This window comes from Apodemus sylvaticus, chromosome 6, assembly GCF_947179515.1.
Source record: "Apodemus sylvaticus chromosome 6, mApoSyl1.1, whole genome shotgun sequence".
NCBI classification, from domain to species: Eukaryota; Metazoa; Chordata; class Mammalia; order Rodentia; family Muridae; genus Apodemus; species Apodemus sylvaticus.
In genome coordinates this window covers 97,591,374-97,650,581 of record NC_067477.1, presented here as the reverse complement: position 1 = coordinate 97,650,581, position 59,208 = coordinate 97,591,374, and the positions used below count along the sequence as shown (strand labels likewise).

The following is a 59,208-nucleotide window of genomic DNA, read 5'->3' as shown; positions in this document are numbered from 1 at the left end:
GCTATTTTTGTACCAGGAAACTGAAAGCAAACTCTGTGGCACAATTCTATTGTTTAATGAGGCCAGTTATGCCAGGGTTATCAGACTTGAGCCCTTGAAACCAGTGGAAATAAAGGTGTTGTAATCTCTGGCACAACCTGGGAAATGTCTTCTGAAAGGTCACATGGCTATGATGTCAATCTTCAGTGAGAAAGAAAATATTTCTGTGGTAAGTCCCAGCTAAGTTGGAATCACAAACATTGGGGTATATTTAGTTACCTGTGTGAGATTTATTTTTGAGTGTGTCATTCATTCCTATACTCGGGCATACTTTTCTCAAGCATTCTTTCTCTTCTTTGAGGTTTATTGATGGAGACGACCTTGTGAAGCCGTCATGTACAAATTTCATCAAGTGTGAATGAAATATAAATGTGATTGTCAAGTTGACTGGATTTAGGATTGTGCTTGGTGACATCTGTTTGCTGTGTTTAGGCAGGCAGTTGTGTCTCAGCTCTATACCTAGCCCTTCGTCTGCCTGACCTTGTGTTACGTCTGGGAAAAATGGATAGTCATGCCTAACTCGCACATGGCATCGTCATCTCAAGGGGTCTGGTGCAGGTTAAGCACTGAGGGCAGAGCCCGCCTTGGAACAGTGAGGAATGTCTACTCTGCTTCAGAGCCTGGCCCTGTGCTGCAGTTTGCTGGCTGATTCACCGTACAGCTTAGGACACTTACCTCACTTAGGGAGCAAGATCTCAGTCAGGGTTTAAACACTGGCTGGCTGCACTACTTCGTATTTGACTATCATAATAGCATTATCTATATTATTGGTAATAGTTCTCTGTGCAGGTTGGTGTCTTAGAATCATTCATAACCGACTCATTTAATTAATTAATTAATTAATTAATTAATTCAGGTACTCAGGCAAACTTCAGTTTCTCATCTTCCTTTTCTTTGATGTGCATCGGTTGAGATTCTGGTATGAAATTCTCATATAATCATATAAAAACCTGTGAGTAAAATATAAATGTGATAGTTATCCTCATTGTCAACATGACTAGATTTAGTGTCATGATGGAAACATCTCTGTGATTCCATGTTCAGATCTTTCCAGGGAGTTTAACTGAGGAGGGAAGGCCTCCTCTGAATGTGAGTGGCACCTGTAGGCCGCGGCTCCAGACTGAATAACACTGGGAGAAGTTGAGCACCAACGTCCTCTCTTTTGGCTTCCTGACTGTGGACACAATGTGACCAGCCCCTCATGCTCCTGCCTCTGTGCCTTCCCTATTAGCTCCCATCATCCCCCGAGGCAACAGGAATTCTTTTCCCCTTAAATTGGTGCAGGTCATGGACTTGACAACAACAGTCTGGAAAAGTAGCTAAAACAAGGGAGGAAGTTACAACTCTGAGAGTAATTCCAGAGCTTACAGGTCAGTCATTTGTTATTTCCAGTGTTTCTGAGGCAGGCTCTGCGATCGTAACTCCTTTCCCAATAGAGAATAGGAATCAGAGAAGTGCAGATTCTGTTTCTATATCATCTGGGGAGTTCATTTGGTTATGGAAGTTAGAGGACAGCCTTGGGGTTGCTCCTTGTTTTCTACCTTGTTTAGACAGGGTCTTCTGTTGCTTCACTGTGGACATCAGGCTACTATATCCATATATTTTTAGGGATCCTCTGGCCTTGGACTCCCATCATCTTTAGAAGCACTGGGATCACACACAGACCCACTCACACACACACACACACACACACACACACACAAACACACACACACACACCACCCGTGTGACCTCTCCAAATTCCAGACTTTGTCTAGAACTTATGTAAGCATTTGCCTTAAGCTACAATACAGCCATAAGTACTGATCATTGACTTCCACAGACACGAAAAACTTATAAATTTGACCTTTGGGCCAATTAATAGTTCACAACCAAACTGCTGTTGACAGTGGGTTGAAGGCCAATCCTGATGGTGATGGCTGATTCTAGATATTTTCAGGACTCTTTCCCCAAACTAATTTTTCACCATTTTCCTCCCAAATATTGTAGCAAAGGCTGATGTATGGCTCCTGTGACTTCCCAGGAGGAAGGTAGCATCCCTTAGGGACTGGTGTCCACTCCAAGTCAGGGCTTGCCAAAGTCAAGTTGGGAGAGGGGATTTTCTGAAGACTGCTGAAGATAGGTGTGGGTTATGACTAACATCTGGGAGGCCCCTGTTTTCTCTCTTCTCCTTGGGAGTCTCATACTGAAAGCAACCCAAACAGGTTGTGACGACAGCCAAAGGCCACCAGCATTTTTACTAATCCTGGGGTTTTACCCCAGAGTACCTGTACATTCCTAACATGCCCCACAAACTCTGGTGGGGACAATGCTCCAACAGGGGGTCATAATGCTTCACTACACTGTGGAATCTGTTTACTGAGTTGCAACCATCATAATCTTTGGGAAATCTTCACTGAATCGTCACACAGACAGTGGACCAAAGCACAGCATTGTGATACTTGGTTTTGGCAGGAACAGGGCCCAACTTAGAGTCACCTAGAAGACACTACCCTCTCCTTGGTGCTTATATACAGGCGCAGAGCTTCTTGATCCTTTCATTGCACTCGACCTGGGATTTGGATTTTATCATCAACACTCTTCATGAATCTCTTTTGTTGACTCTCATTTACTGACATCTTTACCTATATTGTGACATCCAATTTTATTTATTTATATTAGATATTTTCTTTATTTACATTTCAAATGTTGTCCCTTTTCCTGGTTTCCCCTCTGAAAACTCCCTATCCCATCCCCCATCCCCCATCCCCCATCCCGTCCCCCTCACCAACCTACATACTCCTGCTTCCCTGTCCTGGCACTTCCCCTATACTGGGGCATAGAGCCTTCTCAGGACCAAGGGCCTTTCTTCCTTTTGATGTCCAGCAAGACCAGCCTCTGCTAACCCTATTAAAAATGGGGTACAGAGCTAAACAAGAATTCTCCACTGAGGAATACCGAATGGCTGAGAAGCACCTAAAGAAAGGTTCAACATCCTTAGTCATCAGGGAAATGCAAATCAAAACAACCCTGGGATTCCACCTCACAACAGTCAGAATGGCTAAGATAAAAAACTCAGGTGACAGCAGGTGCTGCGAAGGATGTGGAGAAAGAGGAACACTCTTCCACTGTTGGTGGGATTGCAAGTTGGTACAACCACTCTGGAAATCAGTTTGGCTGTTCCTCAGAAATTTGGGCATAATTCTACTGGAGGACCCTGCTATACACTCCTGGGCATGTACCCAGAAGATGCTCCAACATGTAATAAGGACACATGCTCCAATATGTTCATAGCAGCTTTATTTATAATTGCCAAATTTATTAGTATGTAATTATGGGGCAATGGATTGTGTCAGGAAACTTGGTAAAGTTAAGGTGGGTTCAGAACCTCATAGCAGAGTCACCTATGAGGTTCGTGCTTCACCTGCTCCCAACCAGGTCCCTGTCATGTGACCACAACATCCCATGGAATGGATCATGACAATCAGTCACATAGGGGTAGAGACTCAAGCCCCTCACATGTAGACGAGGCATCCCTAACATCTCAGACCAAGCCAATAAGAAGCATCTCTTGTCAGACCCCCCAAACCATCTCAAAATGTATATAAGACCCTATGCAGAAGAAATAAAGGTGGGGGGATTGTTTCACCAAGATCTTCTGGGAGGTCTGTCACATGAGGGCTGTGGCACTCTTGGGAAGAGAGTCTATTGTGATCATAAAAAGAGAAAGAGTCTAGAGAAAATGTATATGGCAGTGTGGGGGGAAGGGGGTGCCTCAGCGGGCCCATGTGGAGGCATCCCTTCCCCCTGAGGGACCAGCCACATGACAGTATAGTATGGAATAGAGTTTATTCAGGCCATGGGATGGGAGTTAAGAGGGTAGTAGAGGCAGAGAAAGGCAGAGAGAAGGGGAGAGTAGAGAAGCAGAGGTCGGCCATGACCACGTGGAGAGTGGGGGAGGGGAGGGAGCCTAAGAAGGGGCAAGAGAGAGGGTAGGAGAGTGTGGGAATAAGAGAGGCAAGAGAGGTCAGAGAGGTAAGAGGGAGAGGAGGGGCTGAGCAGCCCTCTTTATAGTAGGCCAGGCCTACCTGGCTGTTGCCAGGTAACTGTGGGGAGGGGCATACCTGGCTGTTGCCAGGTAACTGTGGGATGGAGCTTAGATAGGATCCTAACAGAGTCTACTCCTGAAACTTTTGCTGCTGGAAGCTGCCCCGCACTTCCTTTTGCTGGGTGGTTCCCAGCTGGCCAGCACCCCACCCCCATGCCTACTCAGATTGTTCTTTTCCTCCCTGCTGTTCCCTGTGACTCCCCTCTCCCCCTCAGAGAGCACAACTCCTTGATTGCTCCAACCAGGCCAGAGCTCCACAGATCTCCCCATATAGCATCCAGGATACAGACTGGTGACATAGTCTCTCTGTGGAGAGTCCTGATCATCCTCTGTGTATACATGTGTTCTCACAGCTCTGATTCTGATTTTCTTCTCTAGTGCCTAGAGTTGAACTGACTAGCGAAACCATAGCTAACAGGGACTTCAGAACCTGAACCATTTTCCATTTTATAATATAGTAATCATTGCATTTAAATGTCTTAAAGTTACACTTCTTGATTTATATATATGTGTGTAAATATATTGATATATAAATATATATCCACACACAGACACACACACAGACAGACACACACACACACACACACACACACACACACACTCCTAGAATAATCCAATCCTCTTTTACTTTACTCTGACACTGGAAGTGCTGAGGATGTGCCAGTGCTGAGAATGGAAACAGAAATGACTACTTTTCCTGCCTTTGGAAACTGAAAGCAAATTCTCTAAGTGCCAAAGATAATATTTCTTTGAATACATGCCTGCTACTCATTAATTAGTTCATCCACTCCTTCACCCATAGGCACTTCTTGAAGTATTTTCTCAGTTTCTATTTCTCATCTCTACACAAAAGGAGAAATTAATACAGGAAAAATTGTTCAGTCCAGACTGCCCAGTGCCACCAGATGCTCTTGCCCAGGAATCTTACATTGGCACTCAAAAATTTGACTCTCATCAGCTATTTAGAGTATGTGGGATTTTTGTTGTTGTTGTTGTTGTTGGTTTGGTTTGGTTTGGTTTTGTGTGTGTGTGTGTGTGTGTGTGTGTGTGTGTGTGTATTTGTTTTGTTTTGTTTTATTTTGTGTTTTCCTGGCTGTTTAGAGATTCCAGTTTGAATAGCATTGCACTGCACTGCTGCATAAGGGGAAGTTCATATGTGATGTTAAAATTTGCTTTCTGTGGCTGCCATAAAACACTGTGACCAAAATAGCATACAAAACCAAGAGTTTATTTTGGCTTGTGGTCCCAGAGGGATGAGAGTCCAGGAGGGCAGGGAAGCCTGGAGCAGGCAGCAGGCATGGGGGCAGGAACAGGAAGCTGAGAGCTCACCTCTTAGAATGCAAACACAAACTGGACAAATAGGGCACGGTTTTAAACTTTTGAAGCCCACCTACAGTGATGTACTTCTTTGGCAAGGCTGCCCCACCTAAACCATAGTCATCCCAAACAACATCACCAAGTGAGGACCGAGCTTCAGATATTGACTCTATGGGGGGACATTTCTCCTTCAAACCACCACATTCTACTCCCTGGCCCTAATGGGCTTATGGCCTCATCATAATCCAAAGTACATTTAAGTCAACCTTCAAAAGTCCAACAGCTCTTCTGAGACTTAACCAATCGCTTGGCTGTAATTTGCTGTGAGAAGAAAATGCAAGTTACGGTCAACATATAAGGACACAGAATTCACGATGCCATTCCAAAAGGGAGAAATGAGATCGTAAAGAGGAAATACTGGACCAAAGCAAGACCTAAACCCAGCATAGCAAACACCAAATTCAGTAACTCCATATCCAGGGTCAAAGGGCTTTGACGGCTCTTCCTTCTCAGCTGTATTGTCTGCAACACACTTCTTTCTCTCCAGCTGGTTCTACCCGCTTTGCGTAGGTTTTTGTTTTTTGCTTTTTTGTTTTTGTTTGTTTTGTTATATGTCTCTTGACCCTTGGCCCTGAAATCTTCATTGTGGGACACTCCAGAAGTCTCCACTGTAATCTAGACTCTACTTTCACAGTTTTTCTATTGGGGGATCCTGAACTCTAAGGGACTTCCCTACCACAGAGTGTCTGGCCGCAATGGCTGGCTGAAACTGCCTAATTCCTTCACTTTTTCATTCTTCATGTCCATCACCATGTGGGCAGCACTGCCAAGCTCTTCTGTCAGATTGTTTTGGGCCCTTGCCCTCTGAGCCACAATAGCAGCAGCATTTGTTTGAAGTTGCTTTCTGGGAGCTGAAAACTCCTTATTCTTTTTCCAAGTTGGGTGGGGGTATTGTGTCCAGGGCACCAACTTTCATAAGAGATTTCTTTCTGTTGATGAGAGAAGTCACCATGACCAAGATGACTTATAGAAGAGTTATTTTAACTTTGATTTCAGAGGGAATAGTGTTGTTTTTTTTCATGCAGGTTGTCTGCCTGCATGCCATGGAGGTCACCTGTTTGCTGCGCGGGCCGCAGGGATGTGGCAGAGATGCGGGCCACAATGAGGGGCCACACCAGATCAAACAGTTCCACATGGAGCTTTACTTAAGATGGGGTAAAGGGGCAGCAGGTGGGAAGGAGGAAGGAAAAAAAAAGAGAGAAGGGAGACACTACCCAATTATATACAAATGATGACATAAAGTACAGGTCAAGGTAGGCCCATTGAATTCTGGGTATATAGTCGCTGTTGCCTTGGCAACAGGCCTATAGGTCGCATTGTGCTTATTGTCGCCTATATGATGTCACAGGTTTCAGTACTAACAAATAAGATTCATCATGGTTGGAAAACATGACAGCAAGCATCAAGCTTGGTGGCAGTGAGATTCTGCCTGCTCACCTCTTCAAATACAGGCATGAAGCAGAATAAACTAAAGTGGGAGAAGGCCTCGAACTCTCCAATCCTCCCCTCCTCCCTGTGATATACTAGTTCCAGCAAGGCTTCACCGCTCCCAAACTGGCGACCGAGTGTTCAAATGCTGAGGGCGTTCTTAGTCAAACGAATACAGGCAATTTTAAAGAAATGACTTTTAATGTGAATCCAAGTGTTGACTCATTAACTGTCCCACAGGAACCAAGAGGTGCTGTGGGTTTCTCTCCCATCCCTAGCCCTCAGACCTGACGGAGCTCTGTGTCAGTGGTTGTAGATGCTGTGTGTGCATGCCTTACCTACTTGTTCCAATATGGCGCATGAAGGCCTAACGCTGCTCATTCACTTGAGAGGGCCAGCGGGGCACACTGTAGTGGGGTCAGAATGAGAGGAATATTTTGTTTTGATTTCCATCAAAGGTGGAACAAGGGTCTTACCAAGGGTCAACATTCTATAAATCTCTAGATTTTGTAAAACTTTTATGCAAGAGACTTCAAATAGTTTTCGTCTTCGTCTTCTTGTTTTATGCAACTTTAAAAAATGAACATCCCTACTCCATTCCTGGAGCTTGGTAGCCAGGAGAGGCTGATCTCTTCCCCCCTTTTCTTCATTTTCTTTGCCCAGATTTCTTAAAAGTTAGCCAATCTGCTGGTCTCCAGTCAATGGGGGAAAAGACACATTACTACCTTTATTGAAACAAAATCCAAGCAATTCCTTGCCCTGATGTGCTGCCCTGGGAGATTTAGACTGTGTGTGTGTGTGTGTGTGTGTGTGTGTGTGTGTGTGCGCGTGTGCTTATGTCAAAAAATATTTATTTCCAACAATTATAAGCTGAGACTCTAGCAGGTCTGCCAGGCAATAATTTCACAGAGGTCCCTGCAGCTAACTGTTAGAGGTGATGTGTTCCTTGGGCAGCTCACTCCAGGGTCTGTTACACATTGCATCTTCTTGCTCTACCAACACAACCGACAGTCCACTCACCCAGGCCTTACCCCTTCCCTGTGTGGGGATAAATCTTAAGTTGGAAACATCATTGAGATACGTATCTTTACAGTGAACCAGCAAGGTTAGGGCAGTCTTAGGACTCCTAAGACATAACCAACACACACACACACACTGAAAGATAAACAAAAAATCAAAGCAAATACAAAACATCAATGCAGGAAATTTTAATTGGCAATTACTTAATGTGACAACCTGGCCACACATCCCATTTTGCAGATGGATTCCATGAAAGTAAAGGGCACCCAGAAGTCCCTCATTTGCAAAGTTGAAAAACTGCTCAAACAGGTTTCAGGCCTAGGGAAAGGTTACTGCAAGGTGAGCATCTGGAGGTGCTCCCTGGTGTGGTGTTTTCTTGAGATCCCTTTGCGCCTCGGTCTCTCCAGCTTCCCAAGTCCTTATACAACAGATATAAGTATACTAGAGGTTCAAAACTGGGGTTAGGAACTCCTGCCACCGCAGAATTAAGCCAAAGAAAGCTGGTTCCTCAGGAGAGCCTGGAATTCTCAAGAGCAGGCGTTGCCAAGGGACCACACCAGTGTTAGCAACACGCCAGAGCCCAGGGCCAGAATTTCCTAACTGCCATAGGCGGTTAAAGGCGCAGCTGTGTTGGGAGGAGGAGAAGCCCAAGCCCGGGAGTAGCTCAGCCACACGTGAGGTCTCAGCCGCAGCCGCCTTCACTTTCGTTTCCCAGGGACCCTGGGTCAGTAATTACCGCGGTTTCGTTTCTGAGGGCGCGGCCTGGGACACCCATGGCCTTAGTGAGCCGCCCTCGAGCCCCACTCTGGCTCGGGCGACTGTCACGGAGGTTGTGCGCGCGACACCGGGCCTGCACGGGGACCATGGCTCGGCCGCGGCGCTTCACTGTGGAGCTGCCTGATTGCTCCCTGACTCACTTCGTCCTGGGGGACGCAGCAGACCAAAGGGATGCACGCCTGGCAGAGCTGCTCGGGCCCCCGGGGCGCAGCTACGCGCTGTGTGTGCCCCTGGCTTCAGGCGAAGGCTGCGGCCCCCGGGTGCAGGCGGCCCGGGTGCACCAGCATCTGCTGCAGCAGCTGCGCCAGGGTCCTTTGCAGAGGTGCCAGCTGAGCAAGCTGCTGGGCTACGGTCCGGGCGATCAGGCCGGCGAAGCCCAGCATGGCTTTCTGCTGCGCGACCCTTGCGACCACCCGGACACCCGGCGCGACTTGCTCCAGCTTCTGGCTTCGTGCCAGGAGGCGGCGCGCCCGCAGGTGGCCGAGTTCCAGGCCGACTCCCAGGGTTTGCTGTGGCAGCGTCTATGGGAGTTGCAGGGAGACAGGCAGGTGCAGGTGGACTGCGCATGCGTCCTGCCGGCACTGGAGCCTCATTTGCACCCATTGCTGCCAGATCTGGTCAACTCTGTGGTGTTTCAAGACCGGGACGCTGCACGAGCTGTATTGGAGGAGGTAAGAGTTCTTTCCCTTTGGAACTCTGCACTTTGGTTGGCCAGTCAAGTGCTTTCTGCCTGGTTTGTTTATTCTTATTCACGAACCAGGTGGTGTAGGCAAAACGGGGTGCTCTGTGTTAGACACTGGTGCTCCCTTCAATATTTCGCCTGTAGGTTTCTGTCAACGTAGTGCTCCTGCATCCAACACCTACCTGGTTTAGCAATGCTTTCTGTTAATGCATTCTCAAAGGCCTGGCCTGCAGGGGGGAGTAAAGAGTTCCCTGGAAATCAGGAGAAGTCAGTTAGATAAAGGGACAAGAGGGAAAGAACCAGCTCCTGGTTTTGTTGATTCTTTGAATAGTTCTTTTTGTTTCTACCTGGTTGATTTCAGCCCCGAGTTTAATTATTTCCTGGGGTCTACTCTCTTTGCTTCTTTTTCTTGTAGAGCTTTCAGATGTGCTGTTAAGCTGCTCTCTCCAGTTTCTTTTTTGGAGGCACTCAGAGCTATGAGTTTTCCTCTTAGCACTGCTTTCATTGTGTCTCTTAAGTTTGGGAATATTGTACCTTCATTTTCACTAAATTCTAAAACGTCTTTAATTTCTTTTTTTTTTTTTTTTGGACCACGTTAGCATTGAGTAGGGCGTTGTTCAGCTTCCAGATGTATGTGGGCTTTCTGTTGGTTTTGTTTCTCTTGAAGACCAGCCTTAGTCCGTGGTGATCTGATAGGACGCATGGGATACTTGAATGACGCCACCGTTAACGCTGAGTATTCCCCCTTGGAGATGGAACAGTTTCTGTCTAATGAGGCATAATTTCCTTTCATAGAGGACTTCATAAGGGATTTTTTTCTACTTCTATCATGTTTAATGTTCCAAATAGATTTTATAAACTGGTGAGAGGCATTTAACTATTATAAATTATTTTGATGACTTGAAAAAAATGTCAATACTGAGTTGTATATTTTAAAATAAATTTTATTAGTTTAGTAAAAACCTAGAGAGAGAGAGAGAGAGAGAGAGAGAGAGAGAGAGAGAGAACAGGTGTAAGTATTCAACTGGTTGGTGGGCCATATGCTGTCCCTCAACTGCTCAAGCGGTTTTTTTTTTTTTTTTTTTTTTTTTTTTTTTTTTTGCTTTTATCCCCCCATATGCCCAACACACATATACCTGCCATCTGTAACTGATCCTGTGATGGAGGGACAAGGCTTTCTAGCAGAGTCTCCAGGGAAAAGCCTAAGGTTGTGTTATACCTGGGCCTGCTGGTTTCTGGAGTTAACACTGTATTATAAGTGGTGGGACAGGACTAGAGGATGGCAAAGCCCGTGGCCAGCCAGTCAGACGATCTGATGTCTGGCATCTGTCAGTTATGCACATTCATCTCATTTGTCCAACACTCTGCCTCAGTTTCCTTAATCCATAAGGTGGTAATAACAGAAGCCTTCACTCAGATTGGCCAGTCTAATACAAAGCTCTTCGGAGTGTGCTTTGCTCAGAGTGAGCATGCCAGGAAATGAAAGTGGGCCTCCGATGGAGGTCTGGCTGTGGGGATGAACAGTGAGGAACTTCAGATTCTCATCAGATACTGCTGCAGCAGCTTTGAGCACATTTCTCAGCCTTCTGCATCATCAGGAGCATGCGCGTATCTGGTGGTGGTAGGGTGCAGATGCCCTTGTCTACAGGGTGGTTCTAGTTCCTCAGTCCTCCTGTTCCCTGCAGGACCTGTAGCTCCATTGTGTCTGTGGTTAGAATTATGTGCCCGCTTGCCCTTTCCATAGAGCAAGCTGGCCAGTGAAGGATTGACGCCGGGTAACCCAGACAATGGCAGCCTTTTCTGTGAGCCTGTCTCAGCTTCTAAATATTAGGATCACATGCTCTAGGCACTGTGTTCAATTTGGAATAGGCCTCTTTAGCATTGGACAGTGGTGTCTTTGGCAGATACAGGGTCTCCAAAGCCCCAGTACTTCCTTACTCATGCACAGATTTACTTTTTCCCCTACAGTGCACATCCTTTATTCCAGAAGCCAGGGCAGTGCTTGACCTGGTTGACCAGTGCCCAAAGGAGATCCAGAAAGGGAACTTCCAGGTCATTGCCATTGAAGGACTGGATGCCACTGGTAAGCAAACACTGCTTTGTCATTTCCGTCAGTGCCGCAGACTGAGTGGTTACAGGCGGTTGTTCTTGAAACAATAAATGCCAGGCTGTAAACAGTAACAGTAAACAGTAAAGGCCAGGCTGGCACTGGGACACAAAGAGGAGTTAATGGCGCTTTCAGCTGGTCCTGCTCTGCTGATGTCTCCAGAGGATACCCAAGGCCATACTCAAGCTGCATTCTAAGAACCAAGATTAGATCGAAGAGCAGATTAGGTCCTGTGAACAAGGAAGGGGGAAGCATTGGCTGGGTGATGTGCAGTGCTTTAGCCAACAGCTTATGTCCAGGAACCACAGGCCATCGAGAGGCCTCTTCTCAGAGAGAGGGGGCGACCGAAGCTTCCTGAGCTTCTCAGGAAGGGTCAGAGGATGGAGATATGCTAATGTTGTAACCAGAACACTCAAGCCCGGGGTGTTGTAGGGATGGTGGTGGGTGCTTCAGACTTCTCCCAGGTCACTTGGATGGTTTCAGACTACTGGATTATTTTTTTGTTTTGGTGATTACATTGCTTTTTTTGTTTTGTTTTGTTTTGTTTTTTTGTCAACTTGACACAAATTAGAGTCATCTGTGAAGAGGAGATTTCAAATGAGAAAATGCATTCATCAGATTGGCCTATAGGAAAGTTGGTGGAAACATTTGTTTTTCTTGATTGATGATTAATGTGGGATGGTCCAGCCCACTGTTGGTGATGCCACCCAGGACAGAGGGTCCTGAGCTATGTAAAACCCATGCTAAGCAACCCAGGAGGAGGAGTAAGCCAGTAAGCAGCATTCCTCCATTGTCTTTACTTTAGCTCCTGCCTGCTAGGCTCCTGCCTTGAGTTACTAACCTATCCTCCCTCAGAGATGGAGTGTGACCTGGGAGTTGTAAGATGAAATACACTCATTTCTTCCTGATGATCGATTTGGTCAGTTGCAGGCACAGCCACAGAAAACAAACTAGGGTTGCAGTACTGGTGTTTGAATCTAGGGATTTCACCCGTTAAGTAAGTGCTTTACCACAGATCCACATCCCTGTCCCTAGACTGTTATCTTTAATAATTTCAAATGTCCATCCTTGTGGGGGACCTCTTGTGCTATGGGGGCAAGGGAATGGCTGTAACCCACTGTTCTGGCTCTGAGTGCAAGTCATCAGGTGGGAGAAACAGTGTGCATGGCATTCAGCTGGGTCTATCACTGAGCGAAGACCTAGTCCAGGTTGTTTCAGCCCCAGCTAGAATGTCAACACCAGCTGTCCATTTGCCATGCATTTTAAAATAAATGTATTTATTTATTTTTGATAATTTATTATGTACTTAGAGATAATTCAGAGTCTGTGAGACAAAACACAAACCTTTAACCTCACACCCCTGTGCGTACACATGTGAAGTTCGGAAAGTGATAACAAGGAGAGGAGAACGGGATAACTGCTGCCTCCTGGGTTCAGCCCTCACCAAGGAGCCTCCATGACCGTCTCTACTGCTCACTGACTCAGTGAATACTCTTCTGTGGAACTGGGCATTCAGAACATGGTACATGTTGACTATTTTCTCATAGCACCCAAAAGCAGCTCGACACTGTTGGGTTCTGCCTAAATAGCTGAGAAGAACAGTACATGAGCAGTCGGGAATGAAGCCTTGCTATCTTGAGTGTTAAATATGATAGAGGAAAAAAAGGCTGTAAGTGTAAACAGCTAGAGCTCAGGGGTTCAGGGAGGTCCGCAAACAGCATCTGTCTAGAGTAGATTATGCCTTATCATTGTAGTCCAGTGCTCTAGGCAATGGCTGGGACATATGAGATGGGCCCAGGAAGTTGCCCAGAACAGTGTGGCATCCAGGGTTATGCAAAAAGGAGAGCAAAGATATACCTAAATATACCCTAAAGAAGGGACTTGAACTCTGACCTGCCAGACCCAGGGGCTCCAAACACCAAGCCAAATGCCAAGCACAGAGTAGCAAGAGTGGTGTCGGCGGTGAGGGAGAACAGAGGGGCCTTTGGAGGAGAGTTGAAAAGAAGCAGGCCTGGAGCCGGTGGGAAGAAGCTTGGAAGAAGGACTCCAAGGCTGGAGCAGATGGAGCTCTAGAGGAATGAGCAGAAGCAGAAGAAGACCATGAAGGGGGCCCAGAGGGAGACTGAGAAAGGAGAATGTCTTAGTTAGGTGTCCGATATTTTATAAACACCATGACCCAGAGCAACTCAGGGAGAAAAAGGTTTATTCCATCTGACAACTTGCAGCCCATCATGAGGGGAAGTCAGGACAGAACTCAAATAGGAACCTGGAAGTAGGAACAGAAGCAGAGGCCATTGAAGGCATGCCACTTATTGACTTTCTCCTCAAGACTTATTCAGCCTGCTTTCTTATACAACCCAGGACATTACAGGTTAAAGACTCTTTGCTCTTCCTTGGTTAATAGGTTAATGTTAACCTCCGAGAGTGCCACAGTGGCTTCATCTAGGAAGTGTTCTGCTTTGTTTATGTCCTGTAGGTAAGACCACATTGACACAGTCTGTGTCAGAGTCTCTCAAGGCTGTCCTCCTACAATCGCCACCCCCCTGCATCAGCCAGTGGAGGAAGATCTTTGATGATGAGCCTACTATCATTCGAAGAGCATTTTATTCTTTGGGCAATTATCTCGTGGCATCTGAAATAGCTAAAGAATCAGCCAAGTTTCCTGTTATTGTAGACAGGTGGGTAGCAAGATGCCTTCTCCCTGAAATGTGACTCACTTTCTCCTTTTGCATATATATCCTGGTGCTCAACTATGAACATGTATTATGATTACAAGAGGGATACTGTCTAGAGTTATTAACTATCTACATCATATTAATGCCTGGACTAGTTCCTTGGATAGGTTGGAATCAGTTTCTGCAGTTTACTAATAAAGAATGTGGATCTTAAAAGTTTGGGTCATGGGCTGGAGAGGTGACTTAGTGGTTAAGAGCACTGACTGCTCTTCCAGATGTCCTTAGTTCAATTTCCAGCAACCACATGGTAGCTCACAACCATCTATAATAGGATCCAATGCCTTCTTCTGGTGTGTCTGAAGAGAGTGACAGTGTACTCATATACATAAAATAGATAAAATATTTAAAAAGTTTAGGTCATAATGTACAGACATTATTCCTCTTACTAACATAATCAACAACAACCTCTAGGCTAATGCAGTGGGCCTATCCTGTGGACCCCACTGTGTCCTTGGTCTTTCTGACAAGAAGTTCCCAAAGTTTTGAAAGTTAGGGATTGAAAATGGGAACTTAAAGATGCAGACCCATCCCTGTGATCACCCAGCCTAAATTGTCAGTCAGTCTTTAAACCTAGAAATGACTTTATTTTCCTTGAGATCTTAAGTTGCTGTGATAAATACTTCACTTTATATTAGAATAAAAATTATTATATTAGAATAAAGAATCTGATTGCAGCAAAAGCCTGCCAGGTGCTTTCAGTACCAACACTTTGTGTTTGGGTCTGTGGAGGTCCCCCAGTGCTCACTAAATCCTGATGGGTAACTTAAAATTGTATATATAATGCTTGGTACCTTTGTCCCCTTTGCTCTGAGTCATTCTCAACCTTGGTTTTCTTTGATTCTAAGACATTATGTCTGTATCACAGATGAACATCTTCCTGCTTGGCTTGAGTCTACCACTAGGTAATAGCAATTTCTCATGGAAATAGCATCCCTCCTGACTGATCCCAAGTTTATGATCAACCAGGCCATGTCTAGACCAAGGCTGACTGGCTATGGGTGTATCCTGTATCTCAACATTTTTGCCTTTTCCCTACTTAATATTGACACTCGTGTCAGTGCTCCCAAGGACCAAGCTACGAATATAGGTTCCTCTGTCTTCCTGATTTGACTATAGTGACTGGAACCCCTTTCCTGCTGTTCACCATTGGTTTTGGTGACAGCACCTATACTAGATGTGTTGGGACAGAGTTGAGCCCCTATTCTAGTAATATCATACATGTACTTATTTCTGTTAATATTATCCATTGATGTATATATGTATACATCATTAGCCATAAGGAGCATTATTTACTGCATACTAATAAACTGCCATTTGCTGGTTTTATAGTTTTAAGATTTGAGAAAAAAGAGGTAACTAAGAAACATTTCCCACTGAAGGAATGTAAGCTCCACGGGGGAGACAGGATCTCACACCTGGAAAAATAGCTGTGGACTCCAACAAGCAGTTCCATAGTAGAGTCTCCTCCTGGGTATGGGGAGCTGAAGGAGGAACATAGATTCTGTATGGGGCCTTCATAGAACAGAACTGTGAAGGCAGAGAAGGTATTTGAGGATATCACCCTTGCTTGGAGACAAGGTGTGAAGATGGTACGTGGTCCGAGCTTGGAGGAAGGTCCCCATCTCACAAGGAAACAGAACCCTTTCCTATGGGTGGTAGAGATCTGATAGGATCCTGGAAATAGTGTGCTGGATTCCTTTCCATTTATGACCCTGGCTATCTTTACTGGGGGCTGCCTAGCTTGGTTTCCTCTCTGCTTAATTACCACTGCATAGTCAGACAAGTAGACATTTGTGAAGAGATGAGGGTTTGTATAGCCTCTATTCCCTGAACATGGATTTCATGGGCAATTTGAATTTGGCACGGTGTGGGAACTTCTCAGGCCTGCCATATTTCACTAGCTTAGCATACAGCATTAAATACAGAGGCACTGCTGAGCAGGCCTGTCCTCCCTACATTACTCTACATAGAAGTTAGTGTACCGAAGGGCTAGAAGGGTTCATATGGTATATGGTAGTTTTAATCGAATATATGATGTCATGACTAGTCCACCTATTACTACTGTTGTTGACTCTGATTTTTGTGTTTTCTACATTAAAAAATAACTACCCAAATATATTTCACTTGTGTGGTGCTAAGAAGTTGTCAGCAGAGCCACCCTGATTTGGCTGTCATCCTCAAATGGTCTGTTAACTTCTTCCAAAGACGAGGCCTCATTGCTGCCTTCTTTCTCAGGTACTGGCATAGCACGGCCACCTATGCCATAGCTACTGAGGTGAGTGGAGGCCCACAGTACCTACCCCCTGCCCACCACCCTGTGTACCAGTGGCCAGGAGACCTGCTGAAGCCTGACCTGGTCCTGCTGCTCACTGTGAATTCTGAGGAGAGAGTGCGGAGACTACAGGGCAGGGGCCTGGAGAAAACTAAAGAAGAGGCTGAACTTGAGGCCAATAATGTGTTTCGTCAGAAGTAAGTGTCCCCGAGGTGATAGGAGCAGTAAAGTCCTTACAGTCTCTGAGATAAGATCAGAACTGCTTTAGGATGTGAGGGAAGGGCACACTGTTCCTGTGCTTCAAGTACGAGAGGCAATGTCCTCTCAGCCATTCTTGTCCCTGTCGCTGTGCTTGTTATCATCCCACATGCCACTTGTAAACAGTGGGCTTTTGGTGCCAGCCATGGTGGGACCTTGATTAAGACTCATAGTTTCAGGGTTAGGGACATACTCCCCGTCGTCAGCCATGCGCTTGCTGTGCAAGCAAGGAAACTTGGGTTTGACCTTCAGCATCTGTCTTAGTGTTCTACTGCTGTGAAGAAACACCATGACCATGGCGACTCTCTTAAAGGAATGCATTTAACTGGGGCTGCCTTACAGTTGAGTGGTTTAGTCCATTGTCACCATGGCAGTAAGTATGGTGCATGTAGGCAGACATGGTATTAGGGAAGGGACTGAGTTTTACATCCAGACCCATAGGCAAGTAGCAGGAAGAGAGAGACCCTGGGCCTGGCTTGAGTTTCTAGCTCTTCACCTCAAAGCCCATCCCAATGACACACTTCCTCCAACAGCGCCACACCCCCTAATCCTTCTAAGCAGTGCTACTCCCTGGGGACTAAGCATTCAAATATATGAGCCCACGGGGCCCTTCTTATTCAAACCCCCACATCTCACTCCCTGGCCCCCATAGGCTTGCAGCCATACCATAATGCAAGAATTCATTTAGTCCGACTTCAAAAGGCTTCATGGTCTATCTTAGTCTCCACACTGTTTAAAAGTCTCTTCAGAGACTCATGGCGTCTGTGCATGGGACTCTGACTCTAGGGTGATCATTGAGGATAAAGTCTGGGCTTCAGTTGCCTTCTCTGCCATAAGAATTAAGATGGTCCCTCCCGGTTAACTCTGAGTATAAACTGAGAAGAAAGGATCAGGATACACTGGCAAGTAACAGGTGGTCAGTAATTAAGCATCACTGCAGATGCCATCTTTCGTTGAACAAACTCCACTGAATATGTTTAGGGGCAGTGCCAGCCTCCAAGGTGAGTTAGATGGAGCCTTGCTCCAAGTTGCAAAGACAGGGTAAGGAAGTTGCTTTTTCGGGATGAATTGGGTGGGAGAGGAGACTGACTTCTCTCCTTTCTCTCTGCCTCCAGGGTAGAAATGACATACCAGCGTATGGAGAACCCGAGCTGCTATCTGGTCGACGCCAGCCCCTCGAGAGAGACAGTCCTGCAGAAGGTTTTACAGCTGATCCAGGGTTCTGGTCGTTAATTGTAGTTGCTCTGGCCAAGCTCTTCATTACACCAGAAGAGAAGCTGTGTGATGCATCAAAACCCAGCACTTGTCATATGGCTTCTTAGATTTAGGTGGTATAAGCATACTTGGTGGACAAAACTGGAGACTGAGAAGTTTGCTTTCCTTCTGACTGACCGAGCCAACCACAGCTGCTGAGTCATTTCTGCCTGGCCATGTACCAACTTCTTGGGATATATTTTAACACCCTGACTTTCTGATCCAGTGGTGAGCCTGCTAGAGGACTTCCTGTAGTTGGAAGCTAAGGATGTCAGCTTTGGCCCACATTGATCAATTGTGATAAGCTAGCATCATTTGTTTTTACCCCAAACCCTCTAACTAAGGATTGTCACAGAGCTAGGCTATCCAAGGACATTTCCTTTGAGCTATTCATGGGTGGAGAGACACTTGCAAAAAAGCCATTGATCTTATTTCAGAGGATCAAGAAATACCTTGGACGCCTCAGAATTGAATAAGCACGTGCCCCTAAACTGCAAAGTCTCTTGTTCTCTTTTGCTTGTCTGTATCTGTATTCCATTTCTCAACTCCGAAATCTCATTCTGCGTGTAATGAGCAGTCTGCACTGATCTGGATGCGTTGTACTTACCCAGCACACCAATTTGTTTACATTGATGTTTACATCATGTGTTTCCTCAGTGTAGGAGCTGCGTGTGAGTCACACAAACTGAGGCCAAGGAGCTAAATGCAGCATTTGCTCAATGTTTTCATGACACAAATTTAATTTATCTTAATAAGCACAGTGGATTCTGGAACGAGACTTCATAGTAAATTATCATGCACTTTGAATGTCTTCTGATTGCATGTGAAGTCGGCTTCAAGGGCTCTTTAGATAGAGACTAGAGCTGTGGAAGAGGAGCCTGGTGGCTCTGTAACCTTGGCTTAGTCATTTAACGTTGATAATGCTTTATCTGAAAGGGGGAAGCTGGTGGTCCTCTAGAAATACTTGGGAGGCTGAGAAAGGAAAATTGAAAGTTCTAGGTGTACGTTCAGAACTAGCCTGGGCAGTGTAGTGGGACCTTGTCTCAAGATTAAAAACTACAAAGAGGACTAGGGGTGAAACTCCATAGTAGAACACCATACTGAATATTCTATCCCTGGGTTCAGTACCTGGGATCCATGCCCAGTACCATAAGAATAAAAATATAAACAAACAGTTAAACAAACAATAAAAAGAATTAGGTCATAATTGGTCATAAGGTGGTGGCTGGACCAGACTATTATTTAACATTCCAGTTCAAGTGTGGATGACTCCATACATCATTTTTGATCCCATATCCCATTTCTTAAGAATCCATTCCCAAGTAATTAAATTACATGAAAGCCTTCTAAGGTTTACCCTAATCTCAAACTATAAGATTTAATATTTATATCTCAGTATTTTTCACCTTTGGGACTATGTATAACTTATAAGTAATGTGTCTATGTATATAAATATATTGTTGGCTTTTTTTGAACATATTTTTAAGCTGATAAATAGCATTAAGGTTCTCTGTGATGTGGCAGCTACTTCCACGAAGGCTTTAGTTCAAGCCCCTCCGAGATGATTGCACCAGAGGCTGAGAAGGAAGTCCTAGTGCTCTCGTCATGAAACCTGCCAGTGAATAAACTTGCTCTGACATTCCTAACCATATTTGTCATCATGACCACTTGACACAGTTGTTGGAATATCTCCCTGCAAGTTCGCCTTTCCATAGTCAAATGTTGTTTTTATGTATGTGAGAAAGCAGAGGCTGTGAGTTTGGGGTTGAGTAGACTCAAATGGACCTTGGTGAGGAAGAATTTGTTTCAACCATTATTTGCACATTATAAATATCAAAAGGATTTTTAAAATTCCATTTTCTGTACAACTGATAGGTAGATGATTTACATTTGACAACTTAGGAATTCCTCCCAGTGCCAAGATGCATAGATCTGCTCAGCATAAAGTGGGCCACATTCTTATCCCATGATGCCTTCTTTCATTCTTAATAATGGAAGTTCAGCATAGCACATTGCTGCTAAGACTACAGAACCCAGGTGTGAGTATCTCATGCACTTAGATGTGCCTGACTGTCTGAGTCTGGTACACACACACACACACACACAGACACAGACACACACACACACACACACACACACATAATGACATATTCTGTTGATACTATTTTTTTGGAGAATTCTGCTTACCTCATATGTGAAACCCTGATTTTATATATGTACTTTAAATTTCAAGCTAATCTACAAAACATACATGAACTCCATGCATGTATTCCAGCTAATGGCAAAATAATTACAATAAACTTTTAGGACCAAAGAAATTAATTGATAACAATAACAAAATTTCTATTGCCACTAAAATCTTAGAGTCCAGAACATCTGCAGCACAATGTTCCCTAAATCTAGGATACAGTCTAAAATTACCCAACCTACAACTAAAGGAACATGTACATAGAGAAGAAGCAGCCAAGTTTTGGAGAGCAACCCCAAGATGAGCTTGTATAAATGGGAGCATCTGGGAATTTAGAGTAGCTCTATAACTATGATTGAATGGGGACATGCCTATCACATATGAAAAGTCAAGAGATGTCCTGCAGAAGTAAGTCTTGCCCTTAGCTGGATTATATGTATGGAGATCATGTGAAGTTTGTGATTTAGCTTGAAATTTAATTAAAGTGCATGAACAAAATCAGATTTTCCCACATGTGTTAAGCAGTTTTCTTCAGAAAAACAGAACCAATAAGTATGTGTGTGTGTGTGTGTGTAGAATATTTATTGGATTGATTTACAGTATAGGGACTGGCTAAATATTACTGAGTGATTGAGTGGATATTATATAGTGAATTTTTTACCAAGTAGAATAACAGGCCACTGATGGATTGAGTTATTAGCTGAACAAGTGAGCAAAAGGAAGAGTCCCGGTGCCACACCCTACCCTAAATATCTCCAGCGAATAGACTTCCCTTCCTGCACATTCTGATTCCTATACAACCCTGCCCTTTTGGTCATACTCTCTCTTGGCCCCTCTCTCTTGGTCCTCTCTTTTGCCTTCCTCTCTCTCCTCTTCCTTTCATTCTCCCCATCTCTCTCCTTTCATGGCCTACTTCAGTCTTCTACTTTTTCTTTCTATTCTGGATGCTTTCAGATGCCTCTGACTGTACCTTCTATCTGCAATAAAAATAAAAAATCATTCCCCTCAATAATACCTTGGAGTGGTCATGTTCTCACTTTATACAGCGAACTCCCAAATTGATCTCCCCCCTCTCTTTCTCTCTCTCTCTCTCTCTCTCTCTCTCTCTCTCTCTCTCACACACACACACACACACACACACACACGCTTTGGCTTGCTCAGTACTTAATAGACTCTCTCATCCAAAACCAAAACCACGGCTATCTCAGATCATTGTCTGGATCCCACAGAATATGGCCCTCCAATGCTTTTCCTCTCAGATACTGAGAGATACAACTTTCAAGTGTAGCACAGACAAAGGAAATGTTCACTAGCACCAAAAATACATTCTGCCCTCTGAATTCAGTGCATGTCAGTTTTTAGAAATGGGTTATGATTCTTACACCATATCTCTGCTTATCTTTGCAGTTTTTGGAAGGAAGCTTGGATGACTGTTATAACCCATGTTGGTTTTGAGTTGGTTGAGTTTTCCCCTCATTCTAGATCACATTTTTCTGCTTGTTTTGGCAAACCTCAGTGTGGATGCTTTCCATTCTAAATTTTACCTTGTTATGTAACAGATACTGCTTTTTTTCTGTGACAATTTCTTATCTTGGTGTATTTTAGGCTCATTAAAAGGATTGATCCATCTGAATATTGCATTTAAGATTTGTTAGATGGTACTGGTAGTTTACCTAGAGTTAACTGCTCTCAACCCCATGCTGAGGCAAGCCTCTTATAATATTCTATCAGGTCCTAAATGGATCCTAGAGTCTTTTGGTTTAGTCAGAAGGTACTGTATTAGCTTTGTGTACATGCTGGATTCAGTTGTCTCTAATCTTCAGAATGGTCCTTTGTCTGACAGAGCCAGACTACTCTCTCTGTCTTGAGGACCCCTTTAGTGTAGGTTCTGAATAACTCTGGCATTTTCTGTTTCTTCTTTCACCAGCTTCAGCTGCCCTTGGTCTTGTCTAGTTATTGCAGGATGTCAATCTCCTGGAAAGTTTATTATCTTCATGTCTTGCGAGTAATATGTTTGTCTGAAATTCTAGTGATATTTATCAATTGCTTGTGATTAAGGGGTATGGGCGATAGAACAGCATGAAACTATTTCTTACAGTCTAAGGAACTGGAACTCACTCTGGTCCTCACAGCCAGAGTTAATAATATACCTTGTGGTCACTTAAGACTGCCATCCTATTGCCTGCTCAGCCTGTTTGTTTAAGTGGCCTTTAAGAGAACAATGTAACAATCAACCTTACTTGCCTTGCATTTCCCATGTAATCAACTGTTACAATCTAACAATAGCTGAAATCCACAGTTACATTCTCTTCTGTGTCCCGGACCTTGAGTCATGCATGTGTGTTACAATAATTATTTGCTGGAACTAGCAAATAGAGGTTGAAAGCAGCCTTGCAAAATAAAGCCACATCACAACTGTTGAATGCAACATAAGGACATTGCTTGACAAACAGTGATGTTTGTAATACTGTTTGTTGTCTGGGTTGGTCAGGGTCAGTTGGAGCAGGTGACTTAAGCTTCCATTTATCCTGGCCACTCTCTATAGTCTTGCTATATAATGCATCAGTGTAGAAAACCTTAGGTCCCTCCCAAGCCAAACCATCCTATTAGAGAGGCTGTCAGGTAGATTCTTCCAGGCTGACTAGATTTTAGTTTTGAAAATAACTTTCCAAGCTGGGATTGTAATTCACTTGGTAGAACGCTTGTCTAGCATACAAAAACAATCTCTGGGAATTGCTCCCAGCACTGCACAAAAACAGGTATTGTGTTGCGTGCCGGTAACCCCAGTACTTGGAGGTAGAAGCAGGAAGATCAGAAGTTCAAGGTGTGAGCAAAAATTCTGGAAAATGAACCATGTATGCTATGAATAAAAGCCTTCTGGAAGAACTCTGTGTCTGCAAAGACTGGCACACCTATTAGGATTTCAGGACTGTGGAGAAATTGGAATTTCATAAGTTTAGGTACTAATTACTGAACTGGAACAGCCATTTCTTGCTTTATCTAAACTAAAACCATATGATAAATAAAATAAAAAAATAAATAAATACCTCTTTGAAGCTATTAACTTTGAGGGACACTAGCTTCCACCAATACAAGAGCTGAGAATGTCACCATATAGCATCTGGGCCTATCCAAAAGCTTTCCTCATTTCCCTTTACCTGCCTCTCTGGTATACCTACCAATGTATTTTTATTTTTTTAATTTTTATTATTTTTGCTACATTTAACCTAATTTTATTTATGCTTGCCTAGGGATGGGGAATAGATCATTCAGTAAAAACATATAGTAAAAACTGGGCGGGGGTGGGTGGGAGGGGAGAAGGCTTATCATGTACAATGTTTAAACTACAATAATGATATACCTTAATTACTTCCATCCACCCAAGTCTAACATTACACGTTTTTTAAAAATAAACACCATTAAGACTTCTAGGAACATTTTATAATAAATTCCTAATTTTTTCTTTGTAGATAGATCAAGCACCTCCAAAATACAGATTCCTAGGCACAGTGAGTACTTAACATACATGGACAGCCTCAGGACGAGCTGACATCTTGGGTGGATCATCCCGGCAGGCAACAAACCATAGAGCCAACGGAAAGAAGAGTAGTTGCAAATAAACTTAAAACTTAGTTAACTTTTATAATTACAGAAAATATACTGATTTGCTAAAAATAAATAAGATGTGATGTATTTAGCACTTCACTATAAAGAATGAACACCAGGACATTTATAAATGGTGAATGAGGCTCAATAGCTTAGTACGATAAACGCTGGCTAGATAGGAGTGCATACGCCGTGGAGCACTATGGGGGGGTTATGTTTTGCTGCATACTTTTGTTACCTTGAGGTAGATAACACATGTGTACCAAATTCGGCATTCATTTTCAGTTGCTGCTGGTATCATGTATTTTAAGAAATGTGTACAGTATGAAAAACTTGAAAATACTAATGAATGGAAAATGTTTCAGGAAAAAATAGATCTTTTCAGGCAATTATGTACAGTCTCACTGTGTAAGTTTCAAGACAAGGTTTTGCTTCCCAGAAAACAGGTCACTGGTCTATGAGACCTGTTTCATACTGGCGTATCTTGTCTCTTCCTGCACTACATTGTTTTGCTCGATTCTTTGTGTGTGTGTGTGTGTGTGTGTGTGCAAATGACATGCCGGTTCAAATGACAACTAACTCACGTGTAGAAAAAAAGTCTGTGTTTTACAAACTCACTTTGATTTATGACTTCCTTTGCTCTCTAACACTGTAAAAAATCCTATGAAATTGTGTCCATATTGGAACATGGAGTTTGGGATAACCTAAATCTGTGTTTCTAGGCCATGCTCACTCATAACGGTCCCAGAATAAACTCTTACTCCCTTTAAGATAGAGCCATGGCTTTTATGTCAAAGGGTAGGTTCCGACTACATAGAAAGCTCCATGGCAGCACTGTACACATGAGACTCTTTCTCAAAATGAATGAATGAGTGAATGAATAAATAAATAAAAATTTCCCAGCATGGCAACTGCAGGACAGCTGAGTATGAATGTCTTGAGTCCTGATGTCCCTAATTATGTGTCACTCTCTGCTGCTGTCCCTGTTTTATTCCCTCACACTGCAAGGAGCAGACAACCAAGCCCCCTCAGTGGGGAGGCAGACACATCCTCACGATGGTCCTCTTGTAATGGATATAGATTTGTGAGATAATCCTGGGCACAGGGGTAAATGACTTGGTTTGGGGTGTCAGCAAAGGTCCCGGAGACTTAGAAGAGCCCCGTCTGGGATAGTCATCATGGATGGAAAACTAAGCTCAAACTCACATCTCCCTGCACCGCACTCTGATAGGTGCACTCTTGCTTCTCAGAGCGCTACACTCTGCCCAGCCAGCCTTTCTTGTCCACCTCACTCCTGTGCTCTGCGATTTCCACCTCAGGGCCAATTTTAAGACACAGAAAGGCATAAACTAAAACGCAAACTGTCTCCTTCAGCCCTCATGAATTGTATTTGATGACCATGCACCAGCCCAACTCTCCTTCATTTTTTTCATTTTTGAATCTGGAGCTTCTTTAAGGACGTGTTATGTGCAAGATGCCTTTGTGGAAAACCTTCCATGGTCTGCTCCATCCTGCCCCCTTTGGCTTGCCTCTTTGCTTGTGGGAGGCTCACAGTCTACTACTACTGAGCGACAGTCCACTGCATTCCCGCTAGAGGGAGGAAAAGCTCCGATTTCGCTCATTTCCAGGGGAGCTGCTCTGTCTGCTTGATAACCACTTTCCTCATTACACACAAAATGCACAGCCTGGAAAAACAACAGTAGTTCCTTTCATTTTTATTTAAATGCCGACTCTAATGGGAAAACAAAGGACAGACTGAAGAACATTTCTAGGTCAAAGTAGCAAGTCTTTCAAAGTGGCTAATTTCGTGCTTCAAGAATTCTAAATACAGCCCGGAGGTCAGAAAAATATTCAAAGAAAGGCCATGGTGATCACGGGGCTCAATCTCTTTAATAGTTGTGGAAAATGAGGCCTAGAGAGGGACCTTCCCTGCTCTGGGTCATATAATTTGTAACAGCAGATGCGTGCCAGAGTAATAAATTTTGCAACTCTTTCTCTAGTGCTTTTTATAACTTGATGGCTTGTGTCAGCATATTAGGGACAGTAAATAATACACAAGCATACTTACACACAGGCACACACTCGTATTTTCTTCCTTGTAAGGTTTATGATTTGGGATCTGGCACGAGGAAACATTCTCTGCTTTTATGTAGACTTGTTCATTTGTTTTCAAAATGTCCCCTCCTGAGTCCCCTCGTTTCATTGCATCCCATGTGGACACACTGCTTATGTTGGATTTTGCTAATAATGGTGCCTACAAGGCCTCAGTTCTTGGAATGACTAAACAGCCATCAACATACCAGGGTTTAGAAAACACATCGTAAACTTTTTCCTGTGGAGTTTCCAATGTTTTTTATTAACATTCATGATATTAATGGCTCTGCTTATTTTGACATAATTGAGGATGTGTTCCACTTCTGCAGAATAAGAGTGCAATCAAAGTTCACTCTGGCTCACCTGCTGTGCTGTCTCTTCCCATTCTAATGCAGTCCTGGTTCATCTCTGAGGTGGGGAAGGTTTTTTCTGAGTTTTAACTGAAAGCAAAACCAAATGAAAGCAACAACACAGAGTTCCCCCTACACCTCCGAGTGTTACAACCTGTATTTCTTGGCTATTTTTACTTGCCAAAAGCTTGCACTAAATGCAAAGGGTTTAGAGTTAGTGGAGTGGAAAGATGTGTCTTTCAGGAGAAATGTGGGCAGAACTATGGTTTTGTTTTTTAATTTAAAATGATGGATGTCCCTTCTTTTATGTGCATATATACAGGTTGATAGACGGAGGAATTAGTATCTTTTCCAACTGGATGTATGTGACCTCTAAGAAGTCATTCTTTGTCCCTGGGCTTCAATTTGTCTATTTACAATTCGAGACCTGACTCCAAGAGGTCTGTAGGTCCCTTATTTCTACTAGGCCATTGCTTCATCTGAATTAAAATGGGATTTACTATTCCATTCTAATGTCTAACAGTATGGAAACACAGGGTATGGGTGAGTTTCAGCAAGTTGGGAAAATGTGGATTTTGCATATTATGTATTCTATATACACCTCTTTCTACAATATCTTTAAGTGGGTCTTTTGCATAAAACCTCCCCTCTGAGTTGGGGGCAACGATGACAGCAAAAGGACTAGTAAATAGGTGACTACTCATCTCAATCCCTTTTAGTTTAGCACCCTTGATGTCCGTATGAAGGCAGAGTAAACCATTCCCTCCACCTCAACCCCCATCCCTATCCCGACTCCCAGCCCCACTTGCATGACACTCTACTGTCCCTACAGTCTAATCACTGAATTGTGTCCCTTCAATATTGAGTTCTAATAGATGCTCCATCTATTCATCTCCCTAAGAGCTTCATTCAGTTCTCCTAGCATCACCATTAACAGACCTTCATTAACTATTCCTCTAACTTAGTACCTCTTGTCAGTCTAGTTGGCTCAAACTCATGAGTATTTTTCACACTTACGTCTATATCATGCTTATATCTGTATTCCACATTCATAGTCAGAGCCTCACTATTGTTTTGAGGTTGGACAGCAATAGATCTTTGACCCTATCCCATGTGCGTTTGGCTCTATAGACAGAGAAGGAAAGCTGCAGTTGAGATGTCATAAGCCATTGGCTCTCAGCCTTCCTAGTGCAGTGACCTTTTTAATAGTTTCTCATGCAGCGCTCCTCCAACCACAGAATTATTTATTGTCACTTCATAACTATAAGTTAGCTACTGCTATGAATCATAATGTAAATGTCTGATATGCAGGATATCTGACAATCAACCCCTGTGAATGGTCTTTCAACATCTGAAGGAGTTGCAACACACAGGTCGAGAACCACTATTGAAAATGATGGCAGAGTCAGCATCAAGTGAATGTTCTTTTAGGACAGAGAGAAATCAAGCCAAACTGAGCCCCCGGAACCTCAGAGGTGCACAGTAGCATTGTATGGAGTTCCTTATGTTTATATTATTGTGCCTATGGTCTAAATCACCCCCAGCAGTTTATTTGGGAACAACTGTAAACATTCTTTGCATCCTCTAAAGAAGAAGCAGCTGACACCTTTAATTGGGAAATCCTGGAACATAAGGACTAGATCCTGAATGATTTCAAGTCTTTGCTCTTTCCATACACTTGTAGATCTTTTAATGTATGAATAGGAAATCTTCTTAAAGACTGTGTGTACAGACGCATGCATGTGTGTGCATATGTGTGTCTGCATATGCATGCACATTGAGGCCAAACAGAGGTCAGTTTTTGCAGTCATTTCTTAGTTTATTTATTTCTGAGACCTGGGACTAGCTGATTTTGATAGGCTGTCTGTCTAGCCAGTCCAGGAATCCTTCTGTCTTTACCTCCTCAGCACTGAGATTACAAATAAATCCATATCACTGAGCCTGACTTTTTCACATGGCTTCTGAAGACTGAGCTCAGCAATCACTAGACCAATGGAGCTGTCTCCCCATCCCTACTGCAGCCATTTTAACACATAGAGGATCTACCCATTGGCTGCTCTGATACCTTTTGCCAGTATAGAGGGTTTAGAGTATAGGGGCAGTGCTTTATGTTCTCATTTGGTTTTCCTCCTGGGCTACAGAGACAGATGAGAAACAGGGAAGCACACAGAGCTGATCTAAGTACTCTAGATTTGTGTATCTGGTGAGAGATCTCAGACTAGAGCAGCCTTGTGGTGTGTCGTAGGATGCTGGGGAAACATTGGAAGATGTTTGAATATATTGGATGAGAATGAGGAAGCCAGGTAGATGATTATGAAGGCTCCATCAGGGTCAAATACCCTAAGGTGATTGGGAAATATGCGTTGTATTCAAAGAGCTGTAAAGGATGAGAAGGAGCCTCTGGTGGCTTGCCCATCTATTTTGAGAACTAAAATCTGGGCTTGGATCTTTCTCTATATGTGTTGTGGAAGAGAGAGAGAGAGAGAGAGAGAGAGAGAGAGAGAGAGAGAGAGAGAGAGAGAGAGAGAGAGAGACAGAGAGACAGAGACAGAGTGACAGAGAGACAGAGAGACGGTCTATCTGTCTGTCTGTCTGTCTCTCTCACTCTGTGTGTGTGTGTGTGTGTGTGTGTGTGTGTGTGTGTGTGTAATGGTAGGGCATGTGCATCAATAAATTCAAGCAGGACTGGAGAAATAGACTTTAAAAATTAAAGAAAAAAATGTGATTCAGGGACATGCCCCCTGCAGCCTCACAAACATTTTTTTTAAATAGCTAATTTTATTTTCTGAAGCAAGGAACTCCAGGTTGCAGCTAAAGTCTCAGGTAGCAAGAAGAGGGAGGATCCAGCTAGGAACTGGAAGCTGTGCTGCGCTCATCTAGTCTCAGGGAAACCCCCGAGTCTGGCCTTCTCAGAAATGGGATTCCTGATCCTGTCTTTTCTCAGAGACCTGGGCCAAGTGATCTTTTCCAAAGGATGGAAGCCTTCCTGGAAGTCATCACCTTTATTTTATTTTTTTTTCACATTTCCCAGAAAAGCCCAGATTCTCAGGCCCATGTATGTGAATTATCTATAGTACTGTGAAATGTCAAGAAGTGGCAAGAGCCTCTGTAATTAACCGGCTTCATAAGCACTCATCGGAAGTCGGGTGATGGGATCCATTTCTCTTCCTCCTTGACATTTACGTAGCACACTTTAGCATTTAGAATATATGATTTCATTTTATTGTCATAACAAGCCCATGAACTAGTTAAGCATAAAGGATGGCTCTCCCCTACCTTCTCTCTTTCCTTTGCTTCAAAACTGAGAATTAAATGGATTTGATATAGTGAAAATTCCTATAATTCTAGTAACCCTGTGTGTGTGTGCATGCGTGCACGTGCGTGTGTTACACACATGTGTGTTACACACATGTGTGCACAAGCATGCATGTCCACGTATGTTTTAAGGCATGGACAATAGCTCAATTGGTAAAGGACTTGCTGTACAGACATGAGAGTCTGATCTCCTGAGACTCCATAGAAACAAAACGAAACAACAAGAACCCCAACCGGTGGTTGTATTTGTAATCCCAGCAGTGGGGACGCTGGAGACCCTTAAGGGTTACTGGCCACCCAGCTGCATGGGATAAGTGAGTTCCAGGCCAGTGAGGGACCTTATCTCCACCAAACAAGATGAGGAAGGACTGAGGAAGAGATTTGACGTTGATCCGTGCCTTGTGTGCATGCCTTACATATGAATGAACACGTATACAAAATGAACAAGCATTCAAAGATAGCATGGTGACTTAATGGGGAAAAAGGCACCAGCCTAGGCAACAGGAATATACAGATATCAAGAGATGACAGAAAGCTTCGAAAAACATATCAAGACTTTTAAAATGTGTTTACCTTTCACAGACCTAAAACTTTATGAGAAATTTCCCTAAAGGCATAATTAGAACTGCAATAAAAGGCTAATAAACTGAAAACATATGAGCATATTGTTAATCATGACATCTCGAGCAAGGCTAGCCATTCTTGACAAAAGAGTAAGGAATCAGGGGATTTCAGCATAACACTAGGATGAAAAGAACAGGAAGTTAACTGTGCATCAGGGTTGCACAAAAGTAACCTGGTCTCCTGACTTCTTCCTGTTTGCAAAGTCATTTCAGGATCCTGGAGCTCTAAGAAGATGGAGGTATAGCTGAAGACTGGAAGAGTTAGCACACAGCCATAGCATCTACTGGAAGCCTGAAGAGAAAAACAGTGCTGATCCTGCCCAGGGAGCTGTGGAAGGAGAAAAGCCCCGCGGCCAAACTCGCTGCCTGCAGGGACACAAAAGGATCACTAGGTACTGTAACACCCTGAGCCTTAGATTTCTGGTGGTGCAAACTGCCAGGGGTATGCCTGCACTCAGGAACTGAGGACGTAGGCGGCTTTTGGCTGCCAGCCCACCGGGCTTGGGGCCTGTGTCCTGCCCAGGAAGCTGTGGAAGGAGAGAAGCCCCACAGCCATATTTGCTGTCTGCAGGGACACAAAAGGATCACTAGGTACTGTATCACACTGAGCTTTATATTTCTGGTGCTGCAAACCGCCAGAGGTCTGCCTGCACTCAGGAACTGAGCACATAGGCGGTTCATCTGCAAGCCAGTCCATTGCAGGACCTGTGTCCTATGTGAGAATCACCAGAGGGAGTGACCCCCACCACAACTTCTTCCCTCCATAATAGAGCAGACAGAGAACACCTGGTTAACCTTGACAACCTAAGTATAGCATTGCTTGAGGCAAGACTGAGAAGGGCTCCAAAGGCACAAAAGAGGAAGCCAGCATATCAGTAATCTGTGCCAGAAGAAACCCAGTCATCCAGTGGTGCAGAGATAATCTTAAAGATCCACAGTAGGTTGAAGCACCAGCCAGTGACAATAAGACCATCTAACTCCTGGGAGAACCAGATGGCTAAAGGCAAACGTAGGACTGTTACTAACAGAAACCAAGGAATTATGGCAGCATCTGAACCCAATTCTCCAACATTAGCAAGTCCTGGATACCCCAACACACCAGAAAAACAAGATTTGAATTTAAAATCACTGGTCATGATGCTAGTACAGGAACACATGAAGGACATACTTAAAGAAATTCAGGAGAAAATGGATCAAAAATTAGAAGCCCTTACAAGGGAAACGCAAAAATCATTGAAAGAAATTCAGGAGAATACAGAAGCCAATAAGGAGGAAACGCAAAAATCACTTAAAGAAATACAGGAGAACCTTGATCAACAGGCAGAAGTCATGAAAGAGGAAACACAAAAATCACTTAAAGAATTAGAGGAAAACACAAACAAGCAAATGACATAACTGAGCAAAAATTTCCAGGATCTAGAAACAGAAGTAGAAATAACTAAGAAAGCACAAAGGGAGACAACTTTGGAGATAGAAAACCTTGGGAAGAAATCAGGGACCATAGACGCAAATATCAACAACAGAATACAAGAGATAGAAGAAAGAATCTCAGATGCCGAAGATACCATAGAAACCATGGACTCAACAGTTAAAGAAACTGCAAATTGCAAAAAGCTTGTAACCCAAAATATCCAGGAAATCCTGGACACAATGAGAAAGCCAAATCTAAGGATTATAGGTATTGATGAGAGTGAAGATTTACAACTTAAAGGGCCAGCAAATATCTTCAACAAAGTTATGGAAGAAAACTTCCCTAACTTAAAGAGAGAGATGCCCATGAATATACAAGAAGCCTACAGAACTACAAACAGACTGGACCAGAACAGAAATACCTCCCATCACATAATAATCAAACCCCCAAATGTACTAAACAAAGAAAGAATACTTAGGGCAGTAAGAGAAAAAGGGCAAGTAACATATAAAGGAAGACCTATCAGAATTACACCAGATTTCTCACCAGAGACCATGAAAGCTAGAAGATCCTGGGCAGAGCTCATGCAGACTCTAAGAGAACACAAATGCCAGCCTAAACTACTATACCCAGCGAAACACTCAATTACTATAGATGGAGAAACCAAGATATTCCATGACAAAACCAAATTTACACAATATCTTTCTACAAACCCAGCCCTACAAAGGATAATAGGGGAAAAGCACCAGTACAACGAGGGAAACTATACCCTGGAAAGAGCAGGATATTAAGCTTCTTTCATCAATAACCACTACTCCTTGATATCTCTTAATAGCAACGGACTCAATTCCCCAATAAAAAGACATAGACTAACAGACTGGTTACGTAAACAGGACCCTACATTTTGCTGCATACAGGAAACATACATCAATGTCAAAGACAAAAACTACCTTAGAGTAAAAGGCTGGAAGACAATTCTATAAGCAAATGGTCCCAGGAAACAAGCTGGAGTTGCCATTCTAATTTCAGATAAAATTGACTTTCAACCTAATGTCATCAAAAGAGACATGGAAAGTCACTACTTGCTGGCCAAAGGAAAAATCCAACAAGAAGAACTCTCAATCCTGAACATCTATGCCCCAAATACAAGGGCGCCCTCATTCATAAAAGAAACTTTACTAAAGCTCAAAGTACACATTGCACCTAACACAATAATTGTGGGTGACTTCAACACTCCACTTTCACCAATGGATCAATCAGGAAAACAGAAACTAAACAGGGAGACAATGAAACTAACTGAAGCTTTGAACCAATTGGAGTTAACAGATATATATAGAACTTTTTATCCCAAAGCAAAAGAATATACCTTTTTCTCAGCACCTCATGGTACCTTCTCCAAAATAGATCATATAGTTGGTCACAAGACAGACCTCAACAAATATAAGAAGACTGAAATAATCCCAAGCCTCCTATCAGATCACTATGGAGTAAAAGTGGTCTTTAGTAACAGTAAAAACAACAGAAAGCCCACATACACATGGAAACTGAACAATACTCTACTCAATGATACCTTGGTCAAGGAAGAAATAAAGAAAGAAATCAAAGATTTCTTAGAATTTAATGAAAATGAAGGCACAACATACCCAAATCTGTGGGATACAATGAAAGCAGTGCTAAGAGGAAAACTCATAGCTTTGAGTGCCTCCAAAAAGAAATTCAAGAGAGCTTACACTAGAAGATTAACAGAACAACTGAAAACCCTGGAACAAGAAGAAGCTAATTCATCCAGGAGGAGGAGAAGACAGGAAATCATCAAACTCAGGGCTGAAATCAATCAAGTAGAAACAAAGAGAACCATACAAAGAATCAACAAGACCAAAAGCTGGTTCTTTGAAAAAATCAACGAGATAGATAAACCGTTAGCCAGACTAACCAAAAGGCACCGAGAAAGTATCCAAATTAACAAAATTAGAAATGAAACGGAGATATTACAACGGAAACCGAGGAAATTCAAAAAATCATCAGATCCTACTACAAAAACCTGTACTCAACACAACTGGAGAATCTGGAGGAAATGGACATTTTCTTAGATACCAATTCCCAAAATTAAACCAGGATCAAATAGACCATCTAAACAGACCCACAACCCCTAAAGAAATAGAAGGGGTCATAGATAGGCTTCCAACCAAAAAAAGCACAGGACCAGATGGTTTCAGTGCAGAATTCTATCAGACCTTCAAAGAAGACTTAACACCAATACTCTTCAAACTTTTCCACCAAATAGAAACAGAAGGAACACTACCCAACTCCTTCTTCAAAGCCACTATTACGCTGATACCAAAACCACACAAAGATCCAACTAAGAAAGAGAATTTCAGGCCAATTTCCCTTATGAATATCGATGCAAAAATACTAAATAAAATTCTTGCCCACCGAATCCAAGAACACATCAAAACGATCATCCACCATGATCAAGTAGGTTTCATCCCAGGTATGCAGGGATGGTTCAATATAAGGAAATCCATAAATGCTATCCACTACATAAACAAACTCAAAGGAAAAAAACACATAATCATTTCATTAGATGTTGAAAAAGCATTTTACAAAATTCAGCATCCTTTCATGCTAAAAGTCTTGGAAAGGACAGGAATTCAAGGCCCATATCTAAACATAGTAAAAGCAATATACAGCAAACCAGTAGCCAACATCAAACTAAATTGAGAGAAACATGAAGCAATCTCACTAAAATCAGGGACTAGACAAGGCTGCCCCCTCTCTCCATATCTTTTCAATATAGTACTTGAAGTTCTAGCTAGAGCAATTAGACAACAGAAGGAAGTCAAAGGGATACAAATTGGAAAGGAAGAAGTCAAACTATCACTGTTTGCAGATGATATGATCGTATACTTAAGTGACCCTAAAAACTCTACTAGAGAACTCCTACAGCTGATAAACAACTTCAGCAAAATGGCTGGCTACAAAATCAACGCAAGCAAATCAGTAGCCTTTATATATTCAAAGGATAAGCAGACTGAGAAAGAAATTAGGGAAATGACCCCCTTCACAATAGCTAAAAACAGCATAAAGTATCTTGGGGTGACTCTAACCAAACAAGTGAAAGACCTATATGACAAGAACTTCAGATCTCTGAAGAAGGAAATTGAAGAAGATCTCAGAAAATGGAAAAACCTTCTATGCTCGTGGATTGGCAGGATTAATATAGTTAAAATGGCCATCTTGCCAAAGGCAATCTACAAATTCAATGCGCCAGGCAGTGGTGGCACATGCTTGTAATCCCAGCAATCTGGGAAGCAGAGGCAGGCGGGTTTCTGAGTTCGAAAAGAAACTGGGGAAGACCCTGGAGGACATGGGCACAGGGGAAAAGTTCCTGAATAAAACACCAATAGCTTATGCTCTAAGATCAAGAATTGACAAATGGGACCTCATAAAACTACAAAGTTTCTGTAAGGCAAAGGACACCGTCAAAAGGACAAAACATCAACCAACAGACTGGGAAAGGATCTTCACCAACCCTAAACCCGACAGAGGGCTAATATCTAATATATACAAAGAACTCAAAAAAGTAGAACCCAGAGAACCAAATAACCCCATTAAAAAGTGGGGTATGGAGCTAAACAAAGAATTTTCACATGAAGAACTTCGGAGAGCTGAGAAACACCTTAAGAAATGTTCAACATCATTAATCATTAGGGAAATGCAAATCAAAAGAACCCTGAGATTTCACCTCACACCAGTCAGAATGGCTAAGGTCAAAAACTCAGGAGACAGCAGGTGTTGGCGAGGATGTGGAGAATGAGGAACATTGCTTCACTGCTGGTGGGATTGCAACATGGTGCAACCACTTTGGAAATCAGTCTGGCGGTTCCTCAGAAAACTGGGCATGTCACTTCCTGAGGACCCTTTTATACCACTACTGGGCATATATCCACAGGATTCTTCAGCATGCAATAAGGACACATGCTCCACTATGTTCATAGCAGCCCTATTTGTAGTAGCCAGAAGCTGGAAAGAAACTAGATGTCCTTCAACGGAGGAATGGATACAAAAAATGTGGTATATTTACACAATGGAGTACTATTCAGCCATTAGAAACAATGAATTCATGAAATTCTTAGACAAATGGATGGAGCTGGAGAACATCATACTAAGTGAGGTAAGCCAGTCTCAAAAGATCAATCATGGTATGCACTCACTAATAAGTGGATATTAGCCTAGAAACTTTGAATACCCAGGACATAATCCACAAATTAAATGATGTCCAAAAAGAATGGAAGAGTGGCCCCTGGTTCTGGAAAGACTCAGTGCAAGAGTATAGGGGAATTCCAGAACAGGGAAGTGGGAAGGGGTGGATGGAAGAATAGGGGGACGGGAGAGGGCTTATGGGACTTGCGGGGAGTGGGGACTCAGGAAAGGGGAAATCATTTGCAATGTAAATAAAAAAAATTTAAAAAAAAAAGAAAAACAGAGCCAGATCAAGCTTTGAGTGCTGAGGTGTGGGGTGGGTGAAGGGCGGGACCCCCACTGATCTACAATGCTTCTTAAATCTTGCTTACTCCTGAGAGTCAGAACTAGGTTTAAGGACCTTGGGGATTATTAGCTATCCAAATAAAATTTGAAGAAACTATTGTGACATTCTTTTCTGTTATTTTCCCTCTTTAAATTTTTTTAAATTAAATTATTTAAATTTGCTTTTAACATTTCCATGCACATAAAACACATTCTGATTTCTCTGGCCTTCCACCCCTGTCAGGTCTCCCACCCTCTCTCCTTCACCTATAAATTGTTCTCTCAGATCTTCCTTTTAGTTTGAGATCCACTCACTGGGTTTAACCCAGGTTTGTCTGTATAACTGTTTTCTTACCTGTAGATTATGGATGGAAACTGAAGTTAAGTAAGCAGTGTTTTTGTGCCTTGTATTTACCAGTTAAGGTTATAAGACTGTTACTAACTCTTTCCTTCATTGGAAATATGGTGCAGATATTCTTTCCATTCTACACACAGGGACTCAAGACTAGGTAGGTCAGCCACCAGCTCAAGGCTGAGGTTTTAAACTTTCTGACCCTCTCTGGGAGCTCCCCAGGCCTTGCCTAGCATTCTGCTCAGTGCTTGGAAATTTCCAAGGAGTGGCTTCGGTTGTGATGGATGGGAACCTCGTGTTCTACCTGTGGTCAGGCAGTCACACATCTTGATATCTTAAGGTGAGTTTCAGTCTGAAGCTGGCTTTCTGTTCCTTCACAGGAGACATGGCTTGCACAGAAAACCAATATTCAGGACCCTCATCTCCTGGGTGTTGGTCAAGCTTTATGTTTTCAGCTCCCAGAAATCACCGGGAGCTGAGGTAGGATGGGGTTGTTACCCAGGAGCTCACTTACCTCCCCCTTCCTTCTAGTCACCTCTCCTCAGAGGACCCCGAGACACACTTAGAGCTGTCAGCTCCTCAGCTTCCCCTCTGTGTACAGGTGGATTTGGATAGCTCCAGGAGCTTCTATAGAAAAAATTCATAACAAATACTCTTCAGAGTCTAAGATTGTATTCTATTCATTTCTAATTTGTTCAAATTGGATAACCAGCATTGGCATAAAAAAGTGCATTGGTGTAATTATGCCAACAGTGTAGAGTACACTCATATTTAAATGCATGTGGGTCACACACATGAATAATTTTATTACATTGTTTGCATTTGTGTTTAATATAAATTGAGACCAAGTATCTGAGTCTTTTCTGGGTCTATTTCTGTCTCTTCACAAATCTGATCATTGTATCCTGCCCAGTCTTGTCTTTTGAGAAGTGCAAGGCATTTCCTTATATATTTAAGTATGTGTTCCGCAGTCCCATGGCTATATTTATATTTTCCAGTTTAGTGTTTGGCTATTTGTTTTCTGAAAAACAGTCTTCTTTTATGTACTAAAAGGTATGAATCTTGAAAGGTTTTTAATTTCCATGCTTTTAAATTCTCAGTGCTTTGACTGAGATGACCCTCATAGCTGCACATATTTCAATGCTTTGTCCCCAGGTAGTGGAAACGTATGGGAAGGATTGAGAGCTAGGGCATTGTTGGACAGAGAATGTCATTGCAGGTGGACTTTGAAGGATCAAAAACCTCACACCATTCACACTAGTTTTCTCTCTCTCTACCTTTCTCTGTCTCTCTGTCTGTCCCTGTCTTTCTGTCCCTGTCTATCTCTCTCTATGTCTCTCTCCCTCTGTCTTGTGCCTGTGGATCACTCTCAGCTACTCCTCTAGTTCCATGCCTGTCTGCTGCCCGACTTTAACTTTCTAAAACTAAGCCCTGGATAAATTCTTTTTTCCGTAAGTTGCCTTGGTCACATGTCTTATTACAACAATAAAAACGTAATTAAGTGAGGCACATGACTCACTTGGAAATTGTCCTCAATTTAAGAGCTTATGTTTTACATTGCTTGTTTCTGTCTTGTGATTCTAGGAAGTGAACCCAAGGCTTCTTCAATGCCAGACACCCACTTTGCTACTGAGCTATACCCATCTGAAGATAAATAATTTTAAAATAAAATCTCATTTCTCTTTTAGCTTGCAGTTTTGGCTTTTTGGGAATTTTTAAGATTCATTCACTTTATGCAGATGAGTGTTTGGCTTGCATGCAAGTGTACCAGATGCCCACCTGGTGTCCACAGAGATGAGAAGTCAGTGCTAAATACCCTGGAACTGGAGTTAGAGACAGTTACTAGTGACCAAGTTGGTGCTAGGAACTAAATCAGGGTCCTGTATAAGAGCAGCAAATACTCTCAACCACTGGGCAACCTCTCCATCACATTAGCTCTTTATTTCTATTTGTGATGACCATGAATATTCTTTTAGTGTTAAGATAAAATGGATATTTTCAAACTTGTGATATAAAGGGTCCTTTTTTGCAAACAGAGGGTCACAAAACAAAACAAAACAAGGCATGGATGTGGAGCAGTGACTTATAGGGAGGACATGGGGAATGACAGGGGTGGGAGGGAGCTGAGAGAGGACAGGAATCAACATAAACAATGCCTTATGTACTTGTATGAAATTGCAGACAAATTTAGGTAAATATTCAAAGATATGTTTTTTTAAAGAGCCTTAAAAATCATGTGCTTGTCTGAGTGTGGGTGCGCATGGGTAAAGGGTATTTGCAGGGGCCAGAAGAGAGCATTAGATCCCCTGGAATTGGAGCTGCAGGCAGTTGTGTTGTGTGCTGCCTGGTGTGGGTCTTGGGAACTGAACTCTGGTCCTGTGGAAGAGCAGCCTGAGCTCTTATCTGCAGTCATCTGTCTGGTCCTAGTTTTCTTTTTACTTTTCTTGAGGTCTGTTTATGCTAAGAGCCATATTTTGCACTAGAAACCTAAGGAGAAGAGGAAATGTTTTTCATATACACAAAGCTAAATATCATGTCAGCAAGAGATTGATTTCCTTTCAAAAACATGGGACAGTGCCTCAAACACAGTTGTTGCTCATTGAGTTCTCTATGAGCTGGCAAAGGCTCTAGACCTTGCCATTGAATTCTAACAAACCACAGGGTACACTTTGCTGTCTGTAGCACCCCATACAATACTACTACTCTTATGGCCATAAGCCTTAGTACTAACACAAATAGAAAGTGAACCAAAGTTAGTGCATTTTCAACATTCCAGGGTTGAGGCAGAGGAAATGGCTCAATGGGAATGGGGCTTGCTATACAGCTGTGAGGAATTGAGTTCAGAGCTCCAGGATGTATGTAAAGTCATACATATTAGCTCAGCGGTTACTCAACACACCTATAACAAAATGGGAAGTGGAGACAGAAGAGTACAGGCTATGGGTGTGTCTACTTGCCTGGTATACATAGTGGTAAGCAACACTTAAGGTGGTGGACAAGAACTGGAACCAAGGTTTTCCCTCAGATCTGCACACATACACAGATTACACATACACATTGCATATATATGTTCCAAGGATTCCTGAGTTGATTCCTGCTGTCTCGGGTGGGTATTCGAAAAGATACATGAGTATCTGGAATGACCCCTCTTCCTGACCCGCTAATCATGATTCAGGTTTTGCATTAAGTGTTTTTGTAGAATTGCATTTAAAACTCTTCACCATCCGCTGAAGCTGGTGTTGTAAGACTCATTAATGTTACATGTTGGCTTCTGTCCCAGGGCATGAGATCGGGCACTCCATGGTGATAATTCCCTCCTAATTGGTTGTAAGTAATGTGTTGCCATCCTGGAATTTGTCACTTACCAAAATGGACCTTAGCAAATGGACCATGTTCTCCATCTAAATGTAAATTCACACACACTAAAACACAGCTTGCTGAGAGGTGGCGGGATCAGGAAGAAAAGGTGACAGAAAGACTGTACAGTCTCAAGCCTCAGAGCTGGCTGGCTGCTTGCCCATCTCCTGATGAGAAAAGGTTGTAGAAAGAAGCCAAATTACTAATGGAGGACCTGGGGCAGACCACCTGGCTCAGTGCTGAGTGGGTCTCCTGAGTATGTAGGTATTCTTTGAAGGTCTGATTTCTTGTGAATAATGTGAAGAACCTTGGCCACATCCAAGATTCCCACCCTCTGTCAGGAAGATTCTTCTAGGCCATGTTGGAGGACATGGCTCTGAGCCGGTGAGGGTCCCAGTCTTTCTATTCAGCACCACAGGCCCCTATCTTACCTATTTTGCCCCTTAGCTCCTCTTGGAGATCGAACAACAGTTCAATACTCTCACTCCCTGACTTCCTTCAGCTCTCACAGTCTGATATATGGCTCCCTGCACCCATTTCCTGCTCCATCTATGTACTCATGCAGCCAAATAAGAAGGCACCTAAGCCTCCTGATCTTTTGCTCTATGAACAAGCATGATGGAGTCAGGTCCAAGGTGCCTTCTGGCCTCCTGCTCTTCTCACTAGACACAGAGAGACTGAAGAGCAGGAACAGCTGTCAGAACCCCAGACAGCGTTGGGAACTCATGGGAGCAAGACCTCATAGGGCAGCTGGTCCACCTCTGGAAAAGAACAGACATAGAAAAGGATGATGTGTCCCTGTGTGGGACTTCCAGGGTTGGAAGAGAATGACGATGCAGGAAGGTGCCTACCTGACCCAGTGGGCATGAGTCAGCAGATGACCTGGGCCAGGAGCTCATCACAAGTGAACATTCTCCAAGGCCAGAGTAGAGAGAAGCAAGGAGGCATGGGGATGTCTAAAAACTTCCAGATGAGAGACATACTGGCTTTCTTTGTGTTACACAAACTATCAATGACCTCTAGTCCTTTGGTTCTGATCCTACCTCCTCTCTCTATTTGTGTTCTTCTGAGCTGTGATTTTTTTTTTTTAACAAAGAACTCCAGTAGTCTTAAGGTTTCTGCCCCAGTGTAGCCAATTTGCACAAGAAGTGTTGGTGCCAGAGGAATTCTGGTTGCCCTGGCAACCAGCTGAAACTGTAAGAACAGACTCTGCTAAAGAAGCATTCATGGGAGAGAAGGATCAAGGGACAAAAATGAAGGAAGATCAGCAAGGATCCCTACTTCTGCCCTTACTAGGTTGCTGGGGAATACTAATGAATGATGTAAGCTACTGTCCTCTCTCACATCTTAAAAGGGGGAATTGGGGCTGGAGAGATGTCTCAGCAGTTAAAAGCATGTGCTGTTCTTCAAGAGGACCAGAGTTCGGTTGCCTACACGCACATGGTGTCTCACAGACTGGCTGTAACTCCAGCCCCGGGAAATCTAATGCTATCTACTTCTGACCACCGTGGGCTACAGGCTCACAGTCTATCCATTCATCCATGCAGGCAAAATCACTCATACACATAAAAATTAAAAAAATAAATCTAAAACAATAAATAAAAAGGGGATTGGCTAGCTTTAAATTTCTAGTATCCATCCTTGAAGTTTGTTCTGGGAACTGTTAGAAAATGGATTGTCTTTTCTCATGTCTAAGATGTTTGTTTATTGACAGTAACTATTAATTTGGAAAGGTTAATGTGTGCTCTGACTGCCTTGTAGGTGTGTGTGTGCTGCTGCCGCTGTCAGAGTTTCGTGTTTGCATTCTGTTCCCTCCAGGCAGACAGAATCCATCATGTACACAGTATGTGCTGTCAGCCTGTAATTTTCCTGCACTTGTGGAAAAGTCAAGAATATAATTTTGGAGAAAACAAATGTAAATATTTAATTCCCAAAGGGCAGTTTTCCACCCTCAGATTCTTGCCTTTACTTACCACGTTTCCCACCAAATCCCTAGCTCCTGCCCCCTGCCAAACCACAGGAAAGCCAGAAGTCAGTGTGGCCCCAGCAAAGGCTGGAGACCCTTGCTCATTTCCTGCTGTGCATGTTACACCCTGGTGGGCAATGCTAGTGCTGGTATGCCACAATTCCCACATCCATTCAGGTTCTCTGAAGTTTAGAGGTTCTCTTCCCTGCATTCTAAGGCCATTGCTTTTATACTACACTAAAGCCATGCACCAACCCCAGCTATGAGAGGCAAAATTGGAAAAGATGTTTACAGTCCACAGATCCAAGGTAGAGCTTGTTGGAGCTTTGTCCTTCACTTGAATTCACTCTCCTACCATGTCTGAACTTCCTTAGCCTCATCTATTTGAAAATGTGACATTACTAATTTTCCAGTACCTCTTTTCTGGGCAGTATGCCTAGATGATTTGTGATATTCCATATCCTAAGGAGGCAGGTTCTGGGGATACACAGTAAGGCTCTGTTCTGAACGTCTCCAGGTTCTAACACAAGGTTTAAGACAGGAAGTGTGTTTCTGGTCAATTTTAAGGCAGTTATTTTATTTCTAGCACCCAAAGTTTGACTTTATTCTTTTGTTCTTCTTTCAAATCTTTAATCTTTTTATTTATTTATTTATTTTTTAAATTTTAGGAGCAGTGTGATACATATAGCTTTTGACTATCTGGATCAACTGGAGATCAGCATGTAGAAAAATGCAAATTGACCTATTCTTACCCATCTGTTTCCATTTTTAAAACAGTCAGCAGTGTCAGCATCTATGTTGCTGGTACAAGTGCCTCTCAATTTAGAAAGCTAAAACTATGTTTGTTAAGCACCTCCCTTGGCAACTACAATTCTGTTTGGTATATGTGAATTTGACCATTGGACACCTTATATAAGTACAATCACACAGTGTTAACCTCTCTGAACTTAGCTCACTTTACTCAATGCAGTCTCAAGATTCATCCATGTTGCAATAGGTGTCAGATTTTGCTTGAATGGTGTGAATACACCACACCCCCATCATGTATTCTTTTAATGGACACTTGAGTTGCTCCTATCTTTAGGAAAAATAATTCCTCTATAATGTCAGTTCTAACCCAAATATAGAAGCACGGCCAAGCACACTGATCAGTTCCCCTTGGATGCTTGTCATGTTGTGAGAGAGGTAAATAAATGTGATTCCATGAGCACACCATTAGGCAGTATTCCTTCATAGTTCCTGCTTGAGTCATGCTATTGATTCCTTCAGTGATGGACTAAGACCTGGAAGTATAAGTCAAATAAACTCTTTCTTTTCTACACTGCTGTTGACTAGAATGCTTTAGCACGGCACTAGAAAGCAAACTTGAACACCTGTGGTGAGTTGAATGGTACTTACCATGAAGATGCCTCAGAATCCTGACTCTAGAGCCTGTTCTAGATGTGAGAAGAGTTTTCTAGATATGAAGCCATGGATTTCAGGAGATGAACATGGCAGCCATGAATTTAAAGGCAAGTATTTCAGAAAGAAACTGCCCTGTGAAGGCACTAGCAAAGATTGAAGTTATGAAACCAGGAGCCACAAAAGGCCAGACGAGCTGGGGATTAGATCTTCTTCTGGGACTATGGGAAAATATGTGCTTTTGTTTAGATCACTGAGTTAGTGGTCACTTACTACAGTATTCTGAGGGTTTCCCATTCTCCCCAGTTTTCTCTCTTTCCCTTCTTTCTCTATATGGTAGAGTTTCACTAATGGAAAGTGTTACTGGAATGATGTGTTGTATGGATCAGGCAAAACAAGCAGGTGGACAGCTCTTGGAGCACTTAGGAGAGAGAGAGAAAGACAGAGAGACAGAGAGACAGACAGACAGACAGAGAGAGAGAGGGAGGGAGAGGGAGAAGGAGAGGGAGAGAGAGAGAACATGTGTGTGTGTGTGTGTGTGTACATATGTGTGTGTACATGTGTGTATAGGGGTTCTGACTGGGGAAGGATCAGAGTAGGGAGGAAAGAAAGTGGAGTCCACAGAGCAGTAGGTCAGTGGAGAATGTTCTAGAGCATGGAAAAAAGACAACATTTTTAACAAATGGTGCTGGATCAACTGGAGGTCAGCATGTAGAAAAATGCAAATCGAACCATTCTTATGTCCTTGTATAAAGTTCAAGTCCAAGTGGATCAAGGACCTACACATAAAACCAGACACACTGAAACTTATAGAGGAGAAAGGGAGGAAGAATCTTGAACACATGGGCACAGGGGAAAACTTCCGGAATAGAACACCAATGGCTTATGCTTTAAGAGCAAGAATCCACAAATGGGACCTCATAAAACTGCAGAGCTTCTGTAAGGCAAAAGACACTGTCAATAGGACAAAATGGCAACCAACTAATTGGGAAAAGATCTTTACCAATGCTACATCTGACAGAGGGCTAATATCCAATGTATACAAGGAACTCAAGAAGTTAGACTCCAGAGAGTCAAATAACACTATTAAAAAATAGGGTACAGAGCTAAACAGGGAATTCTCAACTGAGGAAAGACTAATGGCTGAGAAGCACCTAAACAAATGTTCAACATCCTTAGTTATCTGGGAAATGCAAATCAAAACAACACTGAGATTCTACTTTACACTGGTCAGAATGGCTATGATGAAAACTCAGGGGACAGCAGATGCTGGAGAGGATGTGGGGAAAGAGGAACACTGCTCCATTGTTGGTAGGATTTCAAGCTCATAAAACTACTCTGAAAATCAGTTTGGCAGTTCCTTAGAAAATTAGACATACCCAAGGACCCAGCTATACCACTCCTTGGCATATATCCAGAAGATGTTCCAACATGCAGTAAGGACACATGCTCCACTATGTTCATAGCTGCCTTATGTATAATAGCCAGAAGCTGAAAAAAACCCAGATATCCTTCAACAGAGGAATGGATACAGAAATTGTGGTATATATACACAATTGAGTACTATTCAGCTATTAAAAACAATGAATTCATGAAATTCTTAGGCAAATGGATGGAACTAGAAAGTGTCATCCTGGGGGAGGTAACCCAATCACAAAAGAACACACTAGGTATGCACTCACTGATAAGTGGATGCTAGCCCAAAAGCTCAAAATAAACAAGTTACAATTCACAGACCACAGGAAAGGAAAAAGGAGGACTTAAGTGAGGATGCTTTGGTTCCTCTGAGAAAGGGAACAAAATACTCACAGGAGCAATAAAGGAGTCAAAGTGTGGAGCAGAAACTGAAGGAAAGGCCATCCAGAGACTGCCCTACCTGGGGATCCATCCTATAAACAGTCACCAAACCCAGACACTATTATTGCCAGGAACCATCCTCACTTAGGACTCAATGTCAAGAACTCTCCATACCAGGAGAGCCACTCCCCACGTGGCTCTCAATGCCAGGAGACCTCGATACCAGGAGTCATTCTCACTTAGATCTCCATGCCAGGAACTATTCCTATGTAAATCTCAAACCCCCCTCCTTTTGAAGTTCATCTGTGGATAGGTTACTATAACAACCCCTTTCCACTTCACCTCCTCATGACCCCTCTTTATCATGCCAAAATTCCAGCAGCAATAACTAGCCTTACCCAGAAATTATGAGAAACTCTTTCTTAGAAATGATGTCAGCCCCCCGAGATTGTTCCCCCTTTACCCCTCCCAAACCTTGTAAGCTTCCCTTTATATTGACTTGTGTAAAAATTAAAGTTTGACAGCTTGATCTGGATTAGACTTGCTGTTCGGCCTCTCTCTATTGTCTTGTTGCCCCATCACCTTTCCTCTAGGTGGCTTAAGGAACCCTGTTGACTGTCCTGCAGGTCGGGACATATTATGGTCGACAAGAAGTGCATACCAAAAGGAGCATGTCATGGTTGTCTCTGGAGGGACTCTGTCAGAGCCTTACACATACAGAGGCAGATGGTAGCAGCCAACCATTGGACTGTGCGTGGGGTCTTCAATGAAGGAGTTGGAAGGTGGTCCTGAGGAGCTGAATGGGTTTACAGCCCCATGGGAAGAATAACATCTGGGTGTGAAGCCACCCAGATGCCCCAGGACTCCCAGGGACTAAACTATCAACCAAGGGGTACACAAGGTTCCAGCTAAAATGTGACAAAGAAATGCCTTGTTGGGCATCAGTGGGAGGAGTGGTTTTTGGTCTGGTGAGGGCTCCAACCAAGGGAATGCCCCATCAAAGGGAAATGGGGGGAGGGGAGGAGGTAGGAATGGGTCGGATGAGGGGCATATACTTGGAGGCAAGCGGTAGGAAGAGGGGTTAGGGTCTTTGTGAAGGGGGGAGCCAGGAAAGGTTTTAGCATTTGAAATGTTAATGAAGATTATATTCAATAAAAAAATATCAAAAAAGAGAAGGTTCTGGAGCCATCACCCCAAAAGGAAGCTTAGGTTGTGAGGCTACAGAACAGGCAGGAGAGATGCAGACACTGGAATTTTTACAAACCCATCAAGAACCATGAGCACTGATAAAGGTACCTCCTTCACTTCACTTCATGAAGGGCCTCCTCACTGGTCTGGGGAAGATTGTGTGTACACTTCCATGGAACTCTGGCAGGAATGATTAGTAGTCTGAGAAGCTGCCATAGAAGGGGTGAAGACAGACTTAGTAAAGACATTCCAACCAACCAATGGCATACATACTGATTCTATGATTTATTTCTAGTTTTTCTATTAGAATGTATTTATCAAACATTTTATCAAAAGGATAAATATTTTTGTTTTCTGGATGGAAGCTCTTTTGGCTCTGGGAAACTGAGAAATGAGGGAGAAGCAGGAAACAGTTACTCTGACACACTGCAGGAAAATCTCATTAATTTAGATCACAAGGGACTCCACAGAATAGATCATGAATTAATTAATTAGGGTAGCAATCTGTAGAAGTATTGCTAAGAAATATAGGACATTTTGTTGCTCAAGGAATCCCCACTCATCCCATCAACTGATGCTATGACTGATGCTATTTTATGTCAATTCATTGTAACAGTAGGATTTCCTGGATTTGGTAAAAATTATAGGCTGATTGGGATCATATATTATTTATTTAATTCCATTTTAATATTAAATTGATTGCATTCTTGCCTGTTGTCACAATCCATGGTTGGATCTTTCAAGCTATTGATTCCTATTCTTAAAAATCCCTTTTCTTCTTTGATTCCTACATACTGTCATGGTCAACCAGATATCCCATATGCTGCTCTTAAATATATTGATGAATAAATATATTGACTAATAGACTATCTTCTAGTTTTTTTTGTTCAGTCCAGCATCTTTCATCTTTCTATTAAAGGCTGCTTATGTTCTTTTGAATAGCCTTGATTTCTTTATATCTCTTTGTGTATGCCTTTGTGTGAATGTGTATACATGTATATGCATGTGTGTGCCTGTGCGTATGTGTGTCTCTTTCTGTTTTCTGTCTCTCTCTCTCTCTCTCTCTCTCTCTCTCTCTCTCTGTCTCTCTCTCTCTCTCTCTGTCTCTCTCTCTCTCTCTCTCTCTGTCTCTCTCTCTCTCTCTCTCTCTCTGTCTCTCTCTCTCTCTCTCTCTCTCTCTCTCTCTGTGTGTGTGTGTGTGTGTGTGTGCATGTGTGTATATGCACTTATGAAAGCCAGAAGTACACAGATACCAGTTACCTTTCCTTTGTCACTTTCCATTTTATTGATATATTTTAAAACAGGTTCTCTTTCTTTTTCCTGGAGCTTACTTGGTCAGTTCCCAGCAAGCTTTAGGGATCTACCTGTCTCTGTTACCACAGTTCTGGGAATACAGACACAACATTCTGTGCCTAACCTTTTATGTGGGTGCTGAGGTCAGACTCATGCTCTTCCAGCTGTCTGACAAGCCCTTTATCAACTGAGCCCTCTCTCCATCTAGCACTGTCCAATGCACTCTAACCAGTATGCTCACTCTAGTAGGGTTTGTTACACAGCATCCTCTTCATTGTATGCTGGCAGCTTTGATGGAGGAACTCTACCTGTCAGTTTCTGCTGCTGTGCTTGACTTGCTGGGAGCATGCATAGATACACAAGCAACATCCATGTCTGTGCTTAGCAACATTTTCTTTCTGTTAGAGTCAGTTTAACCCTGAGCTTGGCTGTAATTAAGCTCTAATGAAGCACTCTGCATCATACAGAGAAGAAGGTCAGGAGAGGAACTATGTGGTTTTAGAGCAGAGGTGGTGCTCCTGCAGCTGGGGACTGCTCCCTTGTCAGTGGATAGAACACTCTATCCCCCCTCCTTCCTCCTTCCTCTTGCCTGTATCTGTCTCTGTTCTTTTCTTCTTTCTCTTCCTTCATATCTTAGAAATGGAGCACAACAATAACATTCCTCCCAAGCTGCCACTCAAGCAGGTGATGCAAGTCTCTCTGTAGTTTCCTCCTGACTACATTTGAGGTTTCTGGGCAGTCTTTCTTTCTCCTTGAGAACACGTGCCTCTTCATCAGGCAGCTCATACTGCCCATGTCTATGTCTGCAGCTGGGTTTGCTTTTGAGTCTTTACCAAATAACTCCTAGAGAAGACAGAAAGCCACCTGTATATGCAGAATAATACCCCTATCTTCCATGGGAGCCCCTAGCATTTCTCATGGTTAAGGTCCTTTGCATCTTAGGTAGCAGGAACAATCTAATGAAGGAAAGGTTTATCGTATCTTACCTGTGTATGGAACAGAAAGAAGGCGGTGTCCCACACCAAGTTTTTGGCTGCTATGTAACAGGAGGAGGCCACATTTTTGAACTTGCCTGCTCTACATGGCAAACTTCCATTGCTCAGCCAGCACTCTCAGCTCTGTCTTTCCTACTTTTGGATACTCATGACTTTATTTCTGGAATTAGGCTGAGGTCAGTTGGTAACGTGATCACCTAGCATGCACAGTACCAAGAGTTCCATTCCCAGTACAGCATAAAGCTGAGTGCTGTGGTGCATGTCTGTAATCCTAACCCCGGAGGGTCAGAAGAAAAAGGAACCAGGAGTTCAAGATTATCTTTGCCTATAATGTAAGTTCGAGGGCAGGCTGAGTTACCTAAGACCAAGTTTTAGAAACAAACAGGGAAGGGGGCAAGAATCAAGGATGAAAACAGAATTGAAGGTGGCTGAGAGTTATCTGTTCTTTGTGGTTTATATTAAAGTTTGGGAAAATGAGTTGTTTTGTAAAGACAAGGAAATGAACTGAGAGAAGGAAAAGTTAAGAAAGACAGATTTGAAGTAGTGTCCTGAAAGACAAAGAAGGGATGGATCTGTGTTTATCCAGAGGGCGAGATGAAGAAGTAAGGGTAGCAGGAAGACAGTCTCCTCTATCAAGATGAGAGTTTTTATGCTCTGCGCGTGCGTGCATGCGTGCGTGTGTGTGTGTGTGTGTGTGTGTGTGTGTGTGTGTGTGTGTGTGCGTGTGCGTGTGCGTGTGTGTGTGTGTGTGTGTGTGTGTGTGTCTGTGTGTGTGTGTGTGTGTCTGTGTGTGTGTGTGTGTGTGTCTTGTTTGTATCCAGTACAGTTTCTCTTCAGCTCTCTTTCTACCAGAACTCAGAATTGGATCAATTTCAAGGATTTCTTTCTTTTTCTTTTTTCTTTTCTTATTTTATTTTATTTTATTTTATTTTATTTTTGTAGCAGCCCATTTTGCTGAAGGACACCCTCCTGCTGGTGAGCCCAAGTTACTGAGGAAGAGATAAGAGAAACTTATTCCAATTAAGTCTTTCATGAATACCTGGTAGATTTGGAAAAGGAAATACTAGTTGGCATTGTTGCCTACCGAGAGCAGGGATCTCGTGACTATAGGCACCATATAATTAAGTGCAAATTCCCTGTGATTTTCAGAGTCTGAAAATAATGTCTAATGAAGGTAGAGATAGAAAATCTATTAAGCTTTCTGAAAGATATTGATCAAATGTATACACAATCAAGCTCTCCCTGAGCAAGCTTGGTGGCCAACTCGAATGTAGGGTGGCATTTTAGTTTAGACTCCATTATTGGGTATATTCTCAGCTTGGTGTGAGTTGGTGTTCTTCCTTTTCAAATAGAGAGATACATTCTTGAATGGCATTCTTTCCTGCATGTTGTTTCCGGGCTCATCTTAAACCTCTTTCAAGCATAAGGGCATTGAGACCTGCTCCAATTTTCTCTAGGAATAAGCAAAAGTCTTAAGCTTTCCAAACCTGTGACCAATGTATAGCGTCAGGCACACACACACAACACTACCACCACCACCACCACCACTACCACTAAACCAAAACCAACAACAATAAGAACAAACAAACAAACAACAGCAACAACAAAACTATTGTCTCCATTCATCAGTCCTCCTCCTCCTTTCTCCTTTCCCCCCATTCCTTGTGACTCTGTCTGGAATTCTCCATTCTGTTGGTTGTGTCTAAAACTCCAGCTTTTCTATGGAGCCCATTAACTACACAGCCACTGCCTGTAGACTCTAGCAAGCATGTACTTTTCTCATCACTGTTGATAAAAGGCCGGGCAGGAGCAACCTCAGGAATGTAGGGGTTTTTTGGCTCACAGTGCAAGTTCAGTTTATCACAGTGGGGAAGGAATGGTGGCAAGAGTGTGAGGTACCTGGTCTCCCTGACTCTGCAGTCAGAAAGCAGAGTGATGGATGCTGGTGCTCAGCTTAGTCTTCCTTTTTATTCAGTCCAGGACCCCAGCCCAGTGAATGCAGTCATCCTCACTTAGAGGGGACTTTCCACATCAGTTATCCTAATCTACACAATCCTTCACAGATTATAAATAAGTTATGTATACGTATATTATAAAGCCTCCCGGAGGTTTGTCTCTTCAGTGGTTCTAGGCCTTGTCAACTTGACTGCCCTTGCTATAATAACACCTGCCTGGCTCATCCTATGGCTGTAGTCCACACTGCTCCCTGAAGTTTTCATATTGTCCTTCAGCATCAAGCGCCCATTGGAAGAAGACTAACACTGAGCATGTGTGCAGGATGCCGCAAAATCATACATTTGGACTGAGTCCTAGCTAGGAAGGTATGAGGATCTGATATAAGACAAGAGAGTTGAACATGCTTCCTGGGTAGCAGAGATGCTGTTCCTATCTTTGGCTTGCTTGGGTACAACTCACCGAGTTTCCTGTGAAGATCTCCGTCTTCCACTGTAGTCAATGCTAAGCACGTATGTATCAGATCATCCTGCTCCACAGCATCTCTGTGTCTTACACTAAAAACTCTTTCCTTGTGTGCATGTCACTTGGTAAAAGCTGCCACCTATTAGTCCCAGTGTCACTGTAGTGTCTACACCATCAGCAGCAGAGCAGAGTCTGGAGAGTTTTGGTCTACTTTTTTTTTAAACAACTATTTTTAATGATGGTTCTTAAATACTTTAACCTCCTTTGTAGCCTACCATCCACCAGAGGTAGTAGAAAAAGAAAAGATACAGGGGAAGTGGACTTCTTTAAAATGGTTCTTTGGAGCAACTTCCATCTGTATTGTCTGAAAATCATCAGTTTAGTTCATATGTTAGCAACAGTAGCTCGATCCACTGGAAAACATTTCATGGATACACCAGCAGTCTAGTTTGGTAGAGTTGGAATTGCAAACACAAATCAGCAGTGGTGGCACTAACTAGTAGAGACAGACAGGCCTCAGCCTTGGCCCAAGTCAGCAGGAAGAACCAGGGCTAACAAGGACACCAGAAGTTATTATCTATGCCTCTCTTAGAGAAGTGAAGCTTATTGAAGATTAGAGACCTACAACCATTGCACAGCTAGTTCTATAAGCAAGCCTAACTCAGCCTCTGCCATAGTCCAGTCCTATTTATATTCCTCTAAACATCACATGTCTTCCATGGGTTTTTTTCCTCAGTACATATTTTGTCTCAGCATGTGCGTCTGTCTCAGCTGACATCACTCTGTCAATCAGGCCAAGTTCTTAGAAGTTTCGAGAAATTGCAGCACCCCAGCAGAAGTTTTTTGATGTGTTTCTCTCTATGGAGTCCTCACAAATGGAGCTCAACTGCACAATGTAAGGTAGACCAATACATGTGTCTTACTAGCAAAGGATCTTTTTTCATGTATTCTTTCATAAGCTTGCTTTAACAGATCAGCTTTTCATCTGTGTCTACTTAGCTCAACATTCCATCACGTGTCTGCCTTAGCCCTTCATCTGTGCTCATTTCAGCTTAAAGTTCCTTCACAGCAAAACACCATCCAACCAACTTTCCAAAGAACTTTAAAGTTTCCACTTCAGTCTACAGGACCAAAAACGGGTGATTATTTGGAATTCCCTGAATATGAAGAGCTTGTTTTCTGAGCAATCAGAAAATTCAAGGAGACATGTTTGCTTGTGGAACAGTAGGCAGAGAGTCTGTAATTATCAGTCTTCCAGGAGATCCTGAGATGCTGCAACTGAAAGACAACTGCGCTGGATGAAGACATATATTACACAGAGAGAAGGAAACAAATTGAAGGGATGTTTGGAAAACAGGTAGCATTTGGAAACTTCACAAGATCAAATGAACTTCCTAACATCACAGTCTCTCCACTCCAGGCCATACTGTGAGAGGTCCTTGTGGATGTCAGTGCTGATCTTTACAAAGCCACAGCCTGGACACTGACTGCCACCTTTACATGGAGCTGATAGTATCAAGCCTCCATGAAGTTATTGGCTCAACATATTGACAAGATTCAGAGCTAGTAATGGCAGATGAGAAAGTGTGTGTTCCTGTCCCATTGCCACATGATAGGAATATGCCCCATCTAATCCATCCCTTTCCATGGACCAAGTCATCTCTTGCTTCATTCTTCACTTTGTTTTCTCCCAAGACTTCCCTAACTTTGGGTTTTCTCCTCTGTGCCTCTCCTTTAACGATGCCTTACTGAGTGCTGTGCATGCTTTTGCCTTGTCTGGTCTCATTCTTGACAGCTATGTGTCATATGGATTCTTTCTGTAATTATACACAGTATTTTCCAGGATCTCCCGTGTTATTTCCATGAGAGAATCCTGTGGTTTCAGGAGATAGTAGGCATGAGGTGAATTTATTTCAGAAAGAGATAGAAGAAGGAAAAAAGGTGTTGAGATGAGGGAGCATATGTAGGCATTATGGCTTTAGTTTTATTTTCTGTCCTTTTGATAAAAAACACTGACAAAAGCAATGTAAGAGAGAAAGAGTTTATTTAGCTCACAATTCCAGGTTATAGCCGATCACTGGGGGAAGTCATATTAGCTGGAACTTTAGGCTTCTAAAGAGTACACATTCAAGAGTAGAGAGCAGTGAATTAAAGCACACATGCTTGTGTTCATCTTCTTCTCTTCTGTGTTAGGATTTTGTCAACAAGACTCAATCTAGAGTCATCTGGGAGAAAGAATCCCTATTTGGAAAATGCCTCTATCAGATTGACCTGTGGACAAGTCTGTGCAGCAGTTTCTTGATTAATGATTGATGAGAAAGAGCTCAGACCATTGTACGTGATGCCTCTCCTGTAAAGATGGTCCTAGGATTTTGAAAAAAGCAAGGTAAGGAAGCCATAGAGAGCAAGTTAGCTGGCAGCATTAGTTTGTGGTTTCCCCTTCAAATTCTGCCTCAAGGTTCCAGCTTCTACTCCTGCCATGATGTCTGCTTTTGAGTGACTGTGATACAATGTGTAAGCCAAATAAACCTCTTCCTCCCCAAGTACCTTTTGCTGTTGGTGTACTGAATTCAGCATGGCTTGACCCCGGAAACTTGACTGAGATGCCAGAGAAGGAAGAAAAGAGCAGACACACACACACACACACACACACAGAAAGAGAGAGAGAGAGAGAGAGACAGAGAGACAGAGAGACAGAGAGACAGAGAGACAGAGAGACAGAGAGACAGAGAGACAGAGAGACAGAGAGAAGCTGGGGCCAGCTGGGCTGTTTAGTGGACAACAACAATGAACCTCAATGTGTTTGTTATGGTCAGCACAGGAGGTGGAGTTAGCTAGTCTTGGAAGAAGGTCTGTAGGTTAACAGTATCAGTTTGTAAATATCTGGGAGGAAAAAGCTGTAGCTGCTAGTTTTTGCACATACCAGTCAATTGTGCATAAACACTCATGCTTGCACATACTGTCAGCATTCATACTCAGACCAGAGGAAGGCTTTGCCATCCCTCTGAGCCTCACTGGGGGAAAGTATTCTCCAATTATCAATGGGTTTGAGGCATTGGTCCTTGAATGTCCATGCCCTTGTCAATAATGCATGATCACACAAGAATTTATATATTCACTCAAAGCTTCCTCCACTCCCCACAGCCAAAGGAAGCAAGCTAATACATTATCCCTTTCATTCAGTCAAGGATCATACACAGGGAATGGCCCTTTCCACAAAAGGCAAGTCCTCCCATCTTAGTTATCATAATCAAGATACACTCCCTCCTGATATGTCCACAGACAACCCCTCATGAGACTCCTGTCTTAGGTGGTTCTAAAGTGAATCAAGTTGACAGTTAAAAGCAATGAGCACAGAAGTAGAAGAGGCATCACTCCCTTCCTCCATCCCAGCAGCCTTCAGTGTGAAGAGTATTAGTGGGGATACACCACACCAGGAAGACAATCTGAGCTATTTTAGCTGTAAGCTTTTATATCATTGCCAGGTTGACTCTCCATCATCCCATCGAATCGGTGAGACCTTGAGACCCCTGCTGTGCCCTTGTAGGCTATTTCCCTTGTGTAGACTATCAGATTATGAATGGCTTGCACTGGATCTGACCTCTTAAATGCCGACTTCCAGTTCTTGCAATTTTCCTAGTAGAAGCCAAGAAGAATATGCCAATAAAATCACTCATGGGACAAAGAACTCTGGGCTCTTTTGATTTACATTAATGTGCTCTGTTGTTTGTCAAGTGTATGGTGAGCTTCTCTTCAAATATCAGGCTGTAAATAAGATGAGTGTATTTGCCTAGAGAGTACTTGTCTCTGTACACCTACTCTGATAATTAGCCCAGTGAGATCAATATGGTGGAAACTGAAGGCCTGACAGAATGAGCAATGGTGTGGCTGGCCCTTTGATTTAACCTTGGTGAACAACAGCAAGGAGGTAGAGGTGGTTTCATAGCTACTTGCAAATAGCTGATAGATTATTCTTTCAAAGTCAATACAGAGATGTCTGTTCTCTACTGCTCCAATTAGAACCAAATCATATTGTGTCACAGTTGAGGATAAATGAAAACACTCACTACCATGTCATCTTATAGCATTTAAGAACATTATTTTATATTCATATTAAACCTTCTGATTTTCAGGTGCCCAATTTGAATTTTGTTTAGCTTTTTTGTTTTTGAGGTAAGATGTCTCAGGTGACTGAAGTTGATCTTGAGCTTGATATGTAGCCAAAGGTGACCTTGAACTCTTGATCCCCCTGCTTTCACCTCATAGTGCTGGGATAACAAGCACTACTTCCTACCATGCCTGAATCAGATACCAGGTATTGAAAAGTTATAATTATGGGTCACAGATGTTTTTTTGGTACGAATCATGCCTTTTAATTTGGACTCAGATCTTTAGTGTAGAATCCATCCTTAGGTCAAGTGTACAGATAATGCAATTTTGTATACACAGCAGAGATATAAATTAATAACCTTCATCTCTAGACTATTAAGATATATACAGTCAGATATGACAGTTTTTTCCTGTTGATCATTTTCAGTCTTATGTTAAAAATACAGTGTGATTTTTGTAGACTAGAGCTTTATATATGTGAAAATCTTTAAAATCGCATATAAAATTTTGCAAGAATCTCTGAATGCTGTTTCTTTATCCTCTCCCTTAGAACAAGACTGTAATTACTGAAAGATTTTTCATTTATTCTTTTAATAAACCAAGGTGGGTTGCTGACCACCACGTTGCAGTCATCAGTCTGTTTCTATTTGCCATTGGTTCAGATGGATTTTATTGATTAGAAGCATCAACACTCTGGCAGTGCCTGTCTGGAGAAGGCGATGTAATCTTACCATCACACCTTGGCTGGGCCCTACCTTGATGGAATTCGTTTGTTTGGGAGCTTTTACCGAGCAGCCCCACATTTTAAAATATCTGGCAGAAATAACTGACATCTTCTGCATATTCTTTTGCTTTGAGCTTGGCCAGTGCTCTCAGGAGAATGAGCAGTAGTGGGGATTGTGTTGTTGATGACTAGGGAGTTAACCACAACTGTGGAGACAATAATGAGATCCAGGGCACAGACCTGGCTATCAAGCAGTAGCACTGCTTACTGTTTACAGTATGAACTACGCATTTCTTTATGAGTATGTGAACATGTGTATTTGTGCATCAACAGGTACATCCCAGGCACTGTGCATCTATTTTTACTTTTTAAGACAGTGTCTCACTATATAGCCCTGGTTGGCTTGGAACTCAGTGTATAAACCAGGCTATTCTTGAAGACATAGAGAACTGTATGTATCTGCCTCCTGATTGGTGGGATTAGGGGTACAGGCTATCATACATGTTAACCTTCACGATTTTGAGGTAAAGTCTCTGTGATGGTTTATATGCGTTCATCCTAGGGAGTGGCACGATTAGAAGGTGCGGCCTTGTTGGAGGAAGTGTGTCACTGTGGGGATGGGCTTGGAGATCTTCCTTCTAAATGCCTGAGGATTCTCAGTCTGTTCCTGGCTTTTGTTGGATAAAGATGTAGACCCCTCAGCTCCTCCTGGACCACACCTGCCTGGATGCTGCCATGCTTCTGCCTTGATGACAATGGACTGAACCTCTGAACATGTAAGCCAGCCCCAATTAAATGTTGTCATTTATAAGACTTGCCTTGATCATGGTGTCTGTTCACGGCAGAAAAACCCTAACTAAGACAGTCTCTCACTAGCTTGGGGGTCCTTAAATAGATTGGGCTGGCTGGTTAGTGAATCTCATAGATTCACCTGCCTCTACCTCCACTAATATTGGATTACAATTATGTGCCACCATGCATAGATTTTTTTTTTAATTTGGGGTTTTATAATTGAGTACCCATCCATCTAAAACTTGCACACAACCTTACAATACCCATCTCACTAACTTCCATGCCTCTCCTTTCTTTCCCTGGTGTGATGGTTAATTTTACTTGTTAATTTGTTGATTGAGAAAAGAAGATAAACTCCTATTGTAGGCAGTGCAATTCCACAGGCTAGGTCCTGGACTGAATAGAAAAAAGAAAGATAGTGTGCTGGGTGCAAGAGTTTGTCCCTCTTTGGTTCCCAACTGTGGATGCAAGGTGAGCCTGTTGCCGTGCCTTCCCCGCCATGATGTATTAAATCCCCTAGAACTGTGAGTCAAGACACACCCTTCCTTGAGTTGCCTTTGCAAGGCATTTTGTCACCAGGGATTCCTACCACCGTGAACTCTGCAAGCCTCTCCACCTTAATGGGCTGACACCTTCCAGAACAAGAACGACAATATATTTCTCCTCCCCTAAATTTCAGGTGGGTATTTTGTTGTGGTAATGAGAAAAGTAGACTGGACATCCTTCCTAAGCAAGGACACTAAATCCTGGGAGGGTTTAAAGTAAAGTAGGTTTTTAAAATTACTTCTAGGAAAGGGTACTCCTGTGGGTGAGGGGTGAGTAAGTGGAGCTTGGATAAGAAGTTTAAACATTGGGTCTTCTGTGTGAATGCGCTCATGTTCTAAGGCTCCAGGGAATGTCCTCTTTCTAAGCTCCAAATGTAATAATGCACAGTCCCAAAGTAAGTCTCCTCGGGGCTTTTCTTGTGTCATAACATTCTCACCTTCCCACCACTGAGTTCTACTATGACTGCAGAGTCCTGGGGTACATGCAATTTTCTGTTTACTACCTGTGCCCTGATAAATATGAGGTCACCACAAATGAAAACCAAAGCATGTACCTGAGGAGGAATAGTCTCTGCAGAGAGAACTATTCTTGGTTCTGTTTGGGCGTATCCCTTTAGAGCCATGCTTCTGTTTGACATGAAGGGATGGCCAGCAGGAATCCTGCCTAGTTCTTGCCTGTGCTCATTTCCATCATGTATTCTGACAATCTGCCTCAGTTTATGCCAGTCCTCTGATGGAGGAGAAAAAGAAAGTATTGGGAGCTGCAGGAATCTGCGCCCAGTTTGTTTGACATAGAAAAATGCTTCTCAGGAGGATGATGTCATTTCCACCATTTATAATTTTTACCAATTTAAGAAATGAAAGTTCAGAAACTTTCATTTGCCCAGAGCCACGGATTAGGAAATGGGGAAGTGACATTTAAACTCTGGCTGTCTCTATGACAGATCAGAGCCATTTTCCAGTGCTCCGAAAGGCTTTCCCATGCCCCACTGGTGGTTGGGTTTTAATAAAGGATAATATTTATGAAGCCTTTGCCATCTACACTCATTGTATATTCTGTGCCTTCTCAATAATCCCATGGGGGGAGATTTTTCAGCTACCCTGCCAACTCATATTTTACAGATGAGAAGATTATATGGCAGGAACAGTTAAGAACTCACTGGAAGGGATGCAGTTAATAAGAGGCAGAGTAAGAATTTTCAGTACATAACCACCATACTGCACATAATGCCCTGTTCCTTCTGGTTTTGACTCAAATCTTCTTAGTCTGGTCATAAGTCTCATCTTTGTTGATAAAGTAAAGCAATTATCCTGAGTGTTTTTGCCCTAGATTTTCAATAATTCACGCATTCTTCTCCTTAATACATTACTAAGGAGAACACATTTGCCTCATGGAAAATGAAGGACAATACATTCTTTTAAAATATGAGCAGCCATGAGCAAACCCTAAATCTCCTCTTCTTGTATCCATCTATGCAAGACCCCGGGGCAGTTAGGTCTTTATAAAACCTGTTTATAAAGCCCATCTCTCCTCTCTGCTGGCAGTACCTTGGTTGAATCAAATTCCCAGACAGACCATACTCCTTGTTCCCTGCCATTCCTCCATTCACAGCCCTGATTGTCTGCAAGTCTCAAGTGGAAGGATCCTCATTCCGTATGATTTAGAGGCAGAGGCAGTGTGAATAGCTCAATGATTTAATTAACGGATGTGAAAGTGGGTGTTTGGCTGACAGCTGATGGACACCTCTGCTATGGATCTTTGCTTGGTCTCCTGGGCTCATTTGCACAAATCTCAGGTGGAGATTCTGTTCTGACCAGAGTAAACAGTCTTTGTTCTGACTGCTCGGGTCAATTAGCAGGTAATTTAGATGAAAACTTGTGTCAATACAACGTGATCTCTGTCTGTCCTTCCTTGTTTTCTTCTTTCTTTACTCCTTTATTATGTCTTTTACGATATCTCCTTGTTAGGAATACTGAGATGTTGGGGGGAGTTGCAGGGGGGCGGAGTAGAGAATCTTTTCTTTTACTAGATGTGTTCTCAGTATGCAGTTTCTAAAATAGCAGCCATGTTGCATTTCTAATCAGGGTAATGCAACCTGGTGTGGCCTTCCAAACAGAGT

The 59,208-nt window shown here is 42.8% G+C and overlaps 1 protein-coding gene and 1 long non-coding RNA gene across 2 annotated transcripts; both read left to right on the top strand.

Annotated features, from left to right (window-relative positions):
- The first annotated feature begins 8,474 nt into the window (after window positions 1-8,474).
- Cmpk2 (cytidine/uridine monophosphate kinase 2) lies at window positions 8,475-23,270 on the top strand. The gene is made up of 5 exons (XM_052186021.1): window positions 8,475-9,399; window positions 11,379-11,493; window positions 13,994-14,195; window positions 16,488-16,721; window positions 17,898-23,270. The coding sequence occupies exons 1-5, from the start codon at window positions 8,725-8,727 to the stop codon at window positions 18,013-18,015; spliced, it is 1,344 nt and encodes a 447-aa protein (XP_052041981.1). The 5' UTR covers window positions 8,475-8,724; the 3' UTR covers window positions 18,016-23,270.
- An 11,062-nt stretch (window positions 23,271-34,332) lies between these two features.
- Window positions 34,333-38,152, top strand: LOC127686707 (uncharacterized). The gene is made up of 3 exons (XR_007978229.1): window positions 34,333-35,797; window positions 36,717-36,842; window positions 38,087-38,152. It is a non-coding gene; the product is annotated as an uncharacterized LOC127686707 (long non-coding RNA).
- Window positions 38,153-59,208: the final 21,056 nt, after the last annotated feature.

What these genes read in the sequence shown, in the direction of transcription:
- Cmpk2 (XM_052186021.1), top strand. Translation starts at nt 8,725, where the DNA reads ATGGCCTTAGTGAGCCGCCCTCGAGCCCCACTCTGGCTCGGGCGACTG. An exon ending in CACGAGCTGTATTGGAGGAG is followed by an intron (nt 9,400 to 11,378) that starts GTAAGAGTTCTT and finishes TTTCCCCTACAG; the next exon opens with TGCACATCCTTTATTCCAGA. An exon ending in AATAATGTGTTTCGTCAGAA is followed by an intron (nt 16,722 to 17,897) that starts GTAAGTGTCCCC and finishes CTCTGCCTCCAG; the next exon opens with GGTAGAAATGACATACCAGC.